At 46.8% G+C, this 72089-nt stretch overlaps 1 protein-coding gene, 1 long non-coding RNA gene and 1 other non-coding gene across 4 annotated transcripts; 1 reads left to right on the top strand and 2 right to left on the bottom strand.

Moving 5' to 3' along the window:
* Nucleotides 1-23698: 23698 nt before the first annotated feature.
* TRNAL-AAG lies at nucleotides 23699-23779 on the bottom strand. The gene has a single exon. It is a non-coding gene; the product is annotated as a tRNA-Leu (tRNA).
* A 5343-nt stretch (nucleotides 23780-29122) lies between these two features.
* LOC123424245 (transcription factor MYB61) lies at nucleotides 29123-31500 on the bottom strand. The gene is made up of 3 exons (XM_045107947.1): nucleotides 31074-31500; nucleotides 30812-30941; nucleotides 29123-30696 (listed from the first exon to the last, which is right to left on the bottom strand). The coding sequence occupies exons 1-3, from the start codon at nucleotides 31204-31206 to the stop codon at nucleotides 29670-29672; spliced, it is 1290 nt and encodes a 429-aa protein (XP_044963882.1). The 5' UTR covers nucleotides 31207-31500; the 3' UTR covers nucleotides 29123-29669.
* Nucleotides 31501-31527: 27 nt separating this feature from the next.
* On the top strand, nucleotides 31528-47064 carry LOC123424261. Of its 2 annotated transcripts, XR_006621667.1 has the most exons (8): nucleotides 31528-31616; nucleotides 31773-31882; nucleotides 31963-31993; nucleotides 32174-32441; nucleotides 33044-33081; nucleotides 33168-33206; nucleotides 33288-33486; nucleotides 47005-47064. It is a non-coding gene; the product is annotated as an uncharacterized LOC123424261 (long non-coding RNA). The 2 variants fall into 2 exon arrangements; XR_006621666.1 differs by having other exon boundaries at nucleotides 31963-32441.
* Nucleotides 47065-72089: the final 25025 nt, after the last annotated feature.

The raw sequence follows: 72089 nt of genomic DNA, 5'->3' as shown, positions 1-72089 counted from the left end.
CACTACTAAATTTCAAATCATTGCTAATTAAAATTGGCTTTGATATACCTTGGGATCCGGGTGGATCAATTACTTGAGCACTTTATGCCAAGCTTAATGGCTTTAAAGAAAGTGCTGCCTGGGAGACAACCCGGAAGTTTTATAGAGTCATTTATTTCTGTTGAGTTATTTTATTTAGTTTAAAAACAAAAAAATATAGAGGGGAACTTAAAACTTTTTCAAAAAGAGAAGTGATTGAAAGGTGATGCATTGTGGAAGTGAGGGTCGACCTTGAACACTTGTGTTCATGCTCATGGAAACAATGTAGAATTTTTCATGGAAGTTTCTCACAAAAATAATTATCCCCTTGTACAATTCCTTTGTATTTTAAAAATAATGTGCCAAGCAAAGTCTTTACGATTAGTTTGGGTGATAGTTGTTTGATCACGCTGAGAAAAGACAGAAACTTTCTGCTCACGAAATTAATTTTCATTTTTATTATGGAAGATATTTTGAGTTGATTCTTTTTTCTGCTGATTGATATGCAAATTTTCCAGACGTTCGTAATTTTTCAGATTTTTTGAGATAACAGAGGTATACGGAATATACAGATTGCTACAGACCGTTCTGTTTTGACAGATTCTGTTTTCTATGCATTGTTCTCTTGTTCTGATGAATCTATGGGTAGTATCGGGGGGTATGAACCATGGTGAAGTTGGATTAAAGTAGATATAATGCTTATATGAATTTAGAATGAGTTCACAACAGTACTTGAAGTGGTGATTTATTTTATTATACTAACGGATCTCACGAAGTTTTGTTGAGTTTTGTGTGATTGAAGTTTTCAAGTTTTGGGTGAGAGCACGATGGATGAAGGAATAAGGAGGGGCAAGAGCCTAAGCTTGGGGATGCCCGAGGCACCTCAAGGTAATATTCAAGGAATACTCAAGCGTCTAAGCTTGGGGATGCCCCGGAAGGCATCCCCTCTTTCGTCTACAATCTATCGGTAATATTACTCAGAGCTATATTTTAATTCGTCACATGATATGTGCAAATGCTTGGAGCGTCTTTTGTGTTTATTTTTCCTTTTTATTTTATGCACCATTCTGGTATGAGATAGTCCTTGGTTGGCTTTATAGAATGCTTCATGTGCTTCACTTATATCATTTGAAGTTTGGATTGCCTGTTTCCCTACACATAGAAAACCGCCATTTGTAGAATGCTCTTTTGCTTCACTTATATGTGTTAGAGCGGGGCATATATTTTGTAGAAAGAATTAAACTCTCATGCTTCACTTATACCTATTTAGAGAGTTAACAGGAGTTGGCCATTCACATGGTTAGTCATAAAATCCTACATAAAACTTGTAGATCACTGAATATGATATGTTTGATTCCTTGCAATAGTTTTGCGACATGAATATGTGATATTAGAGTCATGCTAGTGAGTAATTGTGTATTAGTAGAAATACTTGTGTTAAGGTTTGTGATTCCTGTAGCATGCACGTATGGTGAACCGTTATGTGATGAAGTCGGAGCATGATTTATTTATTGATTGTCATCCTTTGTGTGGAGGTCGGGATCGCGCGATGGTTAACTCCTACCAACCTTTCCCCTAGGAGCATGCATGTAGTACCTTGTTTCGATGACTAATAGACTTTCGCAATAAGTATGTGAGTTCTTTATGACTAATGTTGAGTCCATGGATTATACGCACTCTCACCCTTCCACCATTGCTAGCCTCTCTAGTACCGCGCAACTTTCGCCGGTGCATTACACCCACCATATAGCCTTCCTCAAAATAGCCACCATACCTACCTATTATGGCATTTTCATAGCCATTCCGAGATATATTGCCATGCAACTACCACCGTTCCATCTCATGACATGTGCCACCACTTCCATATTGCCATTGCATGATCGTAAGATAGCTAGCATGATATTTCCATGGCTTGTCCATTTTTTGATGTCATTGCTATGCTAGATCATTGTCACGGTACACTACCGAAGGCATTTCATATAGAGTCATCATTGCTCTAAGTATTGAGTTGTAAGTGTGATGATCATCATTAATAGAACATTGTCCCATGTGAGGAAATAAAAGAGACCAGCGAAGCCCATTTATAAAAAAGAGGCCAAAGATGCCCACCAAAAAAAAAAGAGGCCAAAGAGCCCACAAAAAAATGAGAGAAAAGAGAGAAGGGACAATTGCTACTATCCTCTTTCCACACTTGTGCTTCAAATAGCACTATGATCTTGATGACAGAGAGTCTCCTATGTTGTCACTTCCATATACTAGTGGGAAATTTTCATTATATAACTTGGCTTGTATATTCCAATGATGGGCTTCCTCAAAATTTCCCTAGGTCTTTGTGAGCAAGCAAGTTGGGTGCACACCCACTAGTTTCTTTTGTGAGCTTTCATACACTTATAAGCTCTAGTGCATCCGTTGCATGGCAATTCCTACTCACTCACATTGATGTGTATTGATGGGTATCTCCATAGCCCATTGATACACCTAGTTGATGTGAGACTATCTCATCAGTTTTGTCTTCTCCACAACCACCATATTCTATTCCACCTATAGTGCTATGTCCATGGCTCACGCTCATGTATTGCATGAAAGTTGAAAAAGTTTGAGAACACTAAAGTATGAAACAATTGCTTGGCTAAAACCGGGGTTGTGCATGATTTAAATATGTTGTGTGGGGAAGATGTAGCATAGCCAGACTATATGATTTTGTAGGGATAACTTTCTTTGGCCATGATATTTTGAGAAGACATGATTGCTTTGTTAGTATGCTTGAAATATTATTGTCTTCATGTCAAATGATAGACTATTGCTTCGAATCACTCGTGTTTTAGTATTCATGCCATGATTAGATTATATGATCAAGATTATGCTAGGTAGCATTCCACATCAAAAATTATCTTTTTTATCATTTACCTACTCGAGGACGAGCAGGAATTAAGCTTGGGGAAGCTGATACGTCTCTGTCGTATCTATAATTTTTGATTGTTTCATGCCAATATTCTACAACTTTCATATACTTTTGGCAACTTTTTATACTATTTTTGGGACTAACATATTGATCCAGTGCCCAGTGCCAGTTCCTGTTCGTTGCATGTTTTTTGTTTCACAGAATATCCATACCAAACGAAGATCAAACGTAATAAAAACTTACGGGGATTTTTTTTGGAATATTTATGATTTTTTGGGAAGAAGAATCAACGCGAGGCGATGCACGGAGTGCCCACAAGCCATGTCGCCGTGGCCAGGGGGTGGGCCCGCGGCAGGCAGGGTTGTGGCCACTCCTTATGGCGGTTGGATCCCTTCTTTCGCCGCAAGAAAGATAATATCCGGAACAAAATCGTGTTAAAATTTCAGCCCAATCGAAGTTAGATCTCCGGGAATTTAAGAAACGGTGAAACGCAGAATCTGGGAGCGCAGAAACAGAAGGACACAAAGAGAGAGATCCAATCTCGGAGGGGCTCTCGCCCCTCCGCCGCCATGGAGACCATGGACCAGAGGGGAAACCCTTCTCCCATCTAGTGAGGAGTTCAAGGAAGAAGAAGAAGGAGGGGGCTCTCTCCCCCTCTCTCCCGGCGGCGCCGGAACGCCGCCCGGGACATCGTAGTGTCACGGCGATCTACACCAACACCTTTGTCATCTTCACCAACATCTCCATCATCTTCCCCCATCTATATTCAGCGGTTCACTATCCCGCAACCCACTATACCTTCTACTTGAACATGGTGCTTTATGCTACATATTATTATCCAATGATGTGTTGCTATCCTATGATGTCTGAGTAGATTATCGTTGTCCTATTGGTGATTGATGAATTGCTATGATTGGTTTAATCTTCTTGTGGTTATCTTGTTGTCCTTTGGTGCCCATCATATGATCGCGCACGTGGATCACACCATAGGGTTAGTTGTATGTTGATAGGACTATGTATTGGCAGGCTAGAGTGACAGAAGCTTCAAACCTAGCATAGAAATTGATGCATATGGGATTGAAGGGGGACCAATATATCTTATTGCTATGGTTGGGTTTTACCTTAATGAACGTTAGTAGTTGCGTACGCTTGCTAATAGTTCCAATCATAAGTGCATAGAATTCCAAGTAAGGGATGACATGCTAGCAGAGGCCTCTCCCACATGATACTTGCTATCGATCTAGTAACGTAGTCAATTGCTTAGGGACAATTCCGCAACTCCTACCACCACTTTTCCACACTCGTTAGGCACTCGTAGTTGTTTCTTTATCTAACCAGCCCCTAGTTTTATTTACGTGTTCTTTACTTTCTTGCAAGCCTATCCTATCACTCCTACAAAGTACTTCTAGTTTCATACTTGTTCTAGGTAAAGTGAACGTAAAGTGTGCGTAGAGTTGTATCGGTGGTCGATAGAAGTTGAGGGAATATTTGTCCCACCTTTAGCTCCTCGTTGGGTTCGACACTTTTACTTATCGAGAAAGGCTAAAATTGATCCCCTATACTTGTGGGTTATCATCCATGCAGACGAAAGTACTCGGGTTCAACACCTGAACGAAGTTTTAATGGATACAGTAACACTCGGCATACCAAGGAGAATTAAAGTTCGGACGGTAACCAAAGTTCCTTCTCAAGGCTCACCAGGACTCGTAGGCTCAACAAAGGTGTCAAGGTCGATACCATCGGCAATGCGAGTTGCCGCATCGATGAAGGTCTCCATGAAATCTTCAAACCGGAGCTTCTTCGTATTAGCCACCTGGAGCGTCTTCAACTTATCTTCTCTAGCTTCTTTGCAATGGAATAGGACGAGCGAAAGAGTCACGTCAGCTCTGCATCATGCAACAGACTTCTTCCACGCTTGTACCCTTTTGGGAATATGGTCCAAGCGGCTCATTATGGATTCTAGATCAGTCTGGAAAGTGTCCTCATGCCACAGCTCCTTGTCAATCTTCCCGGACGCAGTTCACAGTCGGGCAACGTACCCCTGGACCTTCAAGATGCAAGCATTGAGACGAAACATATCTACGGCCATGGCATCTGGAACAGGCGACTTGGAGGGGTCCAGATACGGCTCCACCTCTTCACTCTCCTTGTCAAAGTCCACGCAGAATTATGTACGAGGGAAAAATGAAAAGTTAGTCACAATTCATTTGGTAAAGTTTGGAAAGATTCACTCGGTGGAAGAAGCATACCAGTAAGTGTCCCAAGCATTTTGGTCAAGAAGTCCTTCAGATATTTTTCCATGGCATTTCCCCTTTTCGCCATTTGTTCGAGCTTTTTCCCCCATTCGACTCGTTCTTTCTTCAGCTTCGTGTTCTCTTCATCCAACTTGCCGAGTTCTAAGTGTTTCTTTTCAGCAGCCTCAGACCTCTCATTAACCTCCGCAAGGACCTTGTCCTTGTCCTCAAGTGCTTTCTTTAGGACATCCAAATCATTGGTCTTCACTTCAAGATCCAGCTGAAGCTGGTTCTTCTCAGATTCCAAATTGGCATACTTAACTCCAATCTCACAAGCTTTCTCAAAAACATCAAGGGAATAATTTAGTCGACACTCTGGAGAAGTACACTTCAGTTGACCGAATGGTGGCCCGCCGCACCCACCCAAGTTCTTAAGACTAATGCCCTTCGTAAACGATTGCCATTAGTCTCGGGGACTACACACAGTGGGTGCACTTAGCGTGCCCCCACTGGATATAAACCACTCAACCAGGTCCGTCCTGGCCGAGTCACAGAAAAGAACCAGAGTGTATCCTCCAATTAGACCCCTGCCGATGCAAGCAATCTAAAGCGGTCTCGAGGACTACACCCAGTGGGTGCACTCAGCGTGCCCCCACTAGATACAAGTGTTGGGGAACGTTGCATGGGAAACAAAAAAATTCCTACGCACACGAAGACCTATCATGGTGATGTCCATCTACGAGAGGAGATTAGATCTACATACCCTTGTAGATTGCTAAGCGAGAAGTGTTAAGAAACACGGTTGATGTAGTGGTACAACTTCGTGATTCAAATCACCGTCGTCCCACGATCCATTCCGATCTAGCGCCGAACGGACGGCACCTCCGCATTTAGCACATGTACATCTCGATGATGATCTCAGCCTTCTTGATCCAGCAAGAGAGACGTAGAAGTAGATAAGTTCTTCGGCAGTGTGACGGTGCTCCGGTGGTGGTGATGATCTACTCGTGCAGGGCTCCGCCTGAGCTCCGCAGAAATCCAATCTAGAGGAAGAACTATGTGGTATAGGTTTGAGTTGCACGTGGCAAAGTTGTGTCTCAAAAAGCCCTAAACCACCAATATATATAGGAGGAGGGGAGGGGCTAGCCTTGGGGCTCAAGGGATCCCCAAGGGCGCCGGCCGAGTGAGAGGAGGTGGACTCCCACCCCAATTCGGTTTGGGGGAAGGACTCCCCTCCTTCCTTCCCACCTCCCTCTTTCCTTGTTTTTCTTTTCTTTTGGTATTTTCCACTTGTGGCGCCATGGCCCAATTGGGCCGGCCTCACCAGCCCACTAAGGGCTGGTGCGCAACCCTAGGGTCACTGGGTTCACTCTCGGTTGGGTGGGTGATACGTCTCCGTCGTATCTACTTTTCCGAACTCTTTTGCCCTTTTTTGGACTCTAATTTGCATGATTTGAGTGGAACTAACCTGGACTAACGCTCTTTTCAGCAGAATTGCCATGGTGTTGTTTTTGTGCCGAAATAAAAGTTCTCGGAATGTCCTGAAAATTTACGGAGAATTTTTCTGGAATTAATGGAAAATACGTGCGCAAAGATACACCGGAGGGGGTGTGCTAGTGGGCCACAAGCCCCTGGGCCGCGGCGACCCACCTAGGCCGTGCCGTGAGAGCTTGTGGGGCCCACGTGGCACCACCGCCCCCAAACTCAGCTCTATTTATTCCGTCTCGCCCGGAGAAAAATCTGAGAGAAGAATTCATCGCGTTTTACAATACGGAGGCGCCGCCACCTCCTGTTCTTCATCTGGAGGGAAGATCTGGAGTCCGTTCCGGGCTCCGGAGAGGGGAAATCTTCGCCATCGTCATCATCAACCTTCCTCCATCGACAATTCCATGATGCTCTTCACCGTTCGTGTGTAATCTCATCGTAGGCTTGCTGGACGGTGATGAGTTGGATGAGATCTATCATGTAATCGAGTTAGTTTTGACAGGGATTGATCCCTAGTATCCACTATGTTCTGAGATTGATGTTGCTACTACTTTGCCATGCTTAATACTTGTCACTAGGGCCCGAGTGCCATGATTTCAGATCTGAACCTATTATGTTGTCCCCAATATATGTGTGTTTTAGATCCTATCTTGCAAGTTGTAGTCACCTACTATGTGTTATGACCCGGCAACCCCGGAGTGACAATAGCTGGAACCACTCCCGGAGATGACCATAGTATGAGGAGTTCATGTATTCACCAACTGTTAATGCATTGTTCCAGTTCTTTATTAAAAGGAGAACCTTAATATCCCGTAGTTTCCATTAGGACCCCGCTGCCACGGGAGGGATGGACAATAGATGTCATGCAAGTTCTTTTCCCTAAGCACGTATGACTACATACGGAATACATGCCTACATTAGATTGACGAACGGGAGCTAGTTACTTATCTCTTCGTGTTATAGCTGTTACATGATGAATCACATCCGGCATACTCATCCATCACCGATCCACTGCATACGAGTCTTTTACTACTGGTCCTTGCTACGTTACTTTGCTGCTACTGTTGTCACTACTACTGTTACTCTGTTGTTACTACTGCTGCTGCTGCTGCTGTCACTACTGTTGTTCCTTGCTACTGCTGTCACTACTGCTGTTACTTTGCTGCTACTTGTTGCAAGACTTTTCGGGAGCCGTTTCCAGGGAAGAATAGTCCCCCGGCCACGTGCTATTTACTGGCGCCATTGATACAACAAGTTAGGAATAGTCTGCCGTCAACAGATCTTTTTCTGACACCGTTGTTATCATACCACTTTGCTACTCATACTTTGCTTGCAGACACTAATCTTTCAGGTGTGGTTGAGATTGAGAAACTCAGCTGCTAATACTTGAGAATATTCTTTCGCTTCCCTTTGTGTCGAATCAATAAATTCGGGTTGAATACTCTACCCTCAAAAACTGTTGCGATCCCCTACACTTATGGGTTATCAAGACCTTTTTCTGGCGCTGTTGCCGGGGAAGCACAGCTATTTTCTCTGAGTCACTTGGGATTTTTGTCTGCTGGTCACTATGAGGAATCCGAAATATCCAAGAACTAAAATCTTGCCTTCCACTATGAGGAGAGGTAAGGAACTGCCATCTAGCTCTGCAGTTGATTCACCTTCAGTTATGAGTAAGTTTGCGACATTGGCTCCTGCTAGAAATCTTGATATGTCGCATGTGGCTGATGATGCTATGCTTGATACTATGCCTGATGATGCTATGCTTGATACTATGCCTGATGATGCTATGCTTGATACTATGCCTGATGATGCTATGCCTACTACTGCTTTTCCACTAGGTGCATTCCTTGATGCACAAATTACTAGAGTTGCTGCTAGATGTGATGATACTTCTGAAACTGCTCATACTATTGAAGTAGAACCTGATACTATGCGTGTTATGCCTGAGCGCTATGTTATGGAGGGAGAGATAGCTGAGGACTTTCTTGCGTGTAAGGATAGCTATGATGTTGAGAAACTACTGCTCAAGTGGAAAGAAAAATCTCTGAACGCTGGGATGAAATACGACCCGAAGTTTGCTACTTCGCCTATCTTTGTGACCGATAAGGATTATGAATTCTCCGTCGACCCTGAGTTAATCACTCTGGTCGAATCTGATCCTTTTCACGGTTATGAGTCTGAAACGGTTGTAGCCCATCTTACCAAACTGCACGATATAGCCACCCTATTCACTAGTGAGGAAAAGATCCGCCACTACTATATCCTCAAGTTGTTTCCTTTCTTGCTAAAGGATGATGCTAAGACTTGGTTCACTTCTCTTGCTCCTGGTTGTGTCTGTACCCCCTGGATATGGTCTACTACTTCTCTGAAAAATATTTCCCACCCCATAAGAAGCAAGCTGCCTTGCAGGAAATATACAACTTTGCTCAAGCTGAAGAAGAGAGTCTCCCACAAGCTTGGGGGAGGCTCATCCAGCTACTGAATGCTTTGCCTGATCACCCTCTTGAGAAGAATGAAATACTTGATATCTTCTATAATGGACTTACCGATGCTTCCAAAGACCACCTAGATAGTTGTGCCGGTTGTGTTTTTAGGGAACGAACTGTAGAACAAGCTGAGATTCTACTGAATAACATCTTGTGCAATGAGAATGCTTGGACTATTCCCGAACCACCTCCTAAGCCAACTCCGAAGAAAAGAGGTATTCTATTCCTCAGTCCTGAAGATATGCAATAAGCCAAGAAATCTATGCGAGAGAAAGGCATTAAATCTGAAGATGTCAAAAATCTACCACTTATCGAAGAGATCCATGGTCTCGATAACCCGATACAGGTAGTAGAAGTAAAATCTCTGCGTAGGTTTTATGAGAGTGGTATTCCTTTTGATAAACCTGCTAGCCTATGCCTGGATGAATTTGATAACTTCGTTGCCAAACAACAAAGTTTCAATGATTATGTTAGCAGAGAATTGGAACAGAATGCTCGTATGCTTAGTCATTTAAGTGCTTGTGTGGACAAAAATGTCAATGATCTAAAGCTTTTGAGTAAACATGCCTCTATGGTTACTACTCAGGTAGAACAAGTACTTAAAGCTCAGAATGACTTGCTCAACGAGATGAATGACAATTCTGTCAGAGTCATCACTAGAGGTGGTAGAATGACCCAGGAACCTTTGTATCTTGAGGGTCATCCGAAGAGAATTGAACAAGATTCTCAAGGAGTTAGCACTAATGCACCTAGTCATCCTAGAAAGAAGAAGAAAGATGATAGTAACACTAGCAACCTTGTTGCTGCTACCCCTGAGAGTCCAAATGATGCCTCTGTCTCTGATGCTGAAACACAATCTGGTGATGAACATGAGCCTAATGATGATATCAATAGTGATTTTCATGTTGATACTGAACCTAGCAATGATAAGGATGTGGAGATTGAACCTGTTGATCTTGATAACCCACAACCTAAGAATAAGAGATATGATAAGAATGACTTCACTGCTAGGAAGCACGGTAAAGAAAGGGAACCATGGGTTCAGAAACCCATGCCCTTTCCTCCCAAACCATCCAAGAAAAAGGATGATGGGGATTTTGAGCGATTTGTTGAAATGATCAGACTTGTCTTTCTGCAAATGCGTTTGACAGATATGCTCAAGATGTCTCCGTATGCTAAGTACATGAAAGATATTGTGACTAATAAGAGGAGGATACCTGAGGTTGAGATTTCCACCGTGCGGCTAACTATACCTTCAAGGGTGGAACTCCTAAGAAACTAGGTGATCCCGGTGTGCCCACTATACCTTGCTCCATTAAAGGTAACTACGTGAGAACTGCTTTATGCGACCTTGGAGCCGGTGTTAGTGTTATGCCTCTCTCTCTTTATCGTAGGCTTGAACTAGATAAGTTGACACCCATTGAAATCTCTCTGCAAATGGCTGACAAATCAACTTCTTTCCCTATCGGCATTTGCGAGGATGTGCCTGTTGTGGTTGCTAATGTCACTATCTTAACAAACGTTGTTATCTTGGATATTCCTGAGGACGATGCCATGGCGGTCATCCTCAGAAGACCCTTTTTAAACACTGCAGGGGCTGTTATAGATTGAAACAAAGGCAATGCCACTTTCCATGTCAACGGTAATGAGCATACGGTGCACTTCCCGAAGAAACAATATCGAGTACATTGCATCAATGCTATCGAAAAAACTTCACCGATTCTTATTGGGAGCTTTGAATGCCCTATTCCTCGTGTCAAGATGAAGTATGATTTGCTTGTTGGGGAGATACATATCCCCATTGAGGTGACCTAGTGACTATTCGGAAATTCTCCGTTCTCTTTTGCGATTCGAAAAGGTTTGTCGAAGAGGCTTGATCAACCTCACTGACGGGTTTTCTTTCGATGACCATGAGATGGATGAATCGAGGAGTCACAAACCTCAGTTCCAAGCTTTCACCTTTGGTTGCTTAGAAAAAAAATGATAGATTTAGTTTAGTTTTCCCTGTTTTCTGTTTTAGCATCCGGTAGAAAAGTACCCCGAAAATAAAAGTTCTCCGAACATCCTGAAAATCAAGTATGATTTTTTCTGGAATTTTTGAAAAATTCTGAGACGAAGAGCTTGTCTGGGGGCTGTACCAGTGGGCCACAAGCCCTTGGGGCGCGGGCACCCCCCTGGCCGCGCCACCCAGGCTTGTGGGGCCCATAGGCACCCCCTTCACTCATTCTTGCTCTCATATGGTTCTCCTACCTCCACAAAAAATCGTTTCGCAGCTCAAACCTGTGTGTTGCTCCTCTTGCTGGGATTTTCGATCTCCTTGCTCAAATCACCATTCTCCCGAACTGTTTTGGGGAAATTACTCCTTGGTAAGTGAGTCCTCCATTGGTCCAATTAGTTTTTGCTCTAGTGCCTTATACTCCGCGTATTTTTGCTGCTTTGGTGACCATGTTCTTGAGCTTTGCATGCTGATTTTAGCTGGTCCCAAGTAGTTTTGATGTGTAATATGGCCTCTAGGCACTTGTGGGAGTAGTTGCTACTAGTTTAGTTGAGCCTTGTTCACTTTTCCTTTGGGTCAATGAAAATTTCAGAAAAGGAAGATGTTCAGGAGGAACTTTCATGGTGGTTCCTCAAGCAAGAGAGGTCCCCGTCTTGCGATTCGGGGGCCTGATCCTTACCAACCAAGGGACGCGCAGGTACAACCATGTGAATGGCCTTCTGATGAATTTATGATTGAGGCAAGTTTTAAAGATGAGTTTGATGCACTTGTTCGCAACATCGGACTCGAAGAATTCATCTCTGATAAATGTGAATAGTATGTTGCTCTAACTGCTTATTTTGTTCATAGATTCAAATTTTTAGCTGGCCGTGAGACATCGGTACTGTTTGATCTCTATGATAAATCGTATACCATGGATTTAGAGGATTTCAATAGAATTTGCAAAATACCTATTTGGGGTAGCCTCAATGATCCTCCTAAATCTTCGGTTAGACATTTTTGCTCTGGTATTACTGTTGGAGAAACTAGAGACATTACGCAAGCTACCATGGGGAGTATTCATTTTCCTTCCTTGCATTACTTTGCCCTCTTCATAGCCAGATGCATTAATGGCAAGATTGAGCATTGTCACCTCTGCGCACCTGACCTTAGTATCCTTAAGAGCGCAGTGATAGGTGACAAAAGCTTCAACATGGGAGCTATAATAGCAAGGAGCCTGAATAAGAATGCTAATGAAGGGGATTTCTTTGGTGGGATCTATGCCACTCGCATAGCAAATTTTCTTGGAGTACCCATCCGCGAAGGAGATCCCCCGCTCCATACAGCTTTCCTTGACCGCGTTGCTTTGACACGCTACCAGTTCCTTGAGAGGGATGACGAATCCCTCCTTTACCGTTTGATATTTAACCGGCAGCGTGTTTTCCATATTACCCTTCCTGCTCCTGCCTTCTTTGACTTTTAGGTAAAACAGAGGTATTACATAACCAGAGGAGAGGCAGAGGAGTATGAGAGGGAGGCAAAGGCTACTCGTCTCCGTGAGGCAGCTATTCAGACAGTGGCTGCAGCGCTCCCGTATAACCCCCATTATGATTTTGGGTTTCGCCAGGACCATCCTTGGGAGTACACCAACTAAGGCCAAAAGCCTAAGCTTGGGGGAGTACGTGTTCTCACCGCCTTTACAATCTTGCTTATGCTTTCACTTTGTTAGCCGGTGTTCACACTTTGCCAATGTATCATCCATGCTAGTTTATTTTATTTTTCTCGTTTTCTTTTCGTGTGTCTGTCTAGTTTGAGAAAAACCAAAAAGATTTTCTTTTTCTTCTTTTTCTTGTTGGGAGCTTTCCCGTGTAAATAGTTTTCTTTTTCTTTGGGTCAAGGTAGAAGATATTGGTTACAATGTTTAGTGGCTCTCGCATGCATACCTAATTAGCTTTCAAAGAGCCATATTACTTTGTCTTCTCCTTTGTGTCTGCCTGCAGATTCCAGCGTAGTCCAATGCACGAGCACTCTTATTATTGTTCACATCGTTCGGTCGTACAAGTGAAAGGCAATAATGACGATATATGATGAAGTGACTGAGCCTGGAAAAGCTGGTATGAACTCAATCTATTTTGTTTTTGTAAATATGACTAGTTCATCATTCCTGATTCAGCTCTATTGTGAGAGAAACATGTTTGCAATGACAACTTAGAGATCATAGTTGCTTATGCCATGCTTACTTAGCTAGGAGCTTATAATGGTTTGTCTTGGATGCCCACATGAATGTTGAGATGACTGTGTTGTAGTATGATAGGATGGTATCCTCCTTTGAATGATTCAAGTGGTTTGACTTGGCGCATGTTCATGCATGTAGTTGAAACAAAATCAACATAGCCTCTATGATGTTCATGTTCATGGTGATTTATGTCCTACTCATGCTTGCATTCAATTTTAGTTAATATCAATGCATTTTGATGACTGTTGTCGCTCTCTAGTTGGTCGCTTCCCAGTCTTTTGCTAGCCTTCACTTGTACTAAGCGGGAATACTGCTTGTGCATCCACCTTCATAAACCCAAAGTTGTTCCATATGAGTCCACCATACCTACCTATGTGCGGTATCTACCTGCCGTTCCAAGTAAATTTGCATGTGCTACTCTCTAAACCTTCAAGAAATAATCTGTTTTGCATGCCCGAACCGCTCATGTGGTGACAGGGGGCTATTGGTATCTTCCATGATAGGCGTGTTATCCTCGATATGTGATTATTCACTATCATTCACGAGAAAGGGGCCGGTAATTGGAATTCCCAGTTCCATGCTCAATTCGAAAAGATAATTGCAAACAAAACTCCCCTAGGATTGATGTTAGTATGGACGGTACCCGAGGATTCGGCTAGCCGTGGAGTGTGATTGATTGGCGGTGGGGAGTCAAAACTTTACTTTTCTATTTGGGAACCGCCTATAGCATGTGTAGCGTGGAAGATGTTGAGAACTCTTAGTCATTACGTTGACAATGAGAGCATGCCACCCAAAATTATTATCTCTGTTTTAAAAGCTTGAGCTCTCGCACCTCTGCAAATCAATGCTTCCCTCTGCGAAGGGCCTGTCTATTTATGTTCCAGTTGAGTCATCCTCCTCTTATAAAAGCACCAATTAGAGAGAACCTGTGTCATTTTTATGCTTTGCTTTTAACTGTGTTGAGTATGACTGTGACTGGATCTTCTTTGCCATGAATTACAATGTTTAGTCAGCCCTTGGTCTTTGAAGGTGCTCTGAATTTATGTTTTGCGGTCTCAGAAAGAGCTAGCGAGATACCACATGTGCGTACTACTTCATGTTGTTTTGATTGAAGTGTTGACATTTGAGGCTTATTATTATTTGCTCGCTAGCTGATTATGCCATTGGTATGAGTTTACCGTGAGACCTAGATGTCATTTGCTTATGTGGTTTGCTTGTGACCTTGTTGAAATTCTGGTTATGAGTTAGACATAGTTGCAACAACAAGATCAAACAGAGTTTGTCAAAGTTTTTCTTTTGTCTCTTTCAGTTTGTCAACTGAATTGCTTGAGGACAAGCAAGGCTTTAAGCTTGGGGGAGTTGATACGTCTCCGTCGTATCTACTTTTCCGAACTCTTTTGCCCTTGTTTTGGACTCTAATTTGCATGATTTGAATGGAACTAACCCGGACTAACGCTGTTTTCAACAGAATTGCCATGGTGTTGTTTTTGTGCAGAAATAGAAGTTCTCGGAATGTCCTAAAAATTTATGGAGAATTTTTCTGGAATTAATGAAAAATACCTGCGCAAAGATCCACTAGAGGGTGTGTGCTAGTGGGCCACAAGCCCCTGGGCCGCGGCCACCCCCTAGGCCGCGTCGTGAGGGTTTGTGGGGCCCATGTGGCACCACCGCCCCCAAACTCAGCTCTATTTATTCTGTCTCGCCCGGAAAAAAATCGGAGAGAAGGATTCATCGTGTTTTACGATTCGGAGGCGCCGCCACCTCCTGTTCTTCATCTGGAGGGCAGATCTGGAGTACGTTCCGGGCTCGGGAGAGGGGAAATCGTCGCCATCCTCATCATCAACCTTCCTCCATCGACAATTCCATGATGCTCTTCACCGTTCGTGAGTAATCTCATTGTAGGCTTGCTGGACGGTGCTGAGTTGGATGAGATCTATCATGTAATCGAGTTAGTTTGGACGGGGATTGATTCCTAGTATCCACTATGTTGTGAGATTGATGTTGCTACTACTTTGCCATGCTTAATGCTTGTCACTACGGCCCGAGTGCCATGATTTCAGATCTGAACCTATTATGTTGTCGCAAATATATGTGTGTTTTAGATCCTATCTTGCAAGTTGTAGTCACCTACTATGTGTTATGACCCGGCAACCCCGTAGTGACAATAGCCGGAACCACTCCCGGAGATGACCATAGTATGAGGAGTTCATGTATTCACCAAGTGTTAATTAATGCGTTGGTCTGGTTCTTTATTAAAAGGAGAACCTTAATATCCCATAGTTTCCATTAGGACCCCGCATCCACGGGAGGGATGGACAATAGATGCCATGCAAGTTCTTTTCCCTAAGCATGTATGACTACATACGGAATACATGCCTACATTAGATTGACGAACGGGAGCTAGTTACTTATCTCTTCGTGTTATAGTTGTTACATGATGAATCACATCCGGCATACTCATCCATCACCGATCCACTGCATACGAGTCTTTTACTACTGGTCCTTGCTACGTTACTTTGCTTTTACTACTGTCGCTACTGCTGTTACTCTACTGTTACTACTGCTGTTGCTGCTGGTGTCACTACTGCTGTTCCTTGCTACTACTATCACTACTGCTATTACTTTGCTGCTACTTGTTGCAAGACTTTTCTGGAGCCGTTGTCGGGGAAGAATAGTCCCCCGTCCACGTGCTATTTACTGGCGCCATTGATACAACAAGTTAGGAATAGTCTGCCATCAACAGATCTTTTTCTAACACCATTGTTATCATATCACTTTGCTACTGATACTTTGCTTGCACACACTAATCTTTCGGGTGTGGTTGAGATTGACAAACTCAGCTGCTAATACTTGAGAATATTCTTTCTCTTCCCTTTGCGTCAAATCAATAAATTTGGGTTGAATACTCTACCCTCGAAAACTGTTGCGATCCCCTACACTTGTGGGTTATCAGTGGGCCCCTCCCGGTGAACACCCGGAACCCATTCGTCACTCCTGGTACACTCCCGGTAATGCCCGAAACTTTCCGGTGACCAAATGAAACCATCCTATATATCAATCTTCGTTTATGGACCATTACGGAAACCCTCGTGACGTCTGTGATCTCATCCGGGACTCCTAACAACCTTCGGTAACCACACATATAACTCAACTATACTAAAACATCATCGAACCTTAAGTGTGCAAACCCCTACGAGTTCAAGAACTATGTAGACATGACCCGAGACACTCCTCGGTCAATATCCAATAGCGGGACCTAGATGTCCATATTGGATCCTACATATTCTATGAAGATCTTATCGGTTGAACCTCTGTGCCAAGGATTCATATAATCCCGTATGTCATTCCCTTTGTCCTTCGGTATGTTACTTGCCCGAGATTCGATCGTCGGTATCTGTATACCTATTTCAATCTCGTTACCGGCAAGTCTCTTTACTCGTTCTGTAATACAAGATCACGTGACCTACACTTGAGTCACATTGCTTGCAAGGCTTGTTTGTGATGTTGTCTTACCGAGTGGGCCCCGAGATACCTCTCCGTCACATGGAGTGACAAATCCCAGTATTGATCCATACTAACTCAACGGACACCTTCGGAGATACCTGTGGAGCACCTTTATAGTCACCCAGTTATGTTGTGACGTTTGATACACACAAGGCATTCCTTCGGTGTCAGTGAGTTATATGATCTCATAGTCATAGGAATGAATACTTGTCACGCAGAAAACAATAGCAATAAAATGATACGATCACATGCTATGTTCATAGTTTGGGTCTAGTCCATCACATGATTCTCCTAATGATGTGATCGAGTTATCAAGTGACAACACTTGCGCATGGCCAGAAAACCTTAACCATCCTTGATCAACTAGCTAGCCAACTAGAGGCTTGATAGGGACATTGTTTTGTCTATATATCCACACATGTATCTATGCTTTCATTCAATACAATTATAGCATGGATAATAAACGATTATCTTGAAATAGGAAATATAATAATAACTATTTTATCATTGCCTCTAGGGCATATTTCCAACAGTCTCCCACTTGCACTAGAGTCAATAATCTAGTCCTCACATCGCTATGTGATTTACATTGTAATGAATCTAACACCCATACAGTTCTGGTGTTGATCATGTTTCGTCCGTGGAAGAGGTTTAGCCAGCGGATCTGCTACATTCATATCCGTGTGCACTTTCAAATATTTACGTCCTCTCCTTCGACGTAGTCGCGGATGAGGTTGAAGCGTCGTTTGATGTGTCTGGTCTTCTTGTGAAACCTTGGTTCCTTTGCTAAAGCAATGGCACGAGTGTTGTCACAGAACAGAGTTATTGGATTTAGTGCGCTCGGCACAACTCCAAGATCCGTCATGAACTGCTTCATCCAGACACCCTCCTTAGCTCCCTCCGAGGCAGCCATGTACTCCGCTTCACATGTAGAATCTACTACGACGCTTTGCTTGGAACTACACCAGCTTACCGCACCCCCATTAAGAATAAATACGTATCTGGTTTGAGACTTAGAGTCATCCGGATCAGTGTCAAAGCTTGCATCGACGTAACCCTTTACGACGAGCTCTTCATCACCTCCATAAACGAGAAACATTTCCTTAGTCACTTCAGAATATTCTTGACCACCGTCCAGTGATCCATTCCTGGATTACTTTGAAACCTGCCTGCCATTCTTATGGCCTGGCTAACGTCCGGTCTAGTGCACAGCATTGCATACATGATAGACCCTATGGCTGAATCATAGGGGACGGTACTCATCTTTTCTCTATCTTCCGCAGTTACTGGACACTGAGTCTTACTCAATTTTATACCTTATAATACTGGCAAGAACCCCTTCTTGGACTGTTCCATTTTGAACTTCTTCAAAACTTTATCAAGGTATGTGCTTTGTGAAACTCCTATCAGGCGTCTCGATCTATCCCTATAGATCTTAATGCCTAGAATGTAAGCAACTTCTCCTAGGTCCTTCATAGAGAAACACTTCTTTAAGTAATCTTTTACGCTATCTGAAAACTCCACATTGTTTCCAATCAGCAATATGTCATCCACATATAATATTAGAAACGCCACAGAGCTCCCACTCACATTCTTGTAAATTCAAGATTCTCCAACAACTTGTATAAACCCAAACGCTTTGATCACTTCATCAAAGCGCTTATTCCAACTCCGAGATGCTTGCACCAGTCCATAAATGGATCGCTGGAGCTTGCACACTTTGTTAGCATTCTTTGGATCGACAAAACCTTCGGGTTGCATCATATACAACTCTTCCTTAAGAAAACCGTTAAGGAACGCCGTTTTGACATCCATCTGCCAGATTTCATAATCGAAAAATGCAGCTATTGCTAACATGATTCTGACGGACTTAAGCATCGCTACCGGTGAGAATGTCTCATCATAGTCAACTACTTGAACTTGTGAAAAACCCTTTGCCACAAGTCGAGCTTTATAAATGGTCACATTACCATCCGCGTCCGTCTTCTTCTTAAGATCCATTTGTTATGAATAGCCTTGCGGCCTTCAGGTAATACTTCCAAAGTCCACACTTTGTTTTCATACATAGATCATATCTCGGACTTCATGGCCTCTAGCCATTTGTTGGAATCCGAGCCCACCATTGCTTCTTCATAATTCACAGGTTCATTGTTGTCGAACAACATAATTGATAAGACAGGATTACCGTACCACTCAGGAGCAGTACCTGATCTTGTCAACCTGCGAGGTCCGATAGGAACTTGATCCGAAGTTTCATGATCATCATCATTAACTTCCTCCTCAACCGGCGTCGCTTCGACAGAGGTTTCCCCTGCCCTGCGCCACCATCTAGAGGGATTAGAGGTTCGACAACCTCATCAAGTTCTATCTTCCTCCCACTCAATTCTTTCGAGAGAAATTCCTTCTCAAGAAAAGCTCCGTTCTTAGCAACAAATACTTTGCCCTCGGATTTGAGATAGAAGGGTACCCAACTATCTCCTTTGGGTAACCTATGAAGACACACTTTTCTGCTTTGGGTTCCAGCTTTTCAAACTGAAACTTTTTGACATAAGCATCACATCCCCAAACTTTAATAAACGACAACTTTGGCCTCTTGCCATACCACAGCTCGTATGGTGTCGTCTCAACGGATTTTGATGGTGCCCTATTTAAAGTGAATGCAGCTGTCTCTAATGCATAACCCCAAAACGGTAAGAGACATCATAGATCACACCATTTCTAACGAAGTACGATTACGACGTTCGGATACACCATTACGCTGTGGTGTTCCACGCGGTGTTAACTGTGAAACCATCCACATTGTCTCAATTGAGCACCAAACTCGAAACTCAGATATTCACCCCCACGAGCAGAAGTAAGAACTTGATCTTCTTGTTACGATGATGTTCAACTTCACTCTGAAATTGCTTGAACTTCTCAAACGTTTCATACTTGTGCTTCATCAAGTAGATATAACCATACCTACTCAAATCGTCAGTGAAGGTGAGAAAATAACGATATCTGCCGCGCGCCTCCACACTCATCGGACCGCACACATCAGTATGTATGATCTCCAACAAGTCACTTGCACGCTCCATTGTTCCAGACAATGTTGCGGTTCTCTCTCATCATCCAAGAGGATGACGACTGTAGATGTCGGTCGACAGTGTCTGTTAGTTCAGTTGACGGATTTCATCTAGAAAATAGAGTAAAACGAGGACTCATCATACCTTGTCGAGAAGCGCGCATGTCCACAACATCCAAGTCCATGAGATCTTCTTCATCCCCAGCAGGCGACATCACCGAAGTAGCAGCTCTCGCAAATAAAGTTCACTCGGTCGTCAGGGACATGGAAAGTCATAATGACAAAAGAAAGAAAGATACCAATACTCATTTGGGGCAGGGCATTCTGAGGCTTAGGAGCATCAGGCTTGGGTTGTTTGGCGGCTTTTTCTGCAGAGTCGGTCCTAACAGCTTTGTCGCGCTTCACGTTCCTGTTGCTGGATGCTAAGGTCTTGCTTGGAGCAGCCGCTGGATCATGGTGATGCTTGGACCGTGACTCGGGGTGCGGAGGAGACTGATTTTCTTCCTCACTATCACCCAAATCATCTTCACTCCCCTCGTTGTCTTCAACATAGTCGATGTCAACGCTGCCACCTTTGCTTTCCCCTCCGATGTCAAACTGATCCCCGTTGGGTACGGGAGAATGCATGTTTGTCCACTCCTACAAGAAACAAAAGTAGCAAAATCAGTCGGTCAAAGATCCAGTCACTCGACAAAGACATGAAAGTAATGAGAAAGGATATAACGCACCAGGTTCTGTGGTTTGTTCTCAGTAGAGTAAGTTATGACCCGCTTGGCTCCTAAGGGATTGTCGCAGGCTCCAGTGATGCTCTTTGAGACACTGAGCTACGATTTCTTCTGAAATCTCCTCCGGTGCGATCAAGTGGAATCCCGAGGGCCCGAGTAGTGCCACATGTCGTGATCCCTCACATGAAGATGCTGAATGCACCGAGCAAGGAATGTCTCGAGCAGATCCATCCCCGTCACTCCGCCATGGACCAAGTTAACCACCTCGTTTACTAACATCCCCACCTCAGTCTTCTCATCATCGAACGCGTTTATCGTCCTAGGAGCAGTCGGTCGCTCCAAGGTGAACAGAGGAAGGCCAGTCGACATGTTTGGAAACGCAATGTCATTGCAATAGAACCAAGTCGACTGCCAGTTCCGAACTGACTCAGGAAGGGTCATCTGGGGATACGTACTCCTACTCCTCTTTTGGATCCCCAGACCACCACATAACTGGATGACGTGAGTCCTACTGTCACTCGGGTTTGCTTTCTTCACTGCTTGGGAGTGCACAAAGAAGATGTGTTTGAACAGTCCCCGGTGAGGAGGACATCCCAAAAAACATTCGCATAGCGTGATGAATGCAGAGAGATACGTGATGGAGTTGGGAGGAAGATGATGAAGTTGCACACCAAAATAATACAGAAAGCCACGGATGAAAGGATGAGGGGGGCAGAGAGAAACCTCGCTCAATGTGAGTTAGGAGGAGGACTCGTTCCCCTTCATGGGGCTCCGGCTCGAGCTCTCCTTCTAGCAGCCTCCAAGACTTCTCGGCCACCATCCCATGCTCAACAAGCTCTACAACGTCATCCTTCCGGACACTGGACGGGAGAAAGTCTCCCTGGATCCACCCCGAAAGCAGCGCAGATCGGCCGCCTGGCTTCTTCGATTTCCCACCCTTTTTGGCGCGCTCGAGCTGACTCATCTTGCCCTTCGTCATTGCTGCAGTGGCGAAGACGAAACAAAGCAGCACCTGCGAGATGGAGGTGGAGAGGAAGCGGGGAAGAATCAGAGGGGGGCACTGCCTCAACCCTAACACCGGCCAGATTTATAATCGCCCGAGTGAGTCACTGACTGGTGGATCCCCCAGATCTCTGCCTATCCCTATAACAGAGGAGACGCGATATGTGGCAATAAGGGTAGCGCGATAATCGAGGCGTCGCTGCTCCACTTGCCCTGGTTGTTGCGTCATCATCGTGCATCGCGCGTTACCCGAAATTTTGAATCCCGTGAAATCTGGACCTGACGAAGTGATCGGTCACATCTCAAGATCTCGTCAACCACTCGGATCAACTTCAAGTGCTTAAATTCACTCGGACGTGCTTCACAACAGAATCGATCAAGGTGAATGACGAAGACGTCAGTCGACACAAAGTTCTATCAAGCCCGGAAGTATGTTCAAGATCAGTATGACTCGACAGAATCCGCATCGACCCCTTCCTCACTCGAACCCAAATCCATTCGGGGGCTAATGATGGGGATATGTACCTAGGATAGGGTCACATGCCTGACCTAGACGTCCTACCCAAGGGTACCTCATTAAAGACTTGATGGTCACGAAGAAGATTCCGACTGGATAGCCATGACATCTAAAGTCACTCAGTAAGAAGTCACTCGGAAGATGTTCCCCTCCACTCGACAACCGACTTCCACTCGAAAAGAAACCAGTTGACGCAGAAGATCAGAAGCCACTTCAGGGAGGCCAACAGACAGCGTTCGGCTGCTCATCATGAATAGCATTAATTACATACATACGTTATCGGTAACGTACACCTTTAAACTCTATTGATCGAACCCTTGGATGTTGGGGCCTTGATGAGGGATAGCACACTCTATATAAGCCACCCCTCCCCTCTGGCACAAGGGTTCACACCCCCTGTAACACGTATTCCACACTGCAAGAGCTCCCGAGCACTCAGACGTAGGGCTGTTACCTGTACGAGAGGGGACTGAACTCATACATCTTGCGTACAAGCTTGCTGTAGCTAGGACTCTGCTCTCCCCTTTCGTACCCTACACTTCTACTGTTAGGTTCATTCCCACGACAGGGAGTGTTGCATTCTCAGTTTGCAAACACATGTCGTGGTGCGAGGATGCTGATGAGGTTGAAGCTATTGCGGTGCACATTGGTTTGTTAGAGCGGACACATGTATATAGAGGCCTCTCTGCATTGAGTTTAGCTGCTCCCAAGTTATCTCTCCGCTGGATTCTAATGATCTAAACAGATCTATTTTATTTCAAATTGTTGTTGACATAAAAAAACAAGATGGACAACTTTCAAAAGATCACACTTATGTCGGCTAAATGGGGGTAGCAACAAAATTGCCCATGAGCTTGGGGCGCATGCGATGAAATGCTTGCTAACGTTACCCTCACATGAAAATTACCCCTAAAAGAGCATAGTCAGTCGGATGTCCCCTCTTAATATGGTCGTGTCCACAGTCTTAAAATAAAAGACAAAGATAAAAATATATTAAATTAGCATCTCCTCGTCAAACATCAAGGTCCTCTGCCTAGCATTATACCACTGGAGATGCATATTTACAAATTCATCATGAGATACGCATCTTATGTTTCGGAGGAAGGAAGTAGACAACATTTTGTTTCGTATCCAAATATGTGTCGTCGTTCCACTAAACTAATTTTTTGAACACAATACAATCATATATGCTCACATACACTCACCTTATGAGCAACTTCGAGATACCGAACCGACATAACATATCAAAATTGATGAAGTCACCATAGATATGTTCATACCGGACAGGGATGTCTCCTCACAACAAAGATCGTTAATAGACATAAAATAAATCCTAAAAATATCACCACTAATGTTAAGTATGGCTTAAACCCCGATGAGTTGGTTCCATCACAAAAAGTCCTAGCCATATGAGTTAGTTCGCAAAGTTAAACTTAAAGGCAAGGCATAACCGCAAATTAGATGGCGTCAGAGTGATTACCGAACACGAGTGAAGTCGTGCGGTCTCTGCCCGAGCAAAGAAAGAAAAAGGAAACGTCATAAAAAGAAATTGACCAGAGTGGGATTTGAACCCACGCCCTTTCGGACCAGAGCCTTAATCTGGCGCCTTAGACCAACTCGGCCATCTGATCTTGATGCTTAGAATTAGGTTTAAACTTACATAACAGCAAAGCGATGCCTGCAAGAAAATTGCTGACATGTCTCCCCTCGCCCAACGGCTCTTCCCTATTCCCAGTTCAAAAAAAAAATGTGTTTCTGTAGAATTAAAAAGAACTGCTTTTTTTTCTGAGGGAAAATTAGAAAGAACTGCTCTTCCCTATTTACAGCCCGAGCCGTAATTGTTGTTGCAAAGAGCTTTGCGGCCCAACATAAATTCCTAACGCACTTTACAGCCCAATAAACAAAAATACTTGTGGCTCACCAAATTGGCCCATTGTCCTCCACCCGGGCCGAAATCGACGGCGCCCCCACTGCCCCGCCGTCGAGCGACAGAAACACCGCACCACCGGCAGAGCAGAGGAAGAGAGAGGCGCAGCCGAAGCACCCTGGCCGCCCGTCTCCTTCCTCCCGCCGGCCGCAGCCTCGCCGCCGCGCCGCCAACGCCCTGCCCGACCCGCGCTCGTGATCATGGGACAGGTTTCCCCTCCCCTCCCGATGTTAATTTCGAATTAATTGGCCGCACCCTCACGCCCCGCTACGCGCGTACGAATCCGGCCTACGATGGCACCTCGCATTGCTAATCGCGATCCGTGTCGCCGGCCTCCCTCCCCAGCCGAATTGATTGGCCATTTCGGTGGGGGAGCGGGTGGACTGATCTCCGTTCCTGCCTTCGCTGCTTCAGCGGTCACCGCCAATGCAGCTTCAGTCGATCACGGCGATGTTTCCCCCCGCGTGAAATCGCGGTCCCAGTGACCCGGGCGATTTGCGGAAGGGGTCTCGCTGCATCCGCCCTGACAGGGAGGGGTTTGCTAGGGTACTGGCAAGGTTCAACGTCCCTTGACCGACTCCTTTGCTGGCGGCCTGGAGTCATGGTTCAGTCCTTGAGTCCCGGGCTCACCTCATTGTTACTTGTGGATATGGACCGTGACGCCCATGCCGACATTGCTATTTGCTGGTCGAAATAAATAATTGATCAGTGTTCACGACCGTACATACAATCATGCTCTGTAAGCTTGTGACCCCAGCCAGTGTTACCTGTACTTTGTCTGAACTATTGCTTCCAGGAAAGCAGGGCGCCTTGCCTTTATAAAAACAACACCGCCTGAATCGTTTTCGAATCGTGTTGGATAAGCTGGGTGTTTTCATCTAAAAAGATAACTCAGCTGTCAGAACCTTAATGGTTTGTTGATAAAAAGAAAAACCTTAAAGGTTTGTAGGCTTTGGAACTGAACCCAGTTTCTAGTGCCGTAAGGTTTGCATATAATTGCAGCACTGTTGTGTTAGTTGAGTGCTTGCACTAGCAGCAGTGAAGGAATACATTGGGTCTTAATTTCTTAATCCTAGAGTAGAGTTATTACATTAATGTCTTGATCCTAGACTAGTTTCTTTAGCTTTAGATGACAGATATATTCTTTTGTGTGTGCCTATGTGGTAGCTATAACCTACTAAGTATACATCTGAATCATGAATTGACTGTTTGAAACAAGAAATTCCGTGTTACCTATGTTTTCTCCTAACTGACAAGTGACAACTGATGAAAATGTGATACAGTTTCCTTTCTGATACCTGTGCTGCACTCTTCATCTATTGAGCACGGTTTCTCCCATCAGCATTTTAAAATAATTCAGAACGACAGGCTCTCAAGTTCCATAGTGTACATTTTGTAGATGTTAGTACGTTTTTCCTGGAGAATAGAATTTAGTATCTGTGCTGTAAAAAATTGTTTGCTGCACTGGTCAGCTGTTTCCAGTTTCTAGAACAAACAGTAAGAAAACGATTGAACTAGGTGTATACTACCATTTGGATACTCACCTGTGTAACTGATATAATGTTGATCTATATTATTGAGCTATCTAGTAATTTACTCAATTTGTTTCAGTGAACTTACGTTCAAGGATGTTGACGTTATGCAATGTTATTGTTCACCTGTTTGATTAAGTAAATGTTAAACCTAATGTCTCATTTCATAGGCTGGCAGTGCATCTTTAATACATAATAAAATGTTTTGGTATATAAGTCCCAACTGTTTGTTCTAAAATGAATGTACAAACTGGATAAAATCATTAAGCAAGAAGATAATAAAGAGCAAACCTAATGTCTCTTATTTGACCAGATAGGTAGAAGTAGAGGATGGGTGCATTATCAAGATAGTTACAGATAATCCAAAAATTAAAATTTCAAAATGTAGCAGTTGTATTCTGGTATTTATGGACGGTCTAAGTCAGGTTCTAAGAGTGAAGAACTCCTAGACAACTAAAGGTAAGTCAGAATGGTCTCAGCTTCTGCTCTTAGGTTCTGTTGTTGTAATCTGCATTGATCTTTCTTGTTTTTATTATCAACTGAAGTGCAATTGTTTCTTGCGCTTATACAAAGGTCTAACATGAACTGGGAACTCTGGCAACAGATCAACCATATGTGCTGAGATGCTGCTCAGTGAGACGTTGTTAGATATATTCTAGATCATCCCCAAGTTGTTTAAGAGACTCTTTCGTTGAGCAAGATGACTTCCATGTCCTGGGTGAACGTTTGTGATTTGCATAGCCGTCCCACAAGAATGATCCTGAGGCCTCGTTTGAATTAGCGTTTTCGGTCGTTTACAGCCGGTTTAAAATACACGCATAGACCGGTCGTTTTGTTTCCGGGAGAAAAATCAGCTATAACCGGTATTTTACCCCTGTAAAATAAATACTACTGTAGAAATTTACAACCATTGTAAGCGGGGCCTGAAACTGCTGGTAATGTAATGAGAAGATGGCCTCGATGTGCTGGGACTTGTGCTCGAAAGGAACTGCTGCAGCCAGCTTGTGAAGAAGGAAACTACGGCAGCGCTCTTCACAAGGCCAATTGATTCATCCTCACCAGCACAATGTGTCAAATCAAAGAGGTAAAAGGAAAACCCAGAAGGAAAAAGAACCATGATGCCTTGACATATGATTCCCTGAATTATTTTTTTGAATGCGCATACACTTGGTTGTATGGTAGATACATTCATTGCCATGCCCGCCAGTGAGTTAGGCTGTATCTAGTTGCTATTATTCTCTTGGTTGATGTTACCATCTACTTGCATACCTTCATTAGTAGGCTGTCAACTCAAGGATGGCTCCAACTAATTAAGCTGCTCATATTCGCTGCTTCTTCCTACCTTATGCCATTGGGCCATTCATTTTGATTGGGTGGACCTATTGAGTGGTGGATGGGTATACACTGTTGAAACTCTGCAAATATGTGATAGCTTTGAGCTTCTTATGGACTAAGAAGAGCTTGCTAACACAAGCACAAAAATGTGCCAGCTTTGATATTTGCCTTCACATGTCTGCGCATTCACAGTTTAATAACTGATGGAACTATTCGTAGTCAGTTGGTCACGTCTTCAGCACATAGGTTGTCTGTAAATGACACATGTTGACTGTAGAGACAGATAGTGCTGAAGATAGGGAAATTAACTTGACAAGTGCAGCCCCAAGATGGAGCAGTTTTTTATAATTACAGAACTCCAAACTTAGAGCTGTGCCAATATGCTTTCCTATTTCCATCATCATGCTGATGTCAAAGGGAGGCTGCGAGGAAACAACTATTCACAAGTACATATATCATGCAGTAGTAGATTCATGTCTTGCTTTTAGTTATTTCCTTGTAAAACGTGAACCGTATGGATTTATTTTTTTGCTTTACCTAAATTTTATGTTTCTATCAAACCGAAGCCATACTTGATCACAATGAATTGCATTGTGGGTTGTGTCAAATGGAATGGGTGAACTGGCTATTGAATGTTGTTTGCTCCATTTGGACCTCATAATAGTACACACATTACAATATTTCAGATCAAATGTTGCCAAGTAACTGTTGCTTGAGTAATTATGCAAAAGGACATGCAGTCCGGTGCGTGTTTGAGGGAAAAAAACTGTTGATTGAGTAATTTGTGATATTATTCCTTCTCATCTGTTATCTTCCATTCGTTAATGATGATGTTAGGTGGTCATTATTGCAGTCTACTGCTGCTGGCAACCTCGACACTAAATATCAAATTATTAAATTGGATGTCCTTTTTCATCTGGAAGAGCACTAGCATCCTCCTTTTTGAACAGTTGCTATTTTCCTGTCTTGTTACTTCTTCCTTTTCAACCTTTTGTTTTTTCTATCAACTGATGTGTCAATTTCTAAAACATGCAGATGCATCCAATAATACAGCTCATACGTCCAAAGAAGACACAGGATATAAACAAAGCGAATTAAAGTGCATATGCCACATAAGTTGAAACGGCATGGTACGCAACCAAGCTCTTATAAAGTTTAATTCATCGTGAATTATTTACCAGAACCTAGAGATAGACATGTACTCCCTCCTGAAAGAAATATAAGTAGTGATCTAAATGCTCGTATACTTCTTTACGGAGGGAGTAGTATTTATCACTGCATTCCAGAATTATTGGGCTTCTCTAATTTTCCTTTTGGTGCTAATGGTCCTTATGAGCATTATTGGTCTCATTGCGTCTTTGAAAATGAAAGTGCCAATCACTTTATGCCAGCCTTTTTTTTGCACATGACCAAGTCCTGTTAGTTGTGTGATGTAAATATAGCCTGTAACTTCTAAAGCTAATCCATTGTTTTGGAACCTGATTTCATAGGTCCATTATTTAGCACTATTGCAACCCATAGAAATAAATCCATATTTGAGGGTTTGAATAGGAGGAGTCATAAAGAAAGGATCCCACCAAGGCCAAGCCAAATTGGTTAACAATCTAACTCAGCCCATGACATGGTCCCTCAATTGTATTATTAGTCGGAGCATTAGTATTATCGCCCTTGGTACAGCAATGTTGAACGTTGAAACCAAGTTCTGGTACTCTATTTGGCCTTTTGAAGTAAAGGCTACCTCTTCTGGAGGTTGGTTGTGGGTTACTTGCAGTGTTACCTAGCTCGTACCACAACTAGTTCGTGATAGACCAAATAAGCACCCAAAATGCTTCAGTTCCATGGTTGCTGAATGTTGAGCTCTTGGCCAAGTTTAAGGTACATTTTGCAACGCTATGATGTAATCATGGACAAACCATAATGCACAGCCAATAGTTGAGCATACGGTTGAGTGCTCACCACAAAATGAGGCTTCATATGCTACCCATCTGCATGGTAGGTAGATATTCTTAAATACTTGCCTCCTTTTCTCTCAGCCGTGCTTACTCTCTCCTGAGGATGGTTACCTCTTTCGACCATATCAAATCAACCAATCCTTTTCCATGCTGGTATTGAAGTAGAAAGCGATCAAGTAGCTTCGGATTCTCCACAGGGAAAAGATTAAGACAGAAACAGGAAAGGGAAAGCCAGAGAAAAATTGCTCGTGGTCAATATATTCCAATTTTCTGCCTTTACAAATATACAACTGCAGTTTGTCGGCAACTTCTCAAAAGATATAAAAATACAAGTTGCAATATTTAATTCGAATCTACGTGCATGGCAGCTGTTGAAAAGTTTGGGGCTACTACTTGTATGGTTTGTGATAGCTACCGACACATGCAGTTTTTCCCATTCCTGTCTATTTATTTGATAAACAGAGAGTGAACAAAAACTCAAGTATCCAAAAGTTGAGCTGTCGTGTACAGAAGAAAACAACAATTTTGAAGAGGAAAGAAAGGGAGACTCCAGAATGTACTTTTCTGTGCAATTTGATGCCACTCCTGATGACAGAGTTATCTTTTCCGTGGCACTGCATGATCTTTAGCCGAGGAAGGTTGTGGAGGTTGATTACTGTATCAACCTCGCATATCTATCTATGCAAGCACCTCAGCATAGCCTGCTCACGAATTCGTGAGACAAGTCTCAGCTTCTGCTGATCTGCTCTGCTCCATGTATGGCAGAACATAGTACCTAGATATGCTCAAAAGACAAGGGCATTCTTTGTAAGTCTTTATCATACATGTCTGATGCTGCTTGCAGCTGTTGCTGCGGCTGCTGATTCTGGAACCAAGAAGCACATATCCCCTCCATGTTGAACTGGCTCTCTGCTTTGATCACATCATCGTATAGTGACTGGCTCTGGTTCTGCATCGCTGTGGTTGCCTCTGCAAAGGTTCCATGAAGCAAGTCAGGCCACTTGAGTTCCTCCACTAACTGAACTCTGGTATCTTTTTCTTGCCCAACTCCGATATCTGTCCATGGGAATACACTGTTCTCCAGAATTGAGTTCGTGCTCTGTGGCTCGAACCCCATGCTGTTGCTTCCGCTGCTCCCGGTGCTACCGCTGCTGCTAGGATTAACACCATCCCAGTAGAAAGGGGCACTGCCGATGCCAGTGCCCCCATGGCGGTGATTGTCTGGTGGGAGGTTCAGTCCCATCGGAGTCGAGAGGGCTGATGGTGAAACTGTTGGCATCACAGTGGAGATTGTGCTGCAGTTGAAATCATTCTGGTTAAACCAGAGTGAGTTCATATTTGCACCATCTCCACTGCCACACTCGTTGCTGTAGCCTAATTGCTGCTGGAAAGGAAAATACAGCGTTGGACCTGATGAACGGCAGCTTGATGGGCTCTCATGACCAGCAGTAAGCTGCTCCAGGAACAACTCCTTTGCTGGCACCTTAGGTCGTGCCAAGCTTGGAGTTTCAGGGCGCTTCTTGTCATACACCGGCAGCAGCATTGACGATTGGGCTGTCTCGCTGAGGAGGTGACCGAAGTTCCCTAGAGCACCAGTGCTTGACGGGTTGACGTCACTGGAACCAGAGGTCCTCTCGTTGCTGATGGTGGGAGCTGCTCCACTGCGATCAGCCTCGGTGAGGGGCTTGTGGGTGTTGGGGTCAATGCCCTTCTGCCGCAGCTTCTTCTTGAGGGACGAGTTCCAGAGGTTCTTAATCTCATTGTCAGTCCTCCCAGGCATCTGTGCTGCAATTTGAGACCACCTTCTCATGGAAAAAAAAAGAGGCGTATTAGTTGAATTATCAAGGTTTGCTCTGCAGTTACTAATGCTGAATTCTGTTAGGGTCCTCCAAGTGCAACTATAGGCTTAAAATTTACCTGTTCCCGAGCACAGCATGGAGTTCAACGATGAGGTCTTCCTCATCCTGAGCGAAGGCACCTCTCTTAAGGTCTGGCCTCAGGTAGTTTATCCACCTCAACCTGCAGCTCTTGCCACACCTTTGGAGCCCTGCAGCAATTTACGAGGCATATTTAGATAATTGGACTGACTAAGAGAGGGAAGCCTTCTTAGGAGGAGAAGGGAAAGACTGGAAGTTGGTAATTGACAAGAGTGAAATGGAGAGGATCAGTCTTTACTCACCTGCAAGTTTAGGGACAGAGCTCCAGCAGCCATGGCCATGCTTGGTTATGTGGTTCATGAGCTTCTCATCCTCCTCAGGGGACCAGAGCCCCTTCCTCAGCTTCTGCTTGTAGCAGCACGAATGCCTCCCCATTTCAGCGCAATGCAGAGCCCGCGAGCTTGAAATTCGCAGACCCGGCAGGTTCGCGGAACTTACACAGCCTGAAATTGCGCACAGCAGATGCCTCCTCTGGTAACACAGAGCTTCTTCAAGAATCCATGGCTGAAGGGGTGGGAAATGCAGAGGGTATAGTGACTTATATATGGAGAAATGATTGCTGGGGGCAGAATTGAGCAAGAAGAGCAACTGTATGTGTGTATGGTTGCAGATAGGAGATTTCAGTGGAAAGCAGGGAAAGGTTAGGGGGCACTCCTCTCCTTTTCTTTGCAGGACACCCCTCCCTTTAGCACCTTCTTTTAAAGGTGGTGGTGGTGGAGGTGGTTGCGAGAGGCGAAGGGGGGTTTAACCCTTCTTCACTTGGTTGCTTCCGGCTACGCGTGGGGGTACGCCTCGTCTCGTCATCTCTCCTAAGAATCTATGTCTGGTGCCAAAACCGGTGGGGTAGCCGCCTCCACCGATATTTTAATTGTCGCGGCCGCGGCCTCGTTTAAGAAATTGTACATTCATCTTCTCCTTCCTTGTGTGTTCTTTGAGCACAGGCCAGTGAAAGTAAAACGGGTCCGTCTGCCTCTGCATTATCAGGGAAGGGACTGCTTGCTCCTGCTCCGCCCATGGCGAATGACCACGACCTCCCAGAGCAGCATCGAGTGTACACCACTCCTCCTCCTCCTCCTCCTGCTGCTGCTAGAAGCCTTGTCTTTTTATTTATGTTGCCTTTCTTTTCTGCAGCTACTTCTACGTCACGGGTGTTCCATGCAGGGTAAAGCACACACACGGTTGGGGGAGGCGGCCATGCCCACCTTTCTTCTGCTGCTAATTAAACTCATCTTTGTTAGCTGCTGCTGCTGTGTGTTCGTGCATGTGCACCTCGTTTTCCCCCCACCTGCAAGATTTTATGTGTCAGACCCAAGCATTGTCCTCTATCTCCGTTGCTTTTCAGGTAAGTCACTGGATCACTTCTCTGTGGGGGAAAAGCCATCGTCAATCAATCATCACAGTTGGGGTCCTGGGGAGAAAGAGGTGGCACCAGATGTTCGTATTCCAGGACAGAGGGCATCTCCCTTTTGTTTACCCGGAGCAGCAAGCTCGCTGCTAGCTAGGCAATTTCCAATCAGAAATCTTTGCTTCTCCAATCCGGGACGGAGCACGTTGCCGCCGCTCAACCTGTCCGCGATCAGTGAAGAACCGGGCTTTCTATAATGACACAGGTACTACCAAGCATAATGATTTGCCTGCTGACTGTCGCTAGCGTCGTCAATGGATGATACGCCGATCATTGTAGAATGGAAATAAAAAAAACCTTTGTTTCCCAATTTCCTGATACAAAATAGGTCCATAGGAGGGGGGACAAATATTCGCGGCACAGTAGTATTCCCCAATGAGTCAGTCCATGCACGTATTATTGTTCCCATCCTTGCATGTCCAATACACAAAGGAAAAGAGTTTAATCCATGGTTCCATGATTAGGATCGTCTCGTAATGTCATCCTTGTGTGCCCATGTGATGGCCGATACTCGTCCCCATTAAACAAGACGCGGGCCGGGCACGAATCAAAAGCCATTGATGATTGATTGGGCGTTTTATTTAGTCCGGTTTCCAGCTGATCGTCTTGTCCTTTGATTCCCCATGCAGCGGATCTCATCCGTTCTGGAGGCTTGCATTGTCTGTTCTGATAGACCCTTGCATGTATTTGTTTATGGAGGTTTTGGAGCAATTAGCACATCTCCGCTTGTTTCGTATCGCAACGATTAAAACCTACCGGTGCGTGTCCGTGGGGGTTAATGTCACCATCCCTTCTTTCTCCATGCAGCAGGACTTGCGGTTGAGCCAGGATAAACCGACTTTTAGGTAACAACAACCTGCCTTTTGCTGGGCACTGCTCTAGCTGTTTCACTCACTAATTTGTTGGCTCTTGAGCTTTTCTTCCCTAGCAGCTCGCTCACTGGCGCACTCCAGGTGACCCTGCTGTCATGGTAAGGATGCAACTCTACGTTTAAATACGCCAAATGCGGGCGTAATTCTGATATTCTGAACCTTTCATCTGTATCTTACAGGTGCATGCATTATCTAGAAAGAGTGGGAGATAAGGGACGGCAGCAGCGTGGCGATTAGCAAGCTGGCATTAGAAGATCACGGGGGTAGGGCGAGTTTGACGAATGAACGAGAGGCATCTTTTCCGGGGTCCCCAACAGGACATAGGTCCACCCCCTCCCTACAGCACCACACAGGCACAGGCACAGGCACAGGCCCAAGGTGACTTACTCGCCCACTTTTCAATTCTTTCTCACTCCGTCTCAATTGGGCTTATGATAATACTATTGTTACGATCAGCATTATTATGCATGAGAGAGAAAGAGGCGTTAAATTTTGCGACGCATGGGTCCTGCCGTCCTGGCGATGATGAACGAATGATCGGTACAGCCGGGATTCAAGAGGGATAAAAGAAGCCATCACAACAGGACGGACGGCATCCCGTAGTACGCCCGGCGGGCCCGTGGAAGCCAACACTGCTGCATGCGTACCTTTCATTTCTTCTACTCTCTTTCTTTCTTTCTAGATGGGAGAGAGGAGAGAGAGAGAGTCGTAGGACACTGGGCCGTCGTCGGTAGGGGTACCGTCCAACCCAACCCAACCCAATCCACCCATCCATTACTCCCATGTAGACACAGTCAGTGGCTGCCCATCGATGGATGGATGGAGCGAACGATTCAGCGGGGCTACTATACTATAGGGGGCCAAAGGGAAAAAGGGACCACGCTGAGCGCGCGCGCGCGTGTGTGCCAACCAACTCGACGCGCACTCGCCGCTAGGCTGCTAAGCTACTGTACAAACCTCCTATGAATGAGTATGTTCATGTCGCAAATAGTTGGCAGCTACCCTGGGCCTGGGGTACCCGGCCACTTCCTCTTGCCCGCCGATTCCCCGTTGAATTCGGACGGACCATGGATGAAACCCTTGAAAGTTGCCCTGAGTTCATACGACGCCGCGACGCGGAGCCTCGGCGAAACTTGTCCCGAGCATGTGCGTGTAGATACATCTTTTATCTTTCTGTGTATATATCTCTTCTTTTGGTAGAGAGAATAATCTATCTGTATCTGTATGTGTAGAAGATGCTTTAGTTTAGCAAGTGAATACTGCTGTCGACCCTTTTTAGCCGTGCTCGTCCCTGTCCGTGGCTAGCTGTCGGCCGTGCGCGTGTGTGGTATGCGTGCGTCCGTAGCCAATTCTGCGCTTCCTGTATCCCACATAAATCCCAATGCATGCCTCTGTGGAAAAGCATGCATGTGGGCGCTATAGAATGGCGTAATCCGCAAGAATCTGAGGTAACATGGCCTGCTTGCCATGGGTTTGCGGCAAGGAGTGCTTTCTAAGTACAAGAAGACATACATTCCACGCCACACAACACACACGAATGCCACTCTACTACACATGCTAGAAATGCTACTCCCCACGTAGCGTGGGCACGCGCTTTAGTTACCGCCCTGATTAAAATACGTGATGTGTCGATTTCAACTTGTTTTCGTGTGTCTTTGCCTCTTGTTTTTTCCGGTTGTGTATCTCGGTGCCCGTTTGATGTTCTCGGTTCTGAATCCTGCAACTATGTGAAGATTTTAGAGGTTTGTGCCCGTGCTCAATGGAACGGCACTCTTGCCAATTTCCCCTTCTCATGCACTCTGAAGCAAACGGTATCTACTTTTGTGTGAAGTGGATGCGTTTTGGGATATGTATATGTGACTACACATGGACAATTTCCGCATGCACGCCCACTTCCCCACCGATCCAGTGGCCAGCAGTTAGAATCACCTTTTTAATCAACTATAAATTGTTCATCAAGACTACACCAGGATTGCCCAACCATTTGTAGCTGCCTCTTACCTTCCTAATGTAGTCTATCCAGGATTTAAAAATGTAATTAAGGACGAGATCCATGCATGGCTCTCTCGCCGTCGTCCTTTTCATGGCAAACAAATGGCCTATATGAATTTGCTTTCATGTGGTATTCTGGAGAATTTGCTTTCATGCGATTGGCATCACTTTCTCCAGCCTAGTATATCCATGTAGCTCGAAAAGTGCCCGTGTCCGGCCTTAATTCTATTCTAGTCTCTTTCTTTCTCCCTTCACTCTCAGCGATAGACACACAAAACCAGTAACAGATGTTTTGCATTCTTGGTGAAAGGCGACATCATGTGTAAGTGTTCTCTAACCGCAGGAAACTGCTAATGGTTGGCACTTCTGTTTCATTCCAATATGGTAAAATGAAATGACTGTTATATTCCAAATCCTTACATGGGATTCAAGATTCTACTCCCTCCATCCGGAATTACTTGTCGCAAAAATGATAGAAATGGATGTATCTAGAATTAAAATACATCTAGATACATCCATTCCTCGGACAAGTATTTTCGGACGGAAGGGAGTATTATATTATCAATACGAGGTTAAAAAAGTTTCCACATTTGCTTTGACGAGCCGAAAGGACGCCGGTGGGCTTCGAAAACGGGATTGGGGACAAGCGGTACGGGACACATGATGTACCCAGGTTCGGGGCCCTCCTTGGTAGGTAACACCCCTAGTCCTGCTAATTTGGTTGATGAACCGGATGGAATTACAATGGTGCTTCTTGAGCTGTGCGACAGAGGAAGAAGAAGGTGATAGCCTTCTGCCTCTCCTTTATGGGTGTTTGCGCGAGTGATCGCCCAATCGCCTGCATGGGGTGGTACCAGGGGGCTTTATAGGCCAACACCTGGCTTACAATAAGAATAACGGGTAACGGGGGACCCGGCTGGCAGCCTCTCTTGCCGGCCGAGGGGCCCGCCGGCGGAGTAGTCTTGTCGTGTGGAGCGCGGCTTTGCCTCGAGCCGTCCTAGCTGCGCAGCCGGCCAGACGCAACCAACCCTTCGTGGGCAGAGGTCGTCCTTTGTTAGTTTTTTGAAGAGGGATGGGAGGAATGCTTGATTTAGCCTACCCCGAGGTCACCCCCCGTCAGTAGTCCCCGAAGCAGGGGAGGTCGGCCAGCTAGGAGCGACGGACCTCGCCAACTTGGATTCTTCATCCGCGGGCTCGCGGAGCCGCAACCGGACCGCGCGCCAGCAGGAGGTGGGCCAGATCGCAGCCGGCCGTCGCGTGGTCCGTGTCGAGCTGTCCGACGCGCAGTGGAAGGACGCCACGTGTGACATGCCGTGGGCCGGGGCCTGACAAGCAACGCATGTGACAGGACATGGCCGTGGGGCGGGGCCAGCACGACTCCGTCGTCGGCCCACGCGCGCGGAGCTTCTATGGATTGGGAGCGACGGTTGGTGCACCCGATGAGTAATGACATCGCCCGTGCGGCGCGGGGGTAGCGGGGATCGTGTGCACCTGATCCTCTCTGTCACTACCCCGTGCAGGGTTTAAATGGGCAGGAGGAGGGGCCGAGGGTGCCATTTTCTCCCCCGAACCTTGGCTTCTCCGTCGCTCTCCTCCTGCGCAGAGAGAGAGAGAGAGAGAGAGAGAGAGAGAGAGAGAGCTCCGGCCCCGCAAGACAGCGAGGTGGTGGTGTTTGCCGAGCACTTCGCCCGAGGGCTCGGGCTGCCGATGAGGATCTTGTTCCGCCGGTTCCTCACGTACTACGACCTACACCTGGATCGAGTCGCACCTGGATCTCTGGCGCCGGCTCTTCTACTTCAAGCAACAAACTCTGGTAACGACAATGTCGCCATGAAGCATTTGTCTCTGACGCTGGATGGTTCGGCCAGGGCGTGGCTGAATCAGTTGGATCCTTCTAGCATCTACTGCTAGGAGGATCTCGCTCGAGTGTTCATCAAAACATTCGAGGGCACGTGCAAGCGCCCTGCTGGTTTGTCCGAGTTGCACCATTGCATGCAGAAGCCGAACGAGTCCTTGAAAGATTATATCTAGCATTGGACCACCCTTCATCACACGGTGGAAAACGTTTCTGAGCACCAGGGAGTCTGCGCTTTCGAGGCTGGTGTCAGGTACAGAGAGTTATATCTGAAGTTCGGTCGTACAGGTGACATGTCCATGAGAAAAATGATGGAGATTGCTGCCCGATACGCCAATGCTGAAGAAGAAGACCGCATCCGCAGCGGTAAGGGAAAAACAGTTGACAATGATGCTAGCGGCAATTCCAATCAAAAACAGAAGCACAAGGCTGATGGTTCCACTCCGGTAGAAGCGGCCACCCTGACGGCTCAAGGAAAGTTCAAGGGGAAGCCCAAAGGGCAATTTCCCCCCAAGAAGTCAAAAAATCAGTCAAATGTTCTGGATTTACCGTGTGCAATCCACACGAAGAAAGATGAAGATGGCAATCTAATATTGCCCAAACACACTACTCGTCAGTGTAGACTGTTGATCCAACAGTTCAAAGATAATTCGTCGAGTGAGAAGACTCCTAAGAAGGAGGATGAAGAAGATAAAGAAGATTTTCCAGCTATCAATGCCACCTTGATGATTTTTGCTGATGTAGCGAGCAGAAGTCGGTTGAAGGTCATAAACAGATAGGTCAATATGGCAGTTCCGACCACGCCCTCATACCTCAAATGGTCTCAGACTCCCGTAACGTTCGATCAGTCGGATCACCCTACTCAAGTTCGCTTTTCAGTCGGCGGGTGAAGTAAAAAAAGCAAACATCCATCTAACAGATCCTGATTTTGCCCCGACCAACATCTCAACAACACTTGACATCAAATAGGAAGTCGAGCTCATCGAGATCCTCCGTGAGAACTGGGACATCTTTGCATGGAAGCCTGCTGACATGATGGGTGTGCCTTGGGAACTGGCTGAGCACCGATTGAGAGTGGATGTTCAGGAAAAATCTGTTAAAGAGCATTTGTGTCGGTCTGTAGCAGAGAAACGGAAAGCAATCAGCGAGGAGTTGGCTCGACTCTTGGAGGTCAAGTTCATACGCGAGGTTTACCACTCCGAGTGGCTCGCAAACGTCGTCATGGTCCCCAAGAAGGACAAGTCCCTTCGTATGTGGATATTCTTGAAATCGATACAGTAAGGTCTGCCCAAAAGATCACTTTTCGCTCCCCCGCATCGATCTAATTGTCAACTTGACCGCGTGGTGCGAGCGTTTATTCTTTCTTGATGCATACTCTGGCTACCATCAGATTCGTCTGTTTGGTCTAGATGAAATAAAAACGGACTTCATCACCCCTTTCGGGTGTTTTTGTCATATCACCATGCCTTTCGGTTTGAAGAGTGCTGGCGATACTTTCAAGCGTATGATTCAGAAGTGCCTGATTGATCAAATCAGTCGAAATGTCGAAGCATATATGGATGATATTTTGGTCAAGTCCCGCAAAGATTCCGACCTGCTGATTGACTTGTCAGAAACATTCGCTAACGTAAGAAAGTATGATATCAAGTTGAACGTGGGATCGATGTCAACCCCGAGAAGATCGCCGCCATCGTCCGAATGAAAATCCCTGTGCGTGTGCACGATGTCCAGAGGCTCACAGGCTGCCTGGCTGCGTTGAGTCGGTTCATTTCTCGTCTCAGTGAGAAGGCATTGCCTGTGTATCGACTCATGAAAAAGTCCGATGTGTTCGAGTGGAATGACGAGGCAGAAGCAGTGTTTGTCGAGGTAAAAGCCCTGCTTTCCACCCAGTCGGTGCTTGCTTCTCCGCACAACAAAGAACCCTTGCTCTTATACATCACAACTACTAACCAAGTCGTTAGCACAATTCTGACTATCGAGCGAGAAGAGGAAGTCAAGGATTACAAAGTCCAGCACCCAGTCTACTACATTTCTGAAATGCTGACCCCTTCGAAGCAAAGGTACCCTCATTACCAGAAGCTCCTCTGTGGAATATATTTATTAGCGAAGAAGGTGGCGCACCACTTTCAAGATTATTCGATATCAGTCGTCAACGATGCTCCTTTTGTCAGAGATTCCGAACAATCGGGACGCATGTGGTCGCCTGGCCAAATGGGCCATCGAGCTCTTATACTTTGACATCAAGTTCGAAGCAAAGAAAGCTATCAAGTCTCAAGCACTTGCTGATTTCATCGCCGAGTGGGTGGAACAACAACAACCAACTCAAATTCACTCGACACACTTGACCATATTCTTTGATGGCTCTAAAATGTTGAATGGGTTCGGTGCTGGTGTGGTATTGGTGTGCCCAAAAGGTGACAAGCTCAACTATGTTCTCCAGATTCATTTTGATTCCTTCAACAACGAGGCTGAATATGAAGCGCTCCTCCACGGATTGCGTATGGCCATCTCACACTACAAGAAATATGATCGATAATAACCCACCATTTTGGTTAAAGAATCGTCATTGGTATCATATTACGATCTTTTTTTGACCAAATTCAGAGGGTCAACAATTGGCCGTCAAGAACGAACAAACATGACCTTTTCAATATTTTGGTCAAGTATTCTTTGACCAAAAAACTTAAGTCATAAAATCTTTGACCAATTTTTTTGGTCAATACATGTGTACCTGAACCATGTAGGATCTGACATGGCATCATCCACGTGGTTAAGGTGATGACATGGCGGATCACCAATGACTGAAAAATTAGGTCACAATTTTACTAGCCCTATCCAAATCAGACACCTAAATGGGCCAAGCCCAACAATTCAGATCAATATTTGATATTTCAGCCCATTACTATTTTTTATCTCGGACCAGGCCTTTTTTTTACACAGTTTTCATACACTAGGCATCGTAGATAATTGTGACGAAAAAAACATTATGATAAATGGTTTCGGACATTTCAGCAATAAGCATCATTGCAGAAACTTTACAAACATGCACCACATAAAATAGTCCGGCCTTCAACTCCACTACAAATCCATTTACAATGAAGCTTCATTCAGTTACAACTCCAGCCCTAGAACCTAGTAACTGTTATTAAAATGAGCACATAAAGAGAATGAAAGGTACATTGAAGCTTCATCTAAGTCAAACATGTTAGAATGACTAACAGTTAACTGGTCCTACATTAGATTGTGAAAGGAGCACAATATGTGATTTGACTTGTAACCATATTCATGTGTGTATACCAAGTGTGGGTGATACAATTGAACCCCCGGCTGCCATATCTTCTTTATTGCTCCGGAGGAATGAAGGGACATGTGTAGCAGTCTCCATTGTCTTCCTAGCATTAGGATTATCATCATCTTCAACACAGATGCATTCTAGTTCTTCATATAGTAGTTTCGTTGTTGTGTCCGTTGCCCACGCCAATAAATTTCTATCTAAAATTCACGTGCACACATTCAAAATCAAAAGATATAGTAGAATGTAGGTATGAGTTAGAAAGTTACTGCATGAATGCAAACACCTTTTGGGTGACTCATCAACATTCCAATCTATAGAAAATAGTAGCTTACACTAAATTAAGATTAACTGGCCTATATATGTAGTAAGGAATGAACTTATGAGCCATTGTGGCCAACTAAATTTACATCAGCTCCATAACAGTTTTGAGTTATCACTTTCTCTAGCAAATGGAACAATTAACGGGACATAATTTTAAAACTTATATGGATTTCACCATTTGAACTACAGATAATATTTCTGTCTTGCAAGTAGAAGGGAGTGATAGATACCTGTTGATAGAAGGTAGATCTCTGAGATGGAGATAAGGCAAAAAAAAAGTGTTGTCACGGGTCAGGAATTATGTTCAGTATCTCCTGCAAAGCATCCCAACAGGGTTTATAAAACATATGTAAAAGCGATCCTCAATGTCTATTTCTCAAACAATAAGTACACTAAGTACGTGGTAAATTTATTGCCTCGGCACCGCATGCACTTGGTTGTTTCCTAGGATCAAACAAATACGGAAAGCATCACAATATATGGAAGTAATTTGTTTCTGCAAGACAAAAAGGTAATATGGTATGTATTCAATAGGTGATCTAATGATTTAATTAGACATGGACAAAACGCTATAGAAACCTTTTTTTCTCACCAGAGATAGAAGTTCTATAGAATCAAGATTTTCACAATTATATATACTATGATAATCTAAAATATATATCACTTGTTCCTGATTGCCCACAACATACGTTGGCACCAATTGCCGTTGAAGTATATAATAATGGAAGTACTACAGAGCTAAAATTGTGGACATATCATGAACAATGAGGGAAGGGTAACAAAATATATGAGCAAAAAATATATGAATTAAGCAGATAATTTTATAAGTGTACATCACTACTTTTTCCGGCTGAGTGGGCGTAGGAACATCTGCTAGTCTTTACCAAGAAGTTTACTTGAGCATAATTCTTTTGGTGCCACTTCAAACAAATACTGCTAGGGTGATACCTTCTTTGACCTCTTAAATGCATATACGCTAAATGCATGTTTGCAAATAGAAAATTCTGCTGGTGTGGCGTTTTCATCCTTCCGCTTCTGTTTTCGATTGGAATTGGCGTCAGTGTTGTCGACTGCTTTACCTTTGCCGCTATGAAGGAGGTCTTCTTCTTCCCCGTTTGCATAACGGGTCGCTATTTCCATCATTTTGCTCATTGACATGTTGCCTGACCGACCGAACTTTAGATATAATTCTCGGTACCTGACACCTTCCTTGAAGGCGCATACTGCTTGGTGCTCGGTAACATTCTCCATTGTGTGGTGGAGAGTGGTCCAGCGCTGGATGTAATCATGCAAGGACTCACTTGGCTTTTGTACGCAATGATGTAACTCAGAAAGGTTGGCAGGGCGCTTGCAAGTGCCCTCGAAGGTCTTGATGAACACTCGGGCCAAATCTGCCCAACAATATATGCTTGAGGGTGCCAGCTGATACAACCATGCACCGGCCGAACCATCCAGCATCAGGGGCAAGTGCTTCATCGGAACGTTGTCGTTGCCGCCGCCAATCTATACTGCAACTCGATAATCAACCAACCACGTTTCGGGCTTGGAATCTTCTGTGAACTTGCTGACTCCAGTCGCCAACCTGAAGTTGGGAGGAATATCGGCAGAGCGGATTGCCCTGCTGAAACACTCGGGACCAGAAACTGCGGTGCCACTTCCACTCGGATGATCTCGAGAGAGACCATCTCTGTAGGCTTTGCCTTTGTCTATCCTTCTTTGTGCAAGTACATCTCTCGCATCAAATTCGGGATTCTGCTCGTCACCGAACGGGTGTTGGTCATCGTAGTTTCGGGACACATACGAGCCGCTCCGCGGAGGAGAATGCACTCGACGGTGGTCATCGTGGTGATAACGAGGGGGAAACTGGTTCCAACCCTAGTCTCGGTGCTGATACTCTCGGTGGACTCCATCTCTGCGACGCTTGGGTGAACCTGGACTGTAAATTGAATGGATTGTATCCGCTCTACGTGAATTACTGTGTAATCTATTGAGTAATTGCGATACAACAGAGTTCTGCTGCTGTTCTGCTTGAAGCAAAGCGTGAATCTGCTTTAAGCCTCGACCTGCCTCTGAATCTGACGGCTGAATTGAATCTGCTATCTTAGCTGCTGCTGCGATATTAAGTACCGGAGTACGATATACCTCAGTATTGTCTTAATGACCGCCTGAGAAGAGATGTCGCTGACGCCGATTGGAAGTTGGAGGACGATATACCGGGGTGCGAACCCTTGTGCCAAAGGGGAGGGGTGGCTTATATAGAGTACGCTACCCCTCATCAAGGCCTCAACATCTAACGGCTCGATCAATATGAGTTAAAGATATACGTTACTGATAATGTATGCAAGTAATAAGTGTTATTAAAGACCATTGGCTCAACGTATGTCCGTTGGCCTTCGTGGGGGTGGCTTCTGGTCTTCAATGTCGACTGGAACCATTCCGAGTGGATACTGGTTGTCGAGTGGATGGGAATGTAGTCCGAGTGTTTGTGTATCGAGTGAATTTTTAGGTGCCATGTCCATCCAGTCGGAATCTTCTATGCGACCCTTGGCCTAATAATGAGGTACCCTTGGGTAGGACATTAAGGCCAGGCTTGTGACCCTACCCTAGGTACATTTCCCCATCAGGTGGCCTCTCCCGGTAAAACCCCGGAACCTATTCCTCACTCCCGGCACTTTACCGGTAATGCCCGAAATCTTTTCGGAAGCCAAATGCAACAATCCTATATATCAATCTTCGTTTACGGACCATTCCGGAGACACTCGTGACGTCCGAGATCTCATCCGGGACTCCGAACAACATCCAATTACCAACATAAATAATTCAACTATACCGAAAACGTCACCGAACCTTAAGTGTGCAGACCCTGCGGGTTCGAGAACTATGTAGACATGACCGAGACACTCTCCTGTCAATATACAATAGCGGGACCTGGGCGTCCATATTGAATCGTACATATTATGCGAAGATCTTATCGGTTCAACCTCTATGTCAAGGATTCACATAATCCCGTATATCATTCCTTTTGTCCTTCGGTATGTTATTTACCCGAGATTCGATCGTCGGTGTCGACATAACTATTTCAATCTCGTTACCGGCAAGTATCGTTACTCGTTCCGTAATACAAGATCCCGTGGCTAACTCTTTAGTCACATTGCTTGCAAGGCTTGTTTGTGATGTTGTATTACCGAGTGGGCCCCGAGATACCTCTCCATCACACGGAGTGATAAATCCCAGTCTTGATCCATGCTAACTCAAGGATACCTTCGGAGATACCTGTAGAGCACCTTTATAGTCACCCAGTAACATTGCGACGTTTGATACACACAAGGCATTCCTCCGGTGTCAGTGAGTTACATGATCTCATGGTCATAAGAATGTATATACTTGACATGCAGAAAATAATGGCAACAAAATGACATAATCATATGCTACGTTTATAATTTGGGTCTTGTCCATCACATCATTCTCCTAATGATGTGATCCCGTCATCAAGTGACAACACGTGTTTATGGCTAGAAAACCTTAACCATCCTTGACCAACAGGCTAGTCAACTAGAGGCTCACTAGGGATATTGTTTTGTCTATATATCCACAAATGCATTTATGTTTCCATTCAATACAATTATAGCATGGATAATAAACTATTATCTTGAAACAAGAAATATAATAATAACTATTTTATTATTGCCTCTAGGGCATATTTCCAACAGTCTCCCACTTGCACTAGAGTCAATAATCTAGCTTCACATCTCTATGTGATTTACAATGTAATGAATCTAACACCCATACAGTTCCGGTGTTGATCATGCTTTGCTCGTGGAAGAAGTTTAGTCAGTGGATCTGCAACATTTAGATCCATGTGCACTTAGCAAATATTTATGTCCTCCTCCTTGATGTAATCGCAGATGGCATTGAAGCGTCGCTTTATGTGTCTGGTCCTCTTGTGAAACATTGGTCCTTGGCTAGAGCAATGGCACCAGTGTTGTCACAGAACATATTGATTGGGTCCAGTACACTTGGCACTACTCCAAGATCTGACATGAACTGCTTCATCCAGACACCCTCCTTAGCCGCCCCCGAGGCAGCTATGTACTCCGCTTCGCACAACGATGCTTTGCTTGGAACTGCACCAGCTTACCGCATCCCCGTTAAGAATAAATACGTATCCGGTTTGACACTTATAGTCATCCGGATCAGTGTCAAAGCTTGCATCGACGTAACCCTTTACGACGAGCTCTTCGCCACCTCCATAAGCGAGAAACATTTCCTTAGTCCTTTTCAGGTACTTCAGAATACTCTTGACCGCCGGGTAGTGTTCCACTACTGGATCACTTTGAAACTTGCCTGCCATACTTATGGCCAGGCTAACATCCGGTCTTTTACACAACATTGCATACATGATAGACCCTATAGTCCAAGCATAGGGGACGACACTCATCTCTATCTTCTGCAGTTACTCGACATTGCGTCTTACTCAACTTTATACCTTGTAACACAAGCAAGAACCCCTTCTTGGATTGTTCCATTTCGAACTTCTTCAAAACTTTATCAAGGTATGTGCTTTGTGAAAGTCCTATCAGGCGTCTCGATCTATCCCTATAGATCTTTATGCCCAATATGTAAGCAACTTCTCCTAGGTCCTTCATTGAAAAACTTTTATTCAAGTAATCCTTTATGCTTTCCAAAAACTCTACACTGTTTCCAATCAGCAATATGTCATCCACATATAATATTAGAAATGCTATCGAGCTCCCACTGACTTTCTTGTAAATACAAGCTTCTCCAAAAACTTGTATAAACCCAAACGCCTTGATCACCTCATCAAAGCGCTGATTCCAACTCCGAGATGCTTGCACCAGTCCATGAATGGACCGCTGAAGTTTGCACACTTTGTCAGCATTCTCTGGATCGACAAAACCTTTGGGTTGCATCGTATACAACTCTTCCTTAAGAAACCCATTAAGGAACACCATTTTGACATCCATCTGCGAGATTTCATAATTGAAAAATGCAGCTATTGCTAACATGATTCAGACGGACCTAAGCATCGCTACGGGTGAGAATGTCTCATCGTAGTCAACTCCTTGAATTTGTGAAAAACCCTTTGTCACAAGTCGAGCTTTATAAACGGTCACATTACCGTCTGCGTCCATCTTCTTAAATATCCATTTGTACTGAATAGCTTTTCGACCTTCAGGTAATACTTCCAAAGTCCATACTTTGTTTTCATACATAGATCCTATCTCAGATTTCATTGCTTCTAACCATTTGTTGAAATCTGGGCCCACCATTGCTTCTCCATATTTCGCAGGTTCTCCAATAACGTGATTGACAAGACAGAATTCCCGTAGTAGTTAGGAGCGGTACGTGCTCTTGTCGACCTGCGAGGCCCGACAGTAACTTGATCTGAAGCTTCATGATCATTATCACCATCCATCTTTCCTCTCTTCAACCACCAAGCCCCCTATTTATACCCCGCCCCTCCCCGCACCCCGTTCCACCCGAGACCCGCCCCTCCCCATGCCCCACGCCGCCACAAGCCACCGCCGGACTTCGGCCGGAGCCGAAGCTCTACAGAGCTTCTGTCGCTCCCGTTCGATGCCCCAAGCCCCAGCAGGCACCACCAGCCGCCGCCGGAGCCCCTCCTCCACCGCTTGGACGCCTCCGCCGTCGTCCACAACCACTGGAAGCTCCCCCAGCTGCCCCAACGCCTTCGGCCATCGGCGAACTCACCGGAATCCCTTCTAGCCACGGTGAGCACTCCCTTGGTTTTCCTCAGCCGTTAGATCTGCAGCAGATGGACCAGATTAGATCACACTTACCCCTTCGGTTTTGTTAAGAAAACCCTTTGGTTTTCTGTTAGTTAGACTTTAACCGAAGAGTTTTTCGTTAAGTTGTGGCCATCCGCTAGTTAGGCACCCTCAGTGCACACTCCCCGCCAATTGTAATCTGCCATGTAGCACCCTGTTCGTCAGACTAAAATTTTTACTTTCTGTTTCTGTTTAAAAAAATAAAGTTTTTGTTTTGTTTTTGCTCTAACTTTTAGGTTATAACTCCAAATTAGATGTTTCTTTTTTGCATTGTGTCACAAATTTATGTAGTTTGTGTAGATATAAAGTTTGACCATGTTTGAATATCTTAATTTTGAATTTAAACATATTTGATTCAAACCTTGTTTTGTGAATATCTGGAGTTTAAAAATAGGTTTTTAGTTGATTCTTTTTGCTACTGATCACTAGTGATCTTATTTATCACTAGGTTTAATTTCAGAATTTTTAGAATATTTTAACTTAGGATTTTCAACAAAACAGAATCTGTCTTAGTTCTTGTAGGTTACTTTTGTTCTCTTTTGATCTAGCTACTTTTTGATTTTTGTTTTATTTTATTTACTTGTTGTTGTGATGCTTATTGTGTGAAATTATTGTTTCATTAGATCATCCAGAGTGGGAAGCTTGTTCTCTAGAGGCGCTCGAGTTCGAAAGTCGTCAACAAGGCAAGTCACGTTGATCATGTTTTACTTGTGGTTTTGTATACATTTAGTTCAACCTTCTCCACCCATTGCATGCAAAGTAGGTACTTGTAACTTTGGTTCTTGATGTAGAATCATGTGGTAGGCACCCATCACCCCTTGTTACTTGGCCCTGGATGTTAATTTTATTTTTCTATGCTTTTAGTAGACAGGGTGTTTGGTTGAGTGTTTATCAGGAGTGTTGTGAGAACTTAATAATCAAGACATGAAGACTTCAAGATTTCCAAGACCTCGTGATGCAATACACTTTTGGGTGAAGGATGGTTTAGATGGGCACCCTGGAGTAACCAGTGGATGACCCGGTATGCATGGGGAAGTGCCATGACATTATGGGCTCTGGTTTGGTTGGACATCGTGGTGACTCTGGACAGGCGGTGCTACGAGATGTAGAAGAACGGTAGCATTGGATGGGCACCAAAAGTGACTCAGAGGAACCCTTTGGAAGACCATGTTTTGATCATCCGGTTCTCAAACACCCTGAAGTGCGAGGACTACAACGGAGGAGATCAAATCTTGTGAGGAACATGTGCAAAACTCTGCAGAGTACTCAAACATAATCGATTAGCCGTGTCCACGGTCATGGACAACATGAGCCAAAGGAACTGAAACTATCTGGAATTCTCAATCCAAATAGTAATAATGATGTGGGTATTATTGATAACTTGGGTATGAGATATGGTTGGTGGAACCATCTCATTAACAACCAACAATGTAGTAAAATTTTCTTTTAGCTCTCTCTTGTTGATGGAATTTTTTCTTTTCGCTAAAAACTTACAGCCCCACTTGACATATATGCATATAGTATAGATGATACTTTTTCACCTCTCTCTTTTGTGACTTGCTGGCTTATACAATATGCTGACCTACACGGCTGCAACGTGTCATGTTGCAGAGTACTTTTCCGACCAGGAGTGAGGACATGATATACGCTCGGTGATATGCCCTGGAGTCAGATGGACTCAACTACCTTTGAAGCTTCCGCTAATTTTCGTTTAGTTTTATCGCATGAGTTGGCCTTCAGCCACTTTATTGTAATAAAGTACTCGATATGAGATCCGACTAATAAAGTTGTATGATTGAACTCTCGATATATACATTGATGTACTGTGTGTGTACCAGCATGATCTTGGGATGGTACAGAAACACCAGAGACTTGACCGTTTCAGGTCGGGTCGCTACAGATATGGTATCAGAGCACACGCTGACCATACGACGTAACCTCTAGGATTGAAAAAGCCTTAGGAAGAAAACAACTTTTCTTATGTCTTCAAACCTTCTATATTTCTCTTCTTCTCAATTCTGACTTCTCTCTGATTTTCCAATATTTTCTAGATGGCCACCTTCATCCCTGTTATGGTCACAGAGTTTTGCCTGCCCGACGCAACAATTCCCTTCGGCAAAGAGCTGGTGCAGATCGTCAAGGACATAAGGATTGCTCTGCCACCCATCACCGGAAAACCAACGAGGTCTTATCCGGTGGACGCTCGCTAAAGGATCGAGGTGCACATCCCCGGAAGGACCTTTGAGCATCGCACAGAACCTATGGACTTCATGTTCATCGCACCCAGCTAGATTCTCGGAAGGGACATGGCGATTCACTGTGCACTCGGACGTATCAAGGAGGTGTACATAGGCTGTCCCATTTCGCCGGACTTATTCACGGTCTCTCGGAGAGGAGCAGATGGACAAATCATAGAGACCAAAACTGAAGACGCTCTCCTGTCCTATGCCCAGACCTTGGAGACACACATCAGGACTCTGGAGCTTCGTGTAAGCAAGGACACGAAGAAGATCAAGCAACTGATGCTCCACAAACTTGACCTCGAAGCAGAAGCTCGAGAAGCCCACTACGAGCACGAACAAGAAGTGAAGGACTTCCTGGAGAGGATCGAGAAGATGAAGGCTCGTGTTGCATATCTAGAGGAGGAATTGGACATGGGCGAAAATCTTCACCCTAAAGGAGACGTAGCCCCCTTGATCAGCAACAAGGAGGACTACGAAGCGAGCTCTACCGACGGACGGACCACCATGCATTTTTGAGGAGGACACATAGACAAGTCCACCAATTTATCTTATCGTTAAACGTTTAGGCTGATGTTTAGGTTATCGCAAACGTGTATCCCCGTGTTTGAACCTTTTGAGACGATTAATGAATAAATGTGTGGTGTGATTATTGTTTGTTGCATTTCATATGGGTAGTGTATTTTCTCTTTAGACCCTTGTTCTATGCTAATTCCATCCCTCTAAAAACACCAGATGGCTCCGAGACGTGACCCTGCCTCCAACTTCCCGCCGGAACTCACTCAATTGATCCAACAGCAGAATACCCTGATGCAGTTGGTCATTCAGAACCAGAACAACAATAGCAACAACCATCATCCACCTCAGACCGACAATCTCACCCATTTTCTGAGGTTGAATCCTCTGACTTTCTCCAACAACGTTGAGCCAATTGTGGCAGACGATTGGCTCCACAAGATGGAGAGAGAACTAATCACTGTTGGATGTGCTAAAGCTGAGAAGGTGCGCTTTGCCGCACATCAACTTGAAGGACCCGCAGCTGCATGGTGGGAGAACTACACCACCACATACCCCATTGTTGGTGTGACCTGGGAGCAGTTCAAGCAGGCCTTCTGCACCACTCATGTCTCAGCTGGAGCCATGCATCTGAAGAAGCGTGAGTTTCGGAACTTACGCCAGGGAAATCGCTCTGTGGCTCAGTATGTTGATGAATTCAGCATGTTGGCATGATATTCACCTCGATATGTGGCCGATGATGCGGCCAAGCAAGAGAAGCTCATGGAAGGACTCAACGATGAGTTGAGCATTCATCTGACCGTGGCCAACTTCAACAATTACCAGGACCTGGTAGACAAGGCCCTCATCTTCGAGGGAAAACATCAGCAGATTGAGAACCGCAAAAGGAAGTAAGGACATGGGAAGTTCAACCCTAGAGCTCAGCAGAAGCCCCGTTACTCCCCCTATTCAGGGAATACCGGAACATGATCGGGTAAGTTTGGAGGACACACCCACCATAACCACCCAGTGCATAACCATGGAGGCCACAACCATGTAGGAAATGGGAACAACCGCAACAACAACAACTTCAAGAATGGCAATGGAGGTAATGGCACTCAGCACCATCCCGCTCCAGCTTAGAAGGATATGAACCATATCACCTGCTTCAAGTGCGAGAAGACGGGATACTATGCCACTGAATGTCCCCAAAGTAAGCTGGGAAATGGAAATGACAATGGCAATTCAGCAGCAAAGAAGCCTAATCCTTTTTCCCGAGCTCAGGTGAACCACATTGATGTTGAAGAGATCTATGCTCACCCCGATACGGTGGTTGGTAAGTTTTTGCTAAATTCATGTCCAGTACTGATACTTTTTGATTCTCGTGCAACACATTCATTCATATGAAGGGTAGTTGTGGAGAAGTATAGTTTACCAACTAGAACCCTCAGTCAACCCATTAATGTCAGTTCCCCAGGGTGCATGATGATAGCCGGGATAGGATGCCATGCATTGAACCTCAACATTGGAAACCATAAATTTCCCACCGACCTCTTCATATTAGAGTCACAGGGATTGGATGTAATCCTAGGCATGGATTGGTTGACCAAGTATGAAGGAAACATCGATTGTGCCCTTAAGTCTATTTTGCTCACCACCCCAGAGCGAAAGAGGATTAAGTACGTATCCCAACGCCCATCAAAGAGTGAACAGGTGAATTCTCTCACGGGAGTTGTTCAGGAGGAAGTGTCGATTGTACAAGACTTTCCAGATGTATTCCCGGAGGAATTGCCAGGCATTCCACCGGATAGAGAGATTAAGTTTCTGATTGAATTATTACCAGGGACAACCCTAATATCCAAGAGACCCTATCGGATGCCCGCAAATGATTTAGAAGAAATCAAGAAGCAGATCAAGGAGTTACTGGACAAAGGGTATATTCGCCCAAGTTCGTCACCTTGGGGAGCCCCAGTCCTCTTGGTAGAGAAGAAGGATAAATCCTTGAGAATGGTAGTCGATTATCGTGCATTGGACGAGGCGACAATCAAGAACAAGTATCCCTTGCCGATGATCAACGATTTGTTTGACCAGTTAATTGGAGCCCGAGTGTTCTCCAAGATCGATCTTCGATCAGGTTATCATCAGTTGAAAATTCGTGAATAGGATATACCCAAGACATCCTTCACTACAAGGTATGGTCTATATGAGTACACAGTCATGTCATTTGGTTTGACTAATGCTCCTGCATATTTTATGAGTATGATGAACAATGTATTTATGGAATATCTGGACAACTTTGTCGTGGTGTTCATCGATGATATACTTATATTCTCCAAGAACGAGGAAGAACACAAGGAACACTTGCGTGTAGTTTTGGAGAAGCTTCAAGAGCATCAGTTATATGCGAAGTTCAGCAAATGTGAATTTTGGTCGAAGGAAGTCGGATTCCTCGGGCACATTATTTCTAGAGACGGAATAGCAGTGGACCCCACCAAGGTCGCATCAGACACCGAATGGAAGGCACCCACCTCAGTTAAGGAGATTCACAGTTTTCTCGGACTTCTCGGTTATTATCAGAGGTTTATCGAGAACTTCTCGAAGATTGCTAAGCCCATGACAGAGTTATTGAAGAAGGAGTCCAAGTATAATTGGACCGAGGAGTGTGAAGCCAGTTTCTAAGAGTTGAAGAAACGTTTGGTTACAGCCCCAGTGCTGATATTGTCGAACATTCGGAAGGATTTTCAGGTGTATTGTGACGCATCACGTCAAGGACTTGGAGGAGTGCTCATGTAGGAGGGAAAAGTTGTAGCCTATGCATCCAGACAGCTCCGAACTCATGAGTTGAACTATGTCACACATGATTTGAAGTTAGCAGCCGTAGTGCACGCACTCAAGACCTGGAGACATTTCCTTATCGAAAATAGGTGTGATATTTACACTGATCACAAGAGCCTGGAGTATATCTTCACACAGAAGGAGTTAAACCTCAGACAGAGGAGATGTCTAGAGTTGATCAAGGACTATGACATGAGATTGCATTATCACCCAGAGAAGACAAATGTTGTAGCGAATGCCTTCAGCCGTAAGAGTTATGTCAACACACTCATAGTGGGAGGATTACCCCATGAGTTAGCCGACGATCTTAGAGAGCTCAAATTGGAGATAGTTCTAAGAGGATATGTAGCCACACTGGAGATTCAGTCCACCTTGACCGGAAGAATCCGTGAAGCACAGAAGTCAGACATGGAAATAGCTGAGATAAAGCAAAGAATGAATGACGGGAAGGCTAAAGGTTTCCGTGAGGATGAACACGGAACTATATGGTTTGAGGACCGTATCTATGTGCCCAATGATCCTGAACTCAGGAAGTTAATACTTCAGGAGGCCCACGATTCACCGTACTCGATACACCCGGGCAACACCAAGATGTGTGTGGACTTAAAGGAAAGTTTCTGGTGGACAGGAATGAAGAAGGATATAGCCGAGTATGTAGCAATATGCGATGTTTGTCAGCGAGTAAAGGCCGAACATCAGAATGCAACAAGATTACTTCAACCTTTGCCGATACCCGAGTGGAAATTGCAGAAGCTTGGTATGGACTTCATCACAGGATTACCCAGGACCCGTTCAGGTTATCATTCTATCTGGGTAGTGGTCGATCGTTTGACCAAGGTAGCTCACTTCATTCCCGTGAAGACTACCTACAGGAGTGCTAAGTTGGCCAAGATATATATGACCAGGATAGTATGTCTGCATGGAGTTCCGAAGTGTATCGTGTCAGATAGAGGAACCCAATTCACGCCAAAGTTTTGGCATCAACTACACGAAACCTTGGGAACAAGATTGGAGTTCAGTACAACTTTTCACCCACAGACCGATGGACAGACCGAGAGAGTCAACCAGATTCTTGAGGACATGTTGAGAGCCTGTGCACTAGACTATGGGTCTAGCTGGGATGACAACTTGCCTTACGCAGAGTTCTCATACAACAACAGCTATCAGACCAGTCTGAAGATGGCCCCTTTCGAAGCTTTGTACGGAAGGAGGTGGAGAACGCCATTGATGTGGGATGGCGTTGGAGACCGGAAACTTTTTGGTCCCGACCTTATCCGAGATTCTGAAGAGAAGGCGAAGCTGATTCATGACCGGCTCAAGATATCTCAGTCCAGACAAAAGAGTTATGGTAATAGTAAACGCAAGGAAGCAACATACGAAGTGGGAGACCGAGCATACCTTCGTGTGTCCCCATTTTGAGGAATCAAGAGGTTTGGTGTAAAAGGAAAGTTAGCACCCAGATTCATTGGCCCCTACAAAATTCTTGAACGTAGGGGGGAAGTTGCATACAAGCTGGAATTGCCATGCTGAGATGGCTGATATTCCGTTGAGTGACACAGTGCCCCTAGAGGCCATACAGCTTGACAGTGATCTGACTTATGAGGAGATGCCGTTAGGATTCTCGAGACTGCCAACAGAGTTACTCGCAGCAAGATCATCAAGTTTTGCAAGGTTTTGTGGAGTCACCACACCGAGGAAGAAGCCACGTGGAAACGACAAGAAGATCTTCGTCAAGACCACCCGCAACTATTTTCTAGCCAACCCGAATCTCAAGGGCGACATTCATCTTAAGGTGGGTAGGTTTGTAATATCCCAAATTTTCAATTTGGAATGTTTTACAATTATAGCTTAGCATCGATACATTTTAAGTGAAATGAAGGTCGCATTTGAATTTTCTTTCAGTATTTGTTTTGATTTCATTTTGGCACAAGAATTTCACTCACAAATTCCTGAAAAATATCTTGCCAAGCAAGTATGAGAGGAGGTAACATGACACCCCAAAAAAGTGAGAAGAAAAACAGTGCCAATTTATTGAAAGACCAAATTTGGTTTTTATTGGATATTTTTTTTAAAAAAAATTATAAAGTTTTATTTAGTGTCTAAAAAAATGTTCACGTTGCGGCAAATATTTTTCTGATTATTTTGACATATAATACTCCTATATTCGGAGTATAATTTATTTCCCTTCTTTAGTTTTTCTTTTTGTTTTTAAATAAAAGGAAATTTTCTCTTTAATAGGAATTTTCGCCATGGTCCGTTAGGAATTATTTTCGGCCCGCAGAGATTCGCCAATCCGAATCAATTTCGGACCGGCTGACCGCCAGCCCACATGACTCCCTTCTCTTGCTGACGCGGGGGCCCACGCCCGATAGCGTATCGCCCCGATCTCCTTCTTCCTTTCTCCCGACCGGCTCCTTCCATCGCCGGAGCCGACTCCGATCCGCCCGATCTCGCTGCCCCTTTCCTCTCTTCAACCACCGACCCCCCTAGTTATACCCCGCCCCTCCCTGCACCCCGTTCCACCCAAGACCCGCCCCTCCCCACGCCCCACCCCGTCGCAAGCCAACGCCGGACTTCGGCCGGAGCCGAAGCTCTGCAGAGCTTCTGCCGCTCCCGTTCGACGCCCCGAGCCCTAGCAGGCACCACTGGCCGCCGCCGGAGCACCTCCTTTCACCGCTTGGATGCCTCCACCGCCGTCCACCACCACGGGAAGCCCCCCAGCCGCCCCAACGCCTTCGGACGCCGGCGAAGTCGCCGGAATCCCTTCCAGCCACGGTGAGCCCTCCCTCGTTTTCCCTCAACCGTTAGGTCTATAGCAGATGGACCAGATTAGATCACACTTACCCCTTCGGTTTGTTAAGAAAACCCTTCGGTTTTCTGTTAGTTAGACTTTAACCGGAGAGTTTTTTGTTAAGTTGCGGCCATTCGCTAGTTAGGCACCCTCAGTGCACACTCCGAGCCAATAGTAATCTACCACGTAGCACCCTCTTCGTTAGACTGAAATTTTTAGTTTGTGTTTCTCTTTAAAAAAACAAAAAATTTATGTTTGTTTTTGCTCTAACTTTTAGGTTATAACTCCAAATTAGATGATTATTTTTGCATTGTGTCACAAATTTTATGTAGTTTCTGTAGATATAAAGTTTGACCATGTTTGAATATTTTAATTTTGAATTTAAACAAATTTGATTCAAACCTTGTTTTGTGAATATCTGGAGTTTAAAAATAGGTTTTGAGTTGATTCTGTTTGCTACTGATCACTAGTGATCTTATTTATCAGTAGGTTTAATTTAAAAAAAACTAGAATATTTTAACTTAGGGTTTTCAACAAAACAAAATCTGTTTTAGTTCTTGTAGGTTACTTTTGTTCTATTTTGATCTAGCTACTTTTTGATTGTTGTTTTATTTTATTTACTTGTTGTTGTGATGCTTATTGTATGAAATTTTTGTTTCATTAGATCATCCGGAGAGCGAAGCTTGTTCTCTAGAGGCGCTCGAGTTCGAAAGTCGTCAAGAAGGCAAGTCACGTTGATCATGTTTTACCTATGGTTTATATGCATTTAGTTCAACCTTCTCCACCCATTGCATGCAAAGTAGGTACTTGTAACTTTGGTTCTTGATGTAGAATCATGTGGTAGGCACCCATCACCCCTTGTTACTTGGCCCGGGACGTTAATTTTGTTTTGCTATGCTTTTAGTAGATGGGGTGTTTGGTTGAGTGTTTATCACGAGTGTTGTGAGAACTTAATAATCAAGACATGAAGACTTCAAGATGTCCAAGACCTCGTGATGCAATACATCTCTGGGTGAAGGATGGTTTAGATGGGCACCCTGGAGTAACCAATGGATGACCCGGGATGCATGGGGAAGTGCCATGACATCTTGCGGAAAGTTTCACCCAGGCACGAAGAGATGGATGGATACTTCAAGACCCGAGGCTTACCTACACAGCCACAAGTCATTATGGGCTCTGGCTTGATAGGACATCGTGGTGACTCTAGACGGGCGGTGCTACGAGATGTAGAAGAACGGTAAGATTGGATGGGCACCGACAGTGGCTCAGAGGAACCCTTTGGAAGACCATGTTTTGATCATCCGGTTCTCAAACACCCTGAAGTGCGAGGACTACAACGGAGGCAATCAAATCTTGTGGCGAACGTGTGCAAAACTCTGCAGAGTACTCAAACCTAATCGATTAGCCGTGTCCACGGTCATGGACAACTTGAGCCAAAGGAACTGGAACTATTTGGAATTCTCAACACAAATAATAATAATGATGTGGGTATTATTGATAACTTGGGTATGATATATGGTTGGTGGAACCATCTCATTACCAACCAACAATGTAGTAAATTTTGCTTTTAGCCCCTCTCTTGTTGTAGGAAAATTTTGCTTTTCGCTAAAAACTTACAGCCTCACCTGCCATATATGCATATAGTATAGATGATACTTTTTCACCTCTCTCTTTTGTGACTTGCCGACATATTTAATATGCTGTCCTACACAGCTGCAACGTGTCTTGTTGCAGAGTACTTTTCTGACCAGGAGTGAGGACACGATCTACGCTCGGTGATATGCCCTGGAGTCAGATGAACTCAACTACCTTTGAAGCTTCCGCTAGTTTTTGTTTATTTTTATCTCATGGGTTGGCCTTCAACCACTTTATTGTAATCTTTATTGTAATAAATTACTTGATATGAGATCCGATTAATAAAGCTATGTGATTGAACTCTCGATATATAGATTGATGTACTGTGTGTGTACTAGCATGATCTTGGGATGGTAAAGAAACACTAGAGACTTGACCGTTTCAGGTCGGGTCGCTACAGATATGATATCAGAGCACACGCTGACCGTAGAAATGATTCATGATAGCCTTGAAGAAAGGGTGGGGGGGGGCAGAGAGAAACCTCGGTGAACGTGGCTGAGGAGCAAGACGCGCTCCCCTCCCGTGGCGCCGACTCAACCTCGTCATCCGCCGGCAACCTCCAAGATTTATGCACGAGCTGGCCGTGCTCTACAAGCTCCAGCAGGTCCCCCTCCGTCACCGTGGAGGGGAGAAAGTCTCCCTGGATCCATCCCGCTGGCAATGGCCGCTGCCGCTGCTGAGCAGCCGCCGCCTTGCCCTTCTTCTTCCTTGCCTCCATCTTGCTGGTCTGGCCCTTGGTCATGGCGGCGATGGCGAGCTTTCGACAAGGATGGGAAGGGAAAGGTGTATGAGCGCAAGAGGTGGCGAGGAAGATGGAGCAAGCAAGAGCAGAGGATTCGGCGAGCGTAACCGAAGGGTCTCGTCGACCAGAGTTAAATAGAACACCGACTGGGTCGCTGGCGAGCGGGCCCGAAATCTTATCCGCCCAACCAGCCGCGGCGATATCGGTGGAAGAGTTGAAGGCGCGAGGATCGAGGAGTCAGGCGCTACTCGAGCACGCTGACGTCGCCCCCGCTAAGCGCGCGGAACCCGAAATTTGAGATCCCGGAAAATCCGCCGCTGTTAGTTGACCGGTCGTGTCAAAAGATGCCGCGAAAGCATTCGGTTCCCGACAGTCCGTTCCGTAGAACACATTCACTCGGATCATTGGCCAGGAGAGATAGAATGGATAGAGGCATGCAACGCCCAAGCCAAACCTAGTCCAGTCGGATCTGAGCATCGAGCACTGCTTTGACGTTTCAACCCCAATCCATTCGGGGACTAATGATGGGGTCATAGTCCTAGGGTAGGGTCATAGGCCTGTCCTATAGGTCCTACCCAAGGACTACCCCACGCAAGGGACAGGACCTTAAGTATGCCCGACTGTATTAAGGTGTCCCCATCATCCAGTCGGTAACGGACTTAGAATCATCCAGTCGGAGACTAAGACTCGGAGGACACCGGACCTACCGACTGGATACACTCGGTGCGTCGTAACCTCCCTGGAGGGAAACTGCCGTACGTTTCCGGGTGCATTAATTAGCATTTATAGCATACGTTACCTGTAACGCATGCATTCAATCGCCACTACTCCACCCTTGAATCAGAACCGTTGTGGAGGGCAGCGCACTCTATATAAGCCACCCTCCCCCATTGGTAAAAGGGCGAGAAAAACATTGTACTCGATATTACACTCGGTAACAAGCTCCAAGAGCACTGAGACGTAGGGCTATTACCTCCACCGTAGAGGGCCTTAACTCATACAACCTCGCCGTAGCTAGGACTCTGCCCATCTCATTCGTACCCTACACATCTACTGTCAGGCTTATACCCACGACAGTTGGCGCCCACCGTGGGGCAGGCGTCTAAGCGACTTCCGGCGAGTTTGCGACTACTTCCTTTCGTCATGTCGTCCGGTGGAGGTTCGAGCATGGGTCACCAGATCCTCTTCGGCGCTCTCTCCTTCGTCGTCGACGATTCGGCGTGGCTTCGGGATGCACCTCTCGACGTCGAGGCGCTTCCCCATCGCGGGGCCACGCACTTCCGTGCTGGCACTCGCGGCGTTCTTCTTCTCCAACAATCGGCTCCATTGCCGGCTTGCACCTTCGTCACGCGCCGCAGCAGGCGATCGCGTAGTCCGCGTCTACAACGTTGGGTGCAGCATGCCCGAGCGCGCCAGTTCGCGTCCTCTCAGGTGGCAGTCCTGGAGTCTGTTGTAGTCGCCCCACGCTCCCAGTGCTCGGACTCGGTTCCGACTGAGCTTCCTACCGAGTACGTGGGTCGTGGGCCTGCAGCAGAAGTACACATGGCCAACTCCCATGAAGATCCTCGTCAAGCCGACCGAGGTGAAGTTGGCGAAGCATCCGGTGCGCGTCGTCCGCCTCGTCGTTCTGCCAGCCGACACACTCGGCGGAGCAACGTGGAGGTGTTCCGCCCACCTCTCCTCAACCTGGCCGCGGCTGCCCAGATTGCCGATTCCCTCCAGCCGAGTGATTCAGAGGCAGGAGGGGGAATCGAACAAATCCGAGCCCTGTTGCGCACGACGCAGCAGCAGAATTCGGCAGTCTCCCAGTCACACAATCGGATCCACAATAGTTCCGTCCATGCAAACACGCATAGATTGGTTCACAGCCCTGGATCTCATCAGTATCGCCGTCGCTCACGCACCCCTCCGCGGGGTGGGCCCTACGGGTCCCGGCATCATGATGATCGGCATTCAGTCGGCGACACTTACGACCCTAGACCCGACGCAAGGGGCCGAATCGCGCAGCGAAGAGTCGACAGGGGTCGAGCCCACCGCGATGGCCGCGATATGGACCGTCCGAGTGGAAGCAGGGCCATCGTATCTGGTCCCGAGTGTTTTAGTCGAGCCATCCGCTCGGCTGATATCCTGCCCAACTTCCGATTGGCTGCGGGAATCGGTAAATTCTCAGGAGAGTCCAAGCCCGAAACATGGCTAGACGACTACCGAGTGGCGGTCCAGATCGGAGGAGGAGACGACCATGTCGCTATGAAGCACCTCCCTCTGATGCTCGACGGTTCGGCCCGAGCTTGGCTGAACCAGTTGGCCCCCTCAAGCATTTACAGTTGGGCAGATCTAGCCCGAGTGTTCATCAGAACCTTCGAAGGAACGTGCAAGCGCCCTGCAGGTCTTGTGGAGCTGCAACACTGTGTCCAGAAGCCGAATGAGCCCTTGCGCGACTTCATCCAGCGATGGACGACTCTTTACCACACGGTGGAGAACGTCACCGAGCATCAAGCAGTCTGCGCCTTCAAGGCAGGCGTGCGGTACAGGGAGCTGTACTTGAAGTTTGGTCGAACCGGCGACATCTCCATGAGAAAGATGATGGAGATAGCAACTCGCTATGCAAATGGCGAAGAAGAGGACCGCATCCGGAGTGGTAAACACAAGACAGTCGGCGATGCCGACGGAGGTAACACTCGGAAGCAGAAACCGAAGGTTCCGCCCACACCGCAAGCAGAAGCTGCAGCTGTAACCAGCGCCAAATTCAAGGGCAAAGGGAAAGCGCAGTTCACCCCCAAGAAAAAGCCTTTCAACAATCCCATCCTGGACCAGCCTTGTCCAATCCATACGAAGATGGATGAGGAAGGTAGCCCCATATACGCAAAGCACACCACTCGGCAGTGCCGTCTCCTGATCCAGGGTTTCAGCGAAGGGCAGCCGAGTGAGAAGAATCCTGAACAGGATGAGGAGGACAAGGAGGATCCGTTCCCCCAAGTCCATGCAACCCTCATGATCTTCGCTGACGTCGAAAGCAAGAGTCGACTGAAGCTAGTAAACAGAGAAGTCAACATGGCCGTTCCGACTGCCCCCAAGTTTCTCAAATGGTCTCAGACTGCGATTACCTTCGATCAGTCGGATCATCCAGCACATGTCCCCACCCAGGAAGGCAGGCTCTGATCGTCGACCCGGTGGTGGAAGGAGTCCGACTGCGCAAAGTCCTAATGGACGGCGGCAGCGGATTGAATATTATGTACACCGACACTCTCAAGGGGATGGGCATTCCGATGTCCAGACTCAGCGAGAGCAATATGCAGTTCGACGGAGTCGTCCCAGGGTGGAAGGCCAAATCACTCGGCCAGATCGCATTGGAGGTCATATTTGGCTCCGACAAGAACTTTCGCAAGGAGAAGCTCACGTTTGAGGTGGTGGACTTCCAGAGCGCTTATCATGCAATTCTGGGCCGCCCGGCATATGTGAGTTTCATGGCACGACCGTGTTATGTGTACTTGAAGTTGAAAATGCCTGGTCCAAAAGGCGTTATCACCATCACCGGCAACCGCCAGCGAGCCGAGGAGTGTCTGCAAGAGGGGTCGAGGATCGCCGACCAGCAGATGGCTGTACTCGAGCTCGAAGAGTACAAGAATACAGTCGACCTCACCGACGTAATGCGCTCAAAGAAGCCAGCTTCTGAGTCCGCGTTCCAGTCGGCGGGAGAGACTAAGAAGGTCAGCATCCACCAGACGGACGAGTCTGCCGCCCCGACGAACATCTCCACCACCCTGGATCCCAAATAGGAAGCCGAGCTCACCCAATTCTTCCGTGAGAACTGGGACATCTTCGCATGGAAGCCATCTGACATGCCGGGTGTACCTAGGGAGTTGGCTGAGCACCGACTGCATGTGGATCCCCCTGCTCGGCCCGTCCGAGAGCGCCTGCGCCGGTCCGCCGCGCACAAAAGGAAGGCAATCGGAGAAGAGGTGGCTAAGCTGCTAGCTGCCAGATTCATTCGCGAGGTTCACCACTCCGAGTGGCTCGCCAATGTAGTCATGGTGCCCAAGAAGGACAAGTCACTCCGAATGTGCATTGACTTCAAGCACCTCAATAAGGTCTGCCCGAAAGACCATTTTCCGCTCCCCCGCATAGATCAAATTGTCGATTCGACTGCGGGGTGCGAGCGTTTATCATTTCTTGATGCCTACTTGGGTTATCATCAGATCCGTCTGTATGGTCCCGATGAGTTGAAAACAGCTTTCATCACCCCGTTTGGGTGCTTCTGCTACATCACCATGCCTTTCGGTCTGAAGAATGCAGGAGCTACCTTTATGCGCATGATCCAAAAATGTCTCCTCGACCAGATCGGTCGCAATGTGGAGGCATACATGGATGATATCGTAGTCAAGTCCCGCAAAGGTTCCGACCTGCTGACTGACTTGGCAGAAACATTCGCCAACCTTCATAGGTACGATATCAAGCTAAATCCTGCCAAGTGTTCATTCGGTGTTCCCAGCGGAAAGTTACTCGGTTTCTTCGTTTCCGAACGAGGGATCGATGTAAACCCCGAAAATATCGGGACCATCGTCCGAATGGAGAGGCCGGTCAGAATACACGATGTTCAACGACTCACAGGTTGCTTAGCAGCTTTGAGCAGGTTCATCAGTCGACTCGGCGAAAAAGCACTTCCTCTGTACCAACTCATGAAGAAATCAGATACCTTCGAGTGGATAGACGAAGCCCAAGTCGCGTTCGACGACCTCAAAGTCCTACTTTCCACCGAGCCGGTTCTTACTGCTCCGCTCAGTAAAGAGCCCCTTCTTCTGTATATCGCGGCTACAAATCAAGTCGTCAGTACTGTTCTTACAGTCGAGCGAGAAGAAGAAGGCAAAGCATACAAAGTTCAGCGGCCTGTGTACTACGTCTCCGAAGTCCTGACACCTTCCAAGCAGAGGTATCCCCATTATCAAAAGCTTATCTATGGGATCTATTTGAATGCGAAGAAGGTTGCCCATTATTTCCAAGACCACTCGGTATCTGTCGTTTTTGATTCTCCTTTGTCGGAAATTCTCCACAATCGAGACGCGTCAGGCCGAGTGGCGAAGTGGGCGATGGAGATGCTGTACTGTGACATCAAGTTCGAGGCCAAGAAAGCTATTAAGTCTCAAGCCCTGGCTGACTTTATAGCAGAATGGGTAGAACAACAACAACCGACTCACATCTACTTGGCTCATTGGACAATGTTCTTCGATGGGTCTAAGATGTTGAACGGATCCGGCGCTGGTGTTGTGATCGTATCACCAAAGGGTGACAAGCTCAAGTATGTGCTTCAGATACACTTTGATTCCTCTAACAATGAGGCAGAGTATGAAGCTCTTCTCTACGGATTGCGCATGGCCATCTCACTCGGCGTCCGTCGCCTGATGGTCTACGGCGATTCAGACTTGGTGGTCAACCAAGTAATGAAAGAGTGGGACGTAAGGAACCCCACTATGACAACCTACTGCAATGCAGTCAGGAAGCTGGAGAAGAAGTTTGAAGGTCTAGAACTTCATCATGTTCCAAGACTGAAGAACCAAGCGGCGGACGAATTGGCGAAACTCGGATCCACTCGGAGACCCGTCCCGAGTGATGTCTGCCTCGAGCACCTCCATCTTCCTTCAGTCAAAGAAGATCCCTTCACGGAAGAGCCAGTGCAACCCAAGAGCGCAACAGACCCGACTGAAGTCTATGTGCTTGCTATGGTTGATCTGGTCACAGAGATTCTGGTAATCATCCCCGAGTGGACTGTGCCGATTATGGCATATATCCTAAGGCAAGAACTTCCAGAAGACGAAGTCCAAGCCCGACAAATAGTTCGCAGGTCAAAGGTGTTCACTGTCATTGACGGTCAATTGTATAAGGAGAGTGTTTCAGGCATTCTCCAACGTTGCATTTCCCCAGAGGAAGGGCAGTTGATCCTAGAGGATATCCACTCGGGAACCTGCGGCCATCATGCTTCTTCAAGAGCAATCGTCGCCAAGGCGTTCAGGGCTGGATTCTTCTGGCTGCAGGCTAACGAAATGGCCAAAGCTATGGTCGATCGATGCGAAGGCTGTCAGTTCTACTCCAACAAGTCCCACAAGCCAACATCTGCACTAAAGACAATCCCACTTGTGTGGCCGTTTGCAGTTTGGGGATTAGACACAGTCGAACCATTCAAGACAGGCCAAGGAGGCTACACACATCTGTTGGTGGCAGTCGACAAGTTTACAAAGTGGATAGAAGCCAAGCCCATCAAGAAACTCGACGCCTCCACAGCCGTGAAGTTTGTCAGAGACATCATCTCCAGATTCGGAGTGCCTCACAGCATAATCACGGACAATGGGACAAACTTCGACTCGGACAGATTCAAAGGTTTCTGCGCGAGTCAAGGTATCCGAGTGGATTTTGCTTCCGTAGCACATCCGCAATCCAATGGACAAGCTGAGCGTGCAAATGGACTTATCCTTCAAGGTTTGAAGCCTCGACTCTTGTGAGAGATAGGACATGCTGCTGGTGCATGGGTAACCGAGTTACCTTCAGTACTTTGGGGCCTCCGCACCACTCCGAACAGATCAACAGGGCGATCACCGTTCTTCCTCGTCTATGGAGCAGAAGCGGTCCTTCCGAGTGACTTGCTTCACAATGCCCCGCGAGTCGAACTCTTCTCCGAAGCCGAAGCAGAACAACCAAGGCAAGATGGAGTCGATCTTCTGGAGGAGGAGCGCGAGATGGCACTTACTCGCCTAACAATTTATCAGCAAGATCTGCGGCGTTTTCATGCACGACATGTCAGAAGCCGCACATTCTAGGCTGGCGATTTGGTGCTCCGAGTGGATCAGCAAAGACCACACAAGTTGGCTCCGGCCTGGGAAGGTCCTTTCATCATTTCAAAGGTGCTGAACAACAGGGCATACAGACTCTACAACATTCAGAAGGAGACCGACGAACCCCGCGCATGGAACGGAGACCTCCTCAAGCGTTTTTATACGTGATCGCCGACTGAAGCAGTGTAACGAACAAGTTTTGGAGAAATAATATACAGCAGATTCAATTTCTTTTGCAGATTCAGAGTTCTTCTGTGGTTGCAGACTATGGTCACAAAAAAAAAAACTTAGCTGCGATCCTGCATCACCTAAGTATTAACTATCTCCGAGTGTGCACTTTCACGTCGCACTCGGGGACTTAGCTGCGATCCTGCATCGCCTAATTATTAAATTCCTCCGAGTGTGCACTTTACGTCACACTCGGGGACTTAGCTGCGATCATGCATCGCCTAAGTATTAACTTCTCCGAGTGTGCACTTCACGTCGCACTCGGGGACTTAGCTGCGATCCCGAATCGCCTAAGTAACACCTTCCTCCGAGTGTGCACTTTACGTCGCACTCGGGGACTTAGCTGCGACCCTGCATCGCCTAAGTATTAACTATCTCCGAGTGTGCACTTCACGTCGCACTCGGGAATTTAGCTACGATCCCGAATCGCCTAAGTAACACCTTCCTCCGAGTGTGCACTTTGCGTCACACTCGGGGACTTAGCTGCGATCACGCATCGCCTAAGTATTAACTTCTCCGAGTGTGCACTTCACGTCGCACTCGGGGACTTAGCTGCGATCCTGCATCGCCTAAGTATTACCTTCCTCCGAGTGTGCACTTTACGTCGCACTCGGGGACTTAGCTGCGATCCTGCATCGCCTAAGTATTAACTATCTCCGAGTGTGCACTTCACGTCGCACTCGGGGACTTAGCTGCGATCCTGCATCGCCTAAGTATTAACTATCTCCGAGTGTGCACTTCATGTCGCACTCGGAGACTTAGCTGCGATCCCGAATCGCCTAAGTAACACCTTCCTCCGAGTGTGCACTTTACGTCGCACTCGGGGACTTAGCTGCGATCCTGCATCGCCTAAGTATTAACTATCTCCGAGTGTGCACTTGACGTCGCACTCAGGGACTTAGCTCCGATCCCGAATCGCCTAAGTAACACCTTCCTCCGAGTGTGCACTTTACGTCACACTCGGGGACTTAGCTGCGATCACGCATCGCCTAAGTATTAACTTCCTCCGAGTGTGCACTTTACGTCACACTCGGGGACTTAGCTGCGATCACGCATCGCCTAAGTATTAACTTCCTCCGAGTGTGCACTTCACGTCACACTCGGGGACTTAGCTGCGATCCTGCATCGCCTAAGTATTAACTTTCTCCGAGTGTGCACTTCACGTCGCACTCAGAGGCTTAGCTGCGATCCTGCATCGCCTAAGTATTAACTATCTCCGAGTGTGCACTTCACGTCACACTCAGGGGCTTAGCTGCGATCCTGCATCGCCTAAGTATTAACTTCTTCCGAGTGTCCACTTCACGTCGCACTCGGGGACTTAGCTGCAATCCTGCATCGCCTAAGTACTAATCGCTCCTCCGCGTGTGCTCTATACGTTACACTCGGGAACTTAGCACTGATCATGAGTCACCTAAGTCCTAATATTCTATGAGTACACATTAAGTGTTCAACTCCAAACAGCATTCAAGCAAAATAATAAGTGTTTTCGTTGTGACTCCAACAGTCTACCCACGATAACAGACTCGGTGCGGATCAAGCTTACCCGCACCGATCTAAAAGTATGACGACCAACAGAAGTGGCCAGAATATCGTACAAGCAAACACTCGGCATACCGAGGATAAAGTTCGATCATGAGTCAGCTGGGCCCGCGTCAGGACTGGAGGGTTCCACAAAGGTATCCAGGTCGATTCCATTAGCAATGCGGGTCGCAGTCTCCAGGAATGTCTCCATGAAGTCTTCGAATTGAAGCTTCTTCGTGTTGGCGACTTTCAAGGCTTTCAGCTTATCTTCCCGCACTTCTTTGCAATGGACTCGGACCAAGGACAGCGCCACATCAGCACCGCAACGCGCTGCCGATTTCTTCCAAGATTGCACTCGGGCCGGAATCTCCCCCAGTCGCCCCAACAGAGTCTCCATCTTCTCCCGTGACACGTCTTCCGGCCAAAGCTCCTTCTCAATGCGGCCGAAGATTTCTCTCAGTCGGTTGATGAACGGACCCACTTTGCCTACGCGGATATGAGCCCGGAGTAGATTCCGGTTGGCGTCCTCGCTGAGTGGCACATTGATCTTCATGGATCGTTCCACGGCCGCCGCTTCAGCTTCAGCGTCACCACAAAAATCTGCCACAAACGAGCAAATAGAAATTACAAACCGAGTGTTCGTCACAAGATACAACCACTCGACAAATCATCAGACTTACCAGCCAGACGACTCATCATCTGGACAGCCCAGTCGTTCACATACTTCTCCTGAGCTGTCCATCGTTTATTCCGAGCAGCCATTTGATCGTACACTTCGGTCCTCTGTTTCTTCAGCCTCTCCACCTCCGCCACCAATGCCCTGTTTGCCTCCAACGCTTCCTCCAAGGATTTCTCTCGAACTTCTAGCGCGTTCTTCAGGCCAGCCATGGCGAGCGTCGCGGCTTCTAGTTCACCAGCATATTGGTTCTTCTCAGCCCTCAAGGCTTCATAAGCGCTCCCCATATCACAAGTTTTCTACAAAACGAAACAAAGGGTTATCAGCAACTTTCTCAATACCAACTATGTTCTTCAGACCCCTGCCGACGCAAGCAGTCGACAGCGGTCTCGGGGACTACACCCAGTGGGTTCACTAAGAGTGACCCCACTGGCATGCACCTCAAGCAGGTCTGCCCTATTGAGGTGCACGTTTTCACTTACGCCTCCGAGGCTAAAGCTACTCCACCTGTGTGCAGTTTACTCTAGGGAACTCTTACCGCAAGAGTGATCCGATTGCAGTAAGTACTTGCACTCAGAAATCTTGTCTACGGACACGACAAAAATTAAGACCAAATGTATAAAGACAACTGTCGGTGCAAGCACTCGACAGAAGTCTCGGGGACTACACCCACTGGGTTCACTCGGAGTGAACCCATTGCAAACAACAGACTACGACAACACCCAGTGGGTTACAAAAGAAAAGTAAGTACTTACTAGACTACTTACTCGGATGTCGTCGCGCAGCTCCAAGCTCCGCTGGTACAAAGCCGCAACGGAGTCATAAGACTTCTTGGCCTCCCCGGTCATCAGCTCCGCTTGGATCATGGCTCCCTTGGCCGCTCCCACCTGCTCCTCTGGGACACACCGAATGCTGAATTCAACATTCGACGAACCGGGAATCGTGTGAAGATCCTGGGGCATCCCAAGATTCGCCCCAGTCAGTTCGTCGCCCACCGGCACTGGTTCGGTCGGTGGAGGCACTTCAGTCGGAGGAGTGTCGACGGCAGGGGCAGCAGCAGGAGGAGCAGCCTCAAGGACAGGCTCCACGACAGGCTCCGCGGCCGGGTCAGCTCTCCCTTGCCTGTCTTCGTCCGGGTGAATCGCCCCTGACAAGCCGAATAGCATGATGATTCGGAAAAAGAAAAGGATAGTACAGTCTACAGGAATGAAACACCTGACTCTCCTACAACATACCCGGCTGGGACGAGACGACGTTGTCTGTATCCATGGGGTCATCCCCTTGGCGGACCGGAGAGGTTGTAGAAGTGGCGACCCTGTCAAGTGAAGCCCATTCGACTTGTAAAGCGGGAGTGCACTCGGATAACATAAAAAGCCAAGACTTGGATTCGCTTACGTGGATGTGACGGGGATGGCAACTCTCATGCGCGGCAGAGCCTTCCGAGGTTTGGGCCCACTCGGTTTGGGCGCCCTGGGAGATTGGCCTGCAGCCTCAGCGGGGGCGTCCCTGGACCTCTTCGTGCCTCGAGCACTCGGGACCGCCGGAGCGGTAGGTAGAGCACTCGACAACGCGGGGGGAAGCCGAAGGGACGACAGGCTCATGTCGACGCTTACTCCGCTGTTCTGGCGGTGGAGGCGGAGAGTCGCGCTCTTCGTCTTCTTCCTCCTCCTCGTTGTCCTCCTCCTCCGACTCCCTGCTGTCGGAGACATATTCAGCGCTATCCACGCTCCCCTCCTGGCTACCTTCCTCCTCCTCCTCCTCTGGATCCCCGTTCGAGACAGGGGAGGACCAGTTGGTCCATTCCTACATGAGATTCAGTCGGAAACATTAAGCATCACACGAGGATATAAATGATCGATTGAAATCAAAACAGTTCGATATATTCGGCTAATGCTACTCACCTGATTCGGTGGCGGGTTGTCCGCGCTGTAAGGCACCACTCGGCGAGCTCCTTTAGGGTTCTCGCAAGGTCCCGTGATTTGGAGCATTATCGAGGTCACCTTCTCCTCGAGTATGCCCACCGCGACGGTCTGAGTGGAATCCTCGGGCCCTGTGTAGAGCCACATAGCATGGTGGCGAGCTTGAAGAGGCTGGATCCGCCGACCGATGAAGACTTCCAACAGGTCAATACCGGTGACCCCCCTCCTGACAACATCCGCGAGTGCCTCGACCAAAGGCTGGATGTCATTCCTCTCGGCTTTCGAGAGGGCGAGTTGCTTGGGTGGAGCAGGGCGGTCTAGACTAAATGGAGGTAGCCCAGTCGACGCGTTCGGACAGGCTATGTCCTGGCAGTAGAACCACGTCGACTGCCAGTTCCTAACCGACTCGTTCAACTGGAGAGCAGGGTAGCTACTCCGACTCTTTTTCTGAAACCCTAAACCCCCGCAGAGCTGGAGGAGATGCGTCTTGTCATCCGACTGACTAAGACGTTTGATGGTTTAAGAGCGGGCGGAGAAGATATGTTTGAATAAACCCCAATGAGGGGGGCAACCGATAAAGCATTCGCACAGAACAATGAAGGCAGAAAGGTGGGCAATGGCATTCGGAGGGAAATGATGGAGTTGTGCACCAAAATGATTCATGATAACCTTGAAGAATGCGTGGGGGGGGGGGGGGGGCAGAGAGAAACCTCGGTGAACGTGGGTGAGGAGCAAGACGTGTTCCCCCTCCCGTGGCGCCAGCTCAACCTCGTCGTCTGCCGGCAACCTCCAAGATTTATGCACGAGCTGGCCGTGCTCTACCAGCTCCAACAGGTCCCCCTCCGTCACTGTGGAGGGGAGAAAGTCTCCCTGGATCCATCCCGCTGGCAATGGCCGCTGCCACCGCTGAGCAGCCGCCGCCTTGCCCTTCTTCTTCCTTGCCTCCATCTTGCTGGTCTGGCCCTTGGTCATGGCGGTGATGGTGAGCTTTCGAGAAGGATGGGAAGGGAAAGGTGTATGACCGCAAGAGGTGGCGAGGAAGACGGAGCAAGCAAGAGCAGAGGATTCGGCGAGCGTAACCGAAGGGTCTCGTCGGCCAGAGTTAAATAGAACACCGACTGGGTCGCTGGCGAGCGGGCCCCAAATCTTATCCGCCCAACCAGCCGCGACGATATCGGTGGAAGAGTTGAAGGCGCGAGGATCGAGGAGTCAGGCGCTACTCGAGCGCGCTGACGTCGCCCCCGCTAAGCGCGCGGAACCCGAAATTTGAGATCCCGGAAAATCCGCCGCTGTCAATTGACCGGTCGTGTCAAAAGATGCCGCGAAAGCATTCGGTTCCCGACAGTCCGTTCCGCAGAACACATTCACTCGGATCATTGGCCAGGAGAGATAGAATGGATAGAGGCAAGCAACGCCCAAGCCGAACCTAGTCCACTCGGATCTGAGCATCGAGCACTGCTTTGACGTTTCAACCCCAATCCATTCGGGGACTAATGATGGGGTCATAGTCCTAGGGTAGTGTCATTGGCCTGTCCTATAGGTCCTACCCAAGGACTACCCCACGCAAGGGACAGGACCTTAAGTATGCCCGACTGTATTAAGGTGTCCCCATCATCCAGTCGGTAACGGACTTAGAATCATCCAGTCGGAGACTAAGACTCGGAGGACACCGGACCTACCGACTGGATACACTCGGTGCGTCGTAACCTCCCTGGAGGGAAACTGCCGTACGTTTCCGGGTGCATTAATTAGCATTTATAGCATACGTTACCTGTAACGCATGCATTCAATCGCCACTACTCCACCCTTGAATCAGAACCGTTGTGGAGGGCAGCGCACTCTATATAAGCCACCCTCCCCCATTGGTAAAAGGGCGAGAAAAACATTGTACTCGATATTACACTCGGTAACAAGCTCCAAGAGCACTGAGACGTAGGGCTATTACCTCCACCGTAGAGGGCCTTAACTCATACAACCTCGCCGTAGCTAGGACTCTGCCCATCTCATTCGTACCCTACACATCTACTGTCAGGCTTATACCCACGACAGTTGGCGCCCACCGTGGGGCAGGCGTCTAAGCGACTTCCGGCGAGTTTGCGACTACTTCCTTTCGTCATGTCGTCCGGTGGAGGTTCGAGCATGGGTCACCAGATCCTCTTCGGCGCTCTCTCCTTCGTCGTCGACGATTCGGCGTGGCTTCGGGATGCACCTCTCGACGTCGAGGCGCTTCCCCGTCGCGGGGCCACGCACTTCCGTGCTGGCACTCGCGGCGTTCTTCTTCTCCAACAATCGGCTCCATTGCCGGCTTGCACCTTCGTCACGCGCCGCAGCAGGTGGTCGCGTAGTTCGCGTCTACAACGTTGGGTGCAGCATGCCCGAGCGCGCCAGTTCGCGTCCTCTCAGGTGGCAGTCCTGGAGTCTGTTGTAGTCGCCCCACGCTCCCAGTGCTCGGACTCGGTTCCGACTGAGCTTCCTACCGAGTACGTGGGTCGTGGGCCTGCAGCAGAAGTACACATGGCCAACTCCCATGAAGATCCTCGTCAAGCCGACCGAGGTGAAGTTGGCGAAGCATCCGGTGCGCGTCGTCCGCCTCGTCGTTCTGCCAGCCGACACACTCGGCGGAGCAACGTGGAGGTGTTCCGCACACCTCTCCTCAACCTGGCCGCGGCTGCCCAGATTGCCGATTCCCTCCAGCCGACTGATTCAGAGGCAGGAAGGGGAATCGAACAAATCCGAGCCCTGTTGCGCACGGCGCAGCAGCAGAATTCGGCAGTCTCCCAGTCACACTATCGGATCCGCAATACTTCCGTCCATGCAAACACGCATAGATCGGTTCACAGCCCTGGATCTCATCAGTATCGCCGTCGCTCACGCACCCCTCCGCGGGGTGTGCCCTACGGGTCCCGGCATCATGATGATCGGCATTCAGTCGGCGACACTTATGACCCTAGACCCGACGCAAGGGGCCGAATTGCTCAGCGAAGAGTCGACAGGGGTCGAGCCCACCGCGATGGCCGCGATATGGACCGTCCGAGTGGAAGCAGGGCCATCGTATCTGGTCCCGGGTATTTTAGTCGAGCCACCCGTTCGGCTGATATCCTGCTCAACTTCCGATTGGCTGTGGGAATCGGTAAATTCTCAGGAGAGTCCAAGCCCGAAACATGGCTAGACGACTACCGAGTGGCGGTCCAGATCAGAGGAGGAGACGACCATGTCGCTATGAAGCACCTCCCTCTGATGCTCGACGGTTCGGCCCGAGCTTGGCTGAACCAGTTGGCCCCCTCAAGCATTTACAGTTGGGCAGATCTAGCCCGAGTGTTCATCAGAACATTCGAAGGAACGTGCAAGCGCCCTGCAGGTCTTGTGGAGCTTCAGCACTGTTTCCAGAAGCCGAATGAGGCCTTGCGCGACTTCATCCAGCGATGGACGACTCTTTACCACACGGTGGAGAACGTCACCGAGCATCAAGCAGTCTGCGCCTTCAAGGTAGGCGTGCGGTACAGGGAGCTGTACTTGAAGTTTGGTCGAACCGGCGACATCTCCATGAGCAAGATGATGGAGATAGCAACTCGCTATGCAAATGGCGAAGAAGAGGACCGCATCCGGAGCGGTAAACACAAGACAGTCGGCGATGCCGACGGAGGTAACACTCGGAAGCAGAAACCGAAGGTTCCGCCCACACCGCAAGCAGAAGCTGCAGCTGTAACCAGCGCCAAATTCAAGGGCAAAGGGAAAGCGCAGTTCACCCCTAAGAAAAAGCCTTTCAACAATCCCATCCTGGACCAGCCTTGTCCAATCCATACGA

This window comes from Hordeum vulgare, chromosome 1H, assembly GCF_904849725.1.
Source record: "Hordeum vulgare subsp. vulgare chromosome 1H, MorexV3_pseudomolecules_assembly, whole genome shotgun sequence".
Classification (NCBI taxonomy): Eukaryota; Viridiplantae; Streptophyta; class Magnoliopsida; order Poales; family Poaceae; genus Hordeum; species Hordeum vulgare.
The sequence above is the reverse complement of the archived record's forward strand: the minus strand, read 5'-3'. Positions and strand labels throughout refer to the sequence as shown.

Excerpts from the sequence above, each read along its gene's own strand:
- LOC123424245 (XM_045107947.1), bottom strand. The coding sequence starts at position 31,206 with ATGGGGAGGCATTCGTGCTGCTACAAGCAGAAGCTGAGGAAGGGGCTC. Across the intron at positions 30,942-31,073 it reads CTCTGTCCCTAAACTTGCAG|GGCTCCAAAGGTGTGGCAAG; the intron begins GTGAGTAAAGAC and ends AAATTGCTGCAG. Across the intron at positions 30,697-30,811 it reads CATGCTGTGCTCGGGAACAG|GTGGTCTCAAATTGCAGCAC; the intron begins GTAAATTTTAAG and ends TTCCATGAGAAG.